Genomic DNA, 51698 nt, shown 5'->3' with positions numbered 1-51698 from the left:
CTGGGTAGTGGCGACCCAGATCCTCAGGTCTCCCATGTGTGAACCTCTAGGGAACAGAATGGATCAGCAGACCCAGAGGGTGACAAGAGGGAGTGTCCCCAAGGACCCTGACACGGGCTTCAGAAACATCATGATATGGGCTCCAATGCAACGTTCATCTCAAGGAATATGAAGAACCAGGCTGACCCCAGGACAAGACTGGAACCCTGAGCTCTCAAGCCTCTGGAAGGTGTTTTATTTGTTTGCTTTTCTTCTTGATTTTTTACTCTTTTAGAATAAGGGCACATTAAAAAAAATTAAGAACTACAAAAAAAAAAATAAAAGGGCCCATGTTTTCAAGTCCGTGTTCACATTGATGCCACGCTCCATCCTGGGTGGATTCTGGCCTCCTGGGAAGGCGCCCCCTCCATCCGTGGAGCGGAGCGCTGTTCCTCTGGGATCCACTAGAGGGCAGCATCTGGGCCCCGCTTCTTCTCCCAGGCCTCTTGGACCCTGGCAACCCCTTCCTCTCTTTCCAAATGAGAGCCAGGAGCTGGTGACATTAGGGAACTTATCTCGGTCCCCACAGGGGACTCTTTCAGAGACACAGCCCTCCCCCCGACAGGCAGGAGATGACACCTCAACTCAGCCCAGCTCCCCATTGGGAGGATGGAGTATCTCTCCCTAGTCCTGTCTCCACCCCAGCAAAAGGCACACTGGTGCTTATTCTCAGCCCCACCTACCCAGACCCCTCCTGTTGTACCCCCTTGGCCACTCCAGCCACAGTGACAGACACTCAGCCATCAGCTGACCCTCACTGTGAGCTAGGCGGCTCCCTGACTTCAGAGCCCTGGTTCTAGAAGGAGATGGGAGAAGGCAAGGTGAGGGTCACTGAGCTGAGACGGGAGAGGAGAACAGGGAGCTGCTGAGGGGCCAGTGCAGGCCGGCTAGGTCCACAAGGAAGAAGAGGTCTTGAGGGGGAAGATCAGTAGGCCTGGGCTGGGGGGCTGGGGAGTAAGAGGCAAGAAGAGGCTCTCCTTGGCCCTCCCCTCCCGCCTCTGATTACTGTACGGGCCTAGGTCCAGGTGACGAGACCTCAGGCCCTTGGAAAGGAAAGCTCCATGCTGCACCCATCTGGGCGTCAGCCCAGCCTTTGCACGAGAGTGGGAACCCTCCCCCGAGCCCAGGCCCCGCCCTCCCAGCCCCAGCACCCAACAGCGACTCCCAGGGGCTCCCCTCCACAGGCTGGGAGTGGGGGGACCCAGCCTTCCTAGCGCCTCGGCCCCGACCGCACCCTTGGCTCTATTCTTGCTGCTCATTCATCTCCATGTCCGACACCAGGATGTTCTTCTCCGTGGCCTCACCGGGGCCGGAGCTACTGCGGCTATAGCGGGCACCCTCGAAGGCCCCGCGCTCCACGCTCTGCCGCCTCCGGTAGAGGATGAGGGCTGCGGTGATCAGGGCCAGGAGCAGCAGCACCGCCATCAGCACCACCACCAGGGCAGCTGGGTTCTCTGGGAGCGCAGCTGCAGGGGAGGGTGGACGGTGAGGGTGCAGTCCTGCCCGCAGGGGACAAGGGGAAAAGCAGGGGCGCGGCGGGGGGGGCCTACCCCAGCACAACCTTCCACTCACCTGATGGGGAGAAGCTGCTCTCCTTCACTGCAGAAGAAGGAAGAGACTGGTTGGTGACGGTTGCCATAACAGTAGTTAACGATCATCTGAGCAAACACCTGGAAAGCACTTGGCGGGGAGTGGCTGGCCTCTGGCGCCTCCTGTCCCTCTCGGAAAGTAACTCCCAGAGCCAGTGCTTCCTACAGGCCAATGGGTCCCCAGAAAGGGTCCCAGCCGCCTGTTCACGCCCTCTGAGCCGCTGTGTCTCCTGGGCCTGCCAGGACGCCCGCTCACCTCGGGGGAGCTTGCAGACAACGCCCATGGTGATGTTGGTGCAGGCCCCGGGGCGCCACAGCCCGCTGTTGCTCTGGATCCAGTAGCAGCTGTTGTGGCTCAGCATACTGGGGCCCAGGCCGGGGGATCCCCAGTTAGAATAGTTCACCACGGTGTTGTCCTGCCAGACCAGTGTGCCTCCTGTTGAAAAGAAGGCACTGGGGACGCAGGGATAGGGGTGCGAGGCGGGAGGGGCGGGAGCAGGTGGGAGGGGGCCAGTGCTCAAGGACCAACCCTCCTCTCTTCCCATGGCCCTCCATCTCCCACCCAGGGAAGAACAAGGGAGAGCACCGCTCCTACAGAGCAAGGCCTGGTCCACTCCCCTTCCTTGGGGCACTTACCTTTGGGGTTGAAGTTCATGCCCAGCCAAGCACCCCGATTCTGGCCCTCGGAGCTCTGCAGGTGCTCCCACACAAACACGTTCTCCATTTCATCCAGAATGGACAGGACTGCCCCACCCACTGGACATAAAGGAGGCCCAGTTAGGGCCATTACGTCTCCCTGGGGTAGCAGACCTCCCTTCCCCCTCCCTCCAAAAAACAGCAGCCCTAGCCACCGCCTTCTCTGGCCTCCAATACAGGGTCATGTGGAATCTGTGTATGTGTATGTGCGTGTGCATTGTGGAAATACTCTGTACCTATGACACCTATGCTCTCTCTACTGTATGCGTCACGTGTAGTCCCTAGGAAATGGGAAGTGAAGCGGAAGCCAGGCATAGGTGGCTCACACTTGTAATCCTAGCTCCTCAGGAGGCTGAGATAGGAAGATCACTTCAAAGCTAGCCTAGGGAGAAAAGCCCATGAGACTCTAGCTCCAATTCACCAGCAAAATGCCAGAGTGGGGGTCAGAGCTGACCTGCCTCTACCTACCTCTCTGACAGCGCTGCAGCGCCTCCTTGTGGCCCAGCAGCAACTCCATGTGGAAGGAGTAACAATGGTCCCTGAAGGGGATCCAGGCCGAGTCCACCAACCCCTGAGGACAGCTGCCATGGTAGTTGATCCTTCGGGGAGGAGGAGGCCCTGGGGAAGAAGAGGGGGTGCAGGGTGGAGGAATAGCCCAGTGCCCACCCAGGACCACCTCACCCAGACTTGGACCGCAGTGGGTGGGTACGCACCCCTGCTAGCCCCGCACACAGCGCCCTGCAGCTTGGTGTCACAGCTGGTGGTGCGCCAGGCCCCGTCCACGTCCAGGTAGGTGCAGCCCCCTGTGTGCTGCGGCTCTCCGTCCTGCCAGTTCACATAGCTCAGGGGCTCCTCTGAGACCCAGGAGTACTGCCGGGACCCCTGGGCATGAAGAGGCCGGGGGTGGGAAGAAGGGGGGACAGTTAGTGATGGATGGGGAAGACAAGGAGGAGGAGAAAGGGACGGGGGGGGGAGGGGAGTGGAAATCTAAGCAGTGAGCCGAGTACGGACGGGGAGGGGCTGGAGTGTTGGGGGGCCCACCTCCTCACTGGCTAGCCCGATCCAGAGTGGCACCCGCAGGCCTCGGGCAGCCTGCGTGAGGAAGGCCTGTGTGTAGGGGTCCGGCACGCGGGCCAGGCTGGCGTTGCGGCTCTCGCACAGCAGGAGGGCGTCGAGCCAGCGCAGCGGCTTCTGCAGCAGCCGGAAGGTGCCATTGAGGTAGGAGAGCTCGGCGCCCGGGGCAGGAGGCGGTGCTGCTGGGGAGGGCCTCAGGGAAAGGTCTACGGGGAGGGGGGCAGGGCTCAGGCTGAGCTCTGCCACCCCCATCTCATTCCCAGGCACCAGGCAGGGGCTCGGGGGGAGAGCAGGGATCAAACCTTGGCACAGATCAACCCTGTCAGCTTTATCCATGAAGAAGCCATGTGGGGGGGGGCCTGACTCTGGCCCAAGAAACAACCCCAGGCAGAAGGCACATGCAGGGAGCGGGAGGAAGCCCGGGGGCCTCATCCCAGCCAGGTACCCAGTGTTTGTCGGGCACCCACTGTCCAGCTCTCCCAGGGGAACCCCCCACTCTCCCAGATCTTCCAAGCCAGGACCCCTCACAGCTGCTACTGTTGTTCCAGCTCTCCGTCCGCCCACCCGAGATCTGATTCCCCAGCAGAACCATGGCCCCCCCCATCCTCAGGGCCTCTAAGGCTCGGGGACCCCGTTCTGCGCCTCGTGATGGCGTGGTTCCTGGCAGCGGGCTCTGCACTAGACTTCCGGGAGCCCTGGTGACGCATACCTGTGCCCTTCTGGCAGATGAATCCGTGGGTCTCCTCGGTGCAGCTTCGGTCATCCCAGCGGCCGGTGAAGGGTGCGGACGGGCTGTGCAGGACAACCGCACAGCTGGTCTGGGGGGGAAGGAGCTGCTCAGGGGAGTCCCAGTAGCTGCCTCCCCCACCTGTACCGCTGCCTCCCCAAGGGAAGAAAGAAGGAAAGAGGGGGAGATTGGGGTGGCAGGAGTGTGGAGGGATGTCCTTACTGGTTTGTTGCCGCTGGGAGCGGGGCTGGGGCCAGAGGGCTCCCCAGGTGCCCAGTTGGCATAGAGCAGAGGCTCCTGTTCCACCCACTGGAAGTCCCGCTGTGAGGCGTGGAGGCCCGTCCAGAGGTCAAAGGTCACATTGGGGAGGCTGGCAGTGATGAATGCTACAGAACGCACAGGAGAGTCAAGAGTAATGGGCGGGTCATTGATCGCTCTCAGCTGGGAGAAGGGGGGGGGGCGGGCAATGGAGGACAGGTGGGGAGCGAGCTTGCCCATGGTCTGGATGTACCTTGCTCCAAGGGATTTGCGATGGTGACCAGCTGGGCCTCTTGCTGCTCACAAAAGAACTGTGCCTCTGACCACTTCACCCGGTCCTGAGGGTCCTGGCCCTGGATTCTGAAACACTGTGGGAAACGAGGTGGTCTGAGCTCCAACTCCACCTCCACACCCCAGAAACAAATTCTAGAAACCCTGCCACCCACCTCAGCAATGGGTCCTGGGAAGTTGGGGGGGCTGAGAACCAGGATGTCTGGGTCTCCTTAGACTAGACTCCACCCTCCCAACCCGCCACCCAGGCTGCATTCAGACCTGTGCCCAACGCTCTTGGGGGATTTTTTTTTTTTGGAGGGGGGATTCTTTTTTTTTCTTGTGCTGGTCCTGGGGCTTAAACTGGATGTCTGTACACTGTCCCTGAGCTTTTATTGCTCAAGGCTAGCATTCTACCACTTGAGCCACAGCGCTACTTCTGGCTCTTTTTTTTGGGGGGGGGGGTAGTAAATTGGAGGTAAGAGTCTCATGGAGCCAGACACTGGTGGCTTACACCTGTAGTCCTAGCTATTCAGAAGGCTGAGATCTTAGGATCAAGATTTGAAGCCAGGTAGAGCAGAAAAGTTCCTGTGAGACTGTTATCTCCCATAAACCACTCAAAAACTGAAGTGGGCTGTGGCTCAAAGTGGTAGAACTCTTGAGCCAAAGCACCCAGGCCCTGAGTTCAAGCTCCCAAACCAACACACATGCACAAAAAAGCTCAAGGATAAGCCAGGTGCTGGTAGCTCACACCTGTAATCCTAGCTATTCAGGAGGCTGAGATCCTGAGGATTGTGGTTCAAAGCTAGCCTAGGGAAGGAAAATTCATGAGATTCTGTGTGTGTGTGTGTGTGTGTGTGTGTGTGTGTGTGTGTGTGTGTGTGTGTGTGTAGGGGCTGGCAGTCAGTCATGGGGCTTGAACTCATGGCCTGGGTTCTGTTCCTGAGCTAGTTCACTCAAGGCTAGTGCTCTACCACTTTAAGCTACAACGCCACTTCTGATTGTAGTGATTAACTGGAGATAAGGGGCTCATGGACTTTCCTGCCCTGGCTGGCTTTGAAGCATGATCCTCAAATCTTCCTGAGCAGTTAGAATTGCAGACATGAGCCACCAGCACCCAGCAAATGGTGTGTGTGTGTGTGTGTGCGCGCGCGGTGGTAGTGGGTAGTGGGGTTTGAACTCCAGGTCTCATGCTTGCTAGGCAGACAGCTCTACCACTGGACCTATACCTCCAGCCCCACACTGAGATTCTTAAATATAATAACAGAAAAATAAGTACCATGTGATCTCACTTGTATGTAGAATATAAGTTTATCTCATAGAAATTGAAGAGATAAGGGGAATTCCCAGCAGAGGGGCAGGGAAAAGCTGATCAGTTGGGTATAAGTTACAGTAAGACAGGAGCAATTAGTTCTGGGGTGCTATTCTACAGCAGGGTGGTTATAGATAACAATAATATACAACGTACTTCCAAGAAGCTAGAATTCATGATTCTTTAATGCTTTCCCCCAAAAGAATAATTAATACTTAAGAAGATGGATGTTGACTTTGATTTAAACAGCGCACGATATAAACACGTACTGAGTTGCCACATGATACCCAACAAATATGTGCAACTTTTACACTCTTAGGTACCAGTTAAAAATAAATTTAAAAAAAAAACCACAAGAAGAAGATTTTCTATCAAAGAGGAAAATAACTGTAGAATATACACAACCACATATTTTCTGAACATTATATAAACGTTGATAATTACTACAACTAATTATTTGAATAAGTCTGAGCCAGTCACAAAGAATTTTTCATGTTAATATATTATTTTTCATCTTTTAATTTACATTTTAAGTGGTTTTGTTATTATAAACATTTTATGTGGGGCTGGGAATGTGGCTTAGTGGTAAAGTGCTTGCCTAGCAACAAGCATGAAGCCCTGGGTTCGATTCTCAGCACCACATAAACAGAAAAGGCCGGAAGTGGCGCTGTGGCTCAAGTGGTAGAGTGCTAGCCCTGTGCAAAAGGAAGCCAAGAACAGTGCTCAGGCCCTGAGTTCAAGCCCCAGGACTGGCAAAAAAAAAAAACCAACAAAACATTTTACTTGTATATGCACTTCTATATGCATTTTTATTGACACACACACATATGGTCCATATGGTCCATATTTTGTTTTACTAGAAGGAGTTCATCATCAAAAGGTTTGATGACAACGGATCCAAACATCTCACCTATGCATCTGGCCCCCTTATGCCCTGGTGGACCCGAAGATCCTATCACACACACTGAGCCATTTCCCAAGGAGTCCAGCCTTGGCTTTGGGGCCAAGTAAAAGAGAGGTCGGCAGGCGAATGTAAGAAGCTATGACTTTAATATTGCCGAGGAGCCAGGAGTCCTGGGGCTCAGCCCTCCCAGGCTCACATCTCCTCCCCTGGCCAGGCTGGCCATGTCTCCCCCACATCCTACCTTGTTGAGGAACTGGCTCCAGCCAGCAGGGCAGCCCCCCAAAGCTGGCGATGGCAGGTCAGGGAGCTGTGTCTGCCCCGTGTTGTTGGTGCGCTTGCAGATGTAGGGCAAGGCTGTCAGGCACCTCTGGTCCCCCCAGTCCTCTGTGAAAGGGAGGGGAGGACAGTCGCCCCAGGATAGGTCAGGGCAGTTGCTGGTAGCACTCTTGGCTTCAAGGAAAGTATGAGTTGGGGCTCAGGTCCAGCTCTGGACTCAAGTCCTCTGTAGCTTAGGGACCACAAGGCAGACCCAAGCTCTCTCTAGGTCTAGCCCTTCTTGGGTTTGGGAACAAAGAATGAGAAGAACTAGGATTGTGTCTTCAACCCCAGTAACTTAGGAGGACCCAGGGCCCCCATCTCAATCCATACGCTGGGCAGCACGGGGGCAGTGGCCTGTAATGCTAGCTACTCAGGAGACTGAGATCTGAGGATGGTGACTGGAAGTCAGCCTGAGCAGGAAAGTCCATGAGACTCTTATCTCTCATTAACCACCAGAAAGCAGGAAGTGGAACTGTGGCTCAAGTGGTAGAGCACTAGTCTTGAGTGAAAAAGCTCAGGGACAGCACCCAGTCCTTGAATTCAAGCCCCACAACCACAGGGGCATGGGGAAGCTGGGCTTGGTGTCATCTGTCTGTGATAGGAGGCTCGGGGTGGAACTGAAGTCTGAGGCTGGCCTCAGAGAGACTCGTGGGACAGAACGAGTTCAAAACCGCAGTACCAGGCCCCTCCCCCCAAAAAAAGAGAGAGAGAAAGCATGAGAAGAGACTGGGCCACGGTTGCTCCCCCCACCTCCCCCTCACCTCGGCTGGCCGTCATGTACACACACTTCTTCTCTTTCCCCGGAGGCCGAGGTTTGCCCGCTGCCCAGGAGATGAAGTTAATAACAGAGCCATCCGTCCACCTGCAGTGGCACAGAACAGCGGTGACACCAGCACTGGCCCAGGGTTCAAGGGGAGGTATGCACACCAAGGGGCCCCATGGCTGAAGACTGAAGAACAGAACTACACGGCCCAGGCCACCAGGGACTAAGGACCTGGTGACTCCAAAGATAGCCAGGCCTTCATTTCTCTGAGGTGCCCGAAAACTACTTCACAAGGGCTCTCAACACAGTCCTGCCTCAGGCCCTTTGCTGCATGGAGGTGAGCACTGAATGCAGAGCCAGTCTCTGGAGGATCGGATGCTCTGTCTGGGTCTCAAATAACTTTGCTCATGATGGTGACCCCAGGTGTCACAGAAGGGAGCTGTCGTTATTTCATAATTTAGTGCTCAGTATGCGTTGGATGCTATGCTAAGGACTTGGATTTCTTCCCACCCTCCCTCCTTCTCTCCTTGCTCCTCTCCCCTCCCTTCCTCTCTTCGTGCTTTGCAGTATAGGGATTAAACCAATTCTTATTTCTAATCTTCACAAGAATCCTACATAGATGGGCACCACTGGTGGCTCATACCTATAGTCCTAGCTACTCAGGAGGCTAAGATCTGAGGTTCAAAGCCGGCCTCATCAGGGAAGTCCATAAGACTCTTATTTCCAATTATCCACCAAGAACCCAGAAGTGGAGCTGTGGCTCAAGTGAGAGAGTCAGCCTTGACCTTAAGCAAGAAAGCTAAGGAAGAGACCCTGAGTCCAAGCCCCAATGCACACACACACACACACACACACACACACACACACACACACACACACACACACACAGAATCCTAGAAGGCTCCATTAATCACTACTTTCAGATGAGAAGAAAGGCTAAGTCACTTACTTGATGTCACACAGTCAAGAGAGGAGCAGAGCTAAATTCAAATATCCTGTCTATCCCCCCGGCACTCGCTTGAGTGTGCCTGGCGCCTGCGCATGCGCCTTTCACGCCTGCTGCCCGCCAAAGCTTCCCACCTGAAGCGCCCATCGCTCTCGAAGGTGTGCAGGCCGATCCACCAGTGCTGCTCCTGGCCCCGAGAGAACTGGGGAAGGGGCAGAAGGGGAAGGTTGGCAGCCTCCTGGCCTTTGGTCCCAGTGGGTCCTTCCCCCCACCCCCCAAATGTATGCCCTCTGCCGTCGCTCACCCACCTTCTGCAGGTTGTGTCCCAGGAAGTCCAGCTCATCCTGGCTGTGCACCGAGGTCAGCTCGGCCTGGAACCATGTGCAGATGCGCTGCGCCTGCGCCCACGTGGAATGGTGCTCGAAAAACTTGTATTCCGCCTCCTGGAAGCGCAGCCACTCCCGCCGGCCTGCGGGAGCAGCACAGGGGTGGGAGCCGCAGCCAGGGCCCCCAGGGCAGGACCAGGGCAGGCGGCAGGCGGCAGGCGGGCCTGTGAGCACCACAAAGCCAGGCCAGGCCAGGTGCCAGGCTCCGGGTCCTGCACTTGCCCATCCTTCCAGACCGAGGAAAGCAGGGTGGCCATGTCCACCCCCAGCCAAGTCCACCCCCTTTGGGCTGGGTGGGCCCCGGGCCTCACCTTGTGGGCTGACATCAGGCTCCCGCACCTCCGTGCCTACGGGACGACAGAAACAAAAGATGTTGCCCGGGAGAGGAGGCTCTCCCTAGGGTGCCAGGCCCCGCTGCCCTTCTCTCCAGTGCCCACCCCCCCCAAGAAGCTACCCCAGCCAACCTCGAGGGATCTTGCAAATCCAGTCCAGCTGCGTGTCGCACTGCATGGCCACCCACTGCAGGGAGGCCAGGTCCAGCACTGCACAGCCCCGGATGTCATCATCGTCGTGCCGGCTCCGGTCGAAATTGTGGTAAGAGAACTGGAGACCCAGGTGGAGGAAGGAAGAGAGACTTAAGACACAAGAGACCGGCGGCTCCATCTCCAGAACAGGTGACCCACAGGCCTGGCTGGAGCTGGATTTCCCCACGCTGGGCTGGGCTCCCATGGCAGCCAGCCTGTTTCCTTAAGCTCTGGCCTCTTAGAACCCCACCTACCCCCAAGCACCGCCCTAATCCACTAAGTCCCACCCACAATCAAGCCACACCTCCCCATCCCCAGTCTAGCCTCCTCCCTAAGCCTCACCCCTAGGCCATCGCTCCAGCGCCAACTCTGACTCTCTCTAGGGTCCCGACGGTTCAGGCCAATCCAGAACCAGTGCTGCTCGTGGATCTCCGGCTCTGATTCACTTCAGTACAACCCAGGGATGGAGAGAGAAAAGAGAAGTGAGAACCACAGGGCCAAAACTTACCTGGCTACTGATGACCTGGGCAGTCCTGTGCCTGAAGCCTGTCCATCTGGGCTTCATGCGAACCTGCTAAAGCACTCATTTCTTTTCTTTTCTTTCTGTTGGTAATGGAACTTGAACTCAGGGCCTGGTTACTGCCCAAGACTAGCACTCTACCCACTTTGAACCACAGGGCCACTTCCGGTTTTCTGGTGGTTAACTGGAGATAAGCGTCTCATGGACTTTCCTGCCCTGGCTGGCTTCAAACCTCGATCCTCAGATCTCAGTCTCCCAAGTAGCTTGGAGTGACAGGCATAAACGACCAGCACCCAGTTCCAAAGCACTCTTTTGTCTGCTCAAGTTCTCTCTCTGGAGATGAGGAGAGTTAAAGACAACAGTCCAGCTAACAGGGCAGCAGCCTGGCTCCCATGTGGGAGGCCGCGCCCAGCAAGAGTGCATGCTGCCTGCCAAACAGCAGGAAACCCCAGACTAAAGAACCCTGGATTCCAGTCCAGCTCTGTGACACTGGGTCAAATAACCTTGCCCTTTGAGGATCACTGGAAATCACGGCTTCTCAGGGGATGTTGAGAACGGTGAATGTTTACCACAATACCAGGTACACCATGAGTGGTAAGATGTGATGTTGAGCTATTGTCTAGTTATTAATTAAATGACATAATTAATGTTGTGGTGGCTCACACCTAGCTACTTAGGAAGCTGAGATCTGAGGATGGTTTTTAAAAGCTAGCGGGGGGGGGGGGGAGCTCGGAATATGGCCTAGTGGCAAGAGTGCTTGCCTCCTACACATGAAGCTCTCCGTTGATTCCCCAGCACCACATATATGGAAAACGGCCAGAAGGGGCGCTGTGGTTCAGTTGGCAGGGTGCTAGCCTTGAGCGGGAAGAAGCCAGGGACAGTGCTCAGGCCCTGAGCCCAAGGCCCAGGACTGGCCAAAAAAAAAGCTAGCCAGGGCAGGAAAGTTGGTGAAACTCTTAGCTCCACTTAAGCATTAAAAAAAAAAAAAGTCAGGGGCTGGGGATATAGCCTAGTGGCAAGAGTGCCTGCCTCGGATACACGAGGCCCTAGGTTCGATTCCCCAGCACCACATATACAGAAAACGGCCAGAAGCGGCACTGTGGCTCAAGTGGCAGAGTGCTAGCCTTGAGCAAAAAGAAGCCAGGGACAGTGCTCAGGCCCTGAGTTCAAGGCCCAGGACTGGCCAAAAAAAAAAAAAAAAAGTCAGTAGTAGAGCTGTGGCTCAAGTGGTAGAACACTAACCTTGAGTGGAAAAGCTCAGAGACTGTGCCTATGCCCTGAGCCCAAGCCCCAAGATCAGCACCAAAAACAAAACAGAAAAACCCCACATAGTCTTGATTAGGAGGAGAGATCCTTGGAATTTAAGATTTCAGGAAGCAGGGCTGGGAATATTGCTTAGTGGTAGAGTGCTTGTCTAGCATTCATGAGGCCCTAGGTTCAATTCCTCAATACCACATAATCAAGAAATGAGTAAAATTAATTAAAAAGAAAAAGAAAGACCGCAGGAAGCAGGGACCCATTTGGATTTTCCCCAATACTAAGTAAAGCATATAGATGCTGGGTACCAGAGAAAATAGTACTTGGAACCCACAGGATAAAGATGGGGTCCTGAAAAGATGCCGGGAGCAATCTAGTTCAGCCTTTCTCCTCATATCGCAGAGTGGTTTACTGAGGCGTTCTAAGCCCTTAGTGACCTTCACTCTGCCCACCTCCTGTCCCCAGGCCCAGCAAAGCCACAGTCTGGAAATCTGTTTTCATGCCTGTACAGACTGCCCCTCCCCGCCCCGCCCCTGCCTGGTCCCAAGCTCAGTACCCAAAGATCTTGTTGAGCATGTTGGCCACAAAGTGCTCCTCTTCATAGCTGGCCAGGCTCAGCAGCTGCGCCCCCAACTCCTGGCAGTTCCCCTGGGCCTGGATCCAGCTCTTCTTGTCCTGTAGCCGCTCTGAGCTGAAGACCTGCAGGAGTAGAACTCACTGTGTAAGCTGCGCCCACTGGCCCACCTTCTCAGCAGGTGGGTGGGGTGCTGTGGCTTCATTGCTAAGGACAGGGAAGCTGCCACCATTAGTACAGGCAAGAGCCCCTGGGCCCAATCCTCTGCCAGCGGGGATCCATTTTAACGCAGCTACAACATTCTATGGACCAATTCCTTCCTCTCCCTAGACTTCCGTTTCTGCACTTCATAAAAGACCTTAGATTCCTTCCTTGACCCCGAAACATGGCAGATTCCCAGGCGCCACCCACACCTACTGAGTCTGAATCTCTACAGTGGCAACCTAGCAGATCTTGTTTATTTTGTTGTTTTGTGATGCTGGGGCTGGAACCCAGGGTCTTATACAGGTGAACCAGAAGATTTCACCTGGTGGCTCAAGCCTGTCATCCTAGCTACTCAGGTGGCTAAGATCTAAGGATTGAAGTTCAAAGCCAGACTGGGCAAGAAAGACTTTTTGTTGTTGTTTGGGGGTGGGTTTTTTTGTGTCATTCCTTAGTCTTAAATTCAGGGACTGGGCACTGTCCCTGAGCGTTTGAGCTCAAGGCTAGTGCTCTACCACTTTGAGCGACAGCTCTATTTCCAGCTTCTTCTTCATCTTTTTGATAGTTAACTGGAGCTAAGAATCTCACAGACTTTCCTGCCTAGTATGGTTTTAAACCGTGATCCCTAGATCTCAGCCTCCTGAGAAGCTAAGGATTACAGGCATGAGCCACCAGTGCCTGGCAAGAAGTCAGAAGTAAAGCTGTGGCTCAAGTGGTAGAGCACAAGCCTTGAGCCAGCAATCCAGGCCCTGAGTTCTGAGTTCAAGCCCCTGGACCAGAACACACACACACACACACACACACACACACACACACACACACACAGAGTCTGCTGTCATGCCTTTGGATCACACTGATGGTACCTAGGAGAGCTGCCTCTTTGCTCTGCCCTTCTCTTCTGCCCCCTGCCATGCCAACAGTGGGCCGTGTACCTTATAGCAGTACCGGAGTTTAGGGTCTGAGGCCCAGCCCTGTGGACAGGAGCCAGTGAGGCTGGGTGTGGGATCTGGCCCGGGCAGCTCTGGCGTCACCGGTGTGCCGAGGCTCTGTCGGCAGATGTAGCGGGCCCGGAATGAGGTGCAGTTCTTCACTTCCCACAATCCCATGGCACTGCCCGTGGCCAGGGCCACACAACCCCCACGGCTGTACCCTGAGGGAGGGAGAAAGGCGACCCACACGTGAAAGAGGATTCACCACTCCAGCCCAACCCGCAGAACCAGCTTGGCCATCTATCTCTGCAGGGACAAACTCAGAGCCCAGCTCTGTGAGTATTTCCTGCGAGATCTTAGACAAGTTCCTTAACCTCTCTGAGCCTCTGATGCACCTTGTGTGTTATGTAAAAGGGTTGGGGGGGGGGTAAGATCATGTGAAATTTCAATACTGCTAACAGCAAGCACTGTATGGTGTTCAGTACTATGCCCACCCTACAAATATTAGCCCGTTTCCTATGTTAGCACTGGGCCTGTCTTTAAACCTCACATCAGCTCTTTGAGGAAAAGTGCCACAGTCACCATTTGACAGAAGAGGCCTGGGCTCAGAGAAGCCCAGCTAGTCACCAGCAGTGTTAGGATCTGAGGTGGGGCCATTCGCTTCCAGAACCTGCGTTCCTGAGCCACACACCACATCATAGAAACGATCTGTTTCCTGGGCAACCCTAAGGGCTCAGGCCTAGAGGGCAAGTCCACCACAGCTTCCTCAAGACCAGTAAACAAAAGAAGGGGTGCTGATGGAAGCACCACAGGCAGTAGTACAGGGCTCACCGGGATGGTCCCGATTCCAGTGGGTGTACATGACTTCGTCCCCACTGAGCCAGTGGAAGGAGCCGGTGCCGTTGAGGTCCTGCAGGGCTGTCCAGAAGTACTGGCCCTCCCAGCTGTAGATGAGGCTGCTGACGAAGGCCTGCTCGAACCTTTGGGAGATGAGCTGGTCAAGACAGGAAATTCACTACCCCCACTTCCGGAGCGCTAGGCCAGGCCTAAGCGCCTGGAGTGCCCCCAGGAGCCTGAATGCTTTGCCCAGCCAGTAAGAGGCTGAAGGAAGAAAACAGAGGCCCCCCTGGACAGAGGAGGAAACCAAGCTCCCGCTTCTACTGTCCACACCTCCTTGCCTTGCTGAGAAGAAAGCAGAGACAATCAGACACAGACACAGCCTGCCTTTCTTGGGCATCCATTTCACACCTGGCTTGCCCCCTCTTGCACTACCCTGCAGTCACTTAACAAGGGAAAGTCTTCCTGGCTGGGCGCTGATGGCCCAGGCCTGTCATCCTAGCGACTCAGGCAGCCAAGATCCGAGCATCGCGGTTCAAAGCCAGCCCAGGCAGGAAAGTCCATAAGACGCTTATCTCCAAATTAACTACCAAAAAAACCAGAAGTAGAGTGGTGGTCCAAGTGGCAGAGCACCCAGCTCAAGGTGCTATTTTGAGCAACACAGCCAAGTAAGAGTGTAGGGCTCTAAGTTCAAGTCCTAGTACACACACACACACACACACACACACACACACACACACACACCCCTACCTTTCTTATAAGAAGATTTCAAAAAGACCCTGGAGTCCACTGAGGCTCAAAAGACCCCAGGCCCTTGTAAATCTGATGGCGGGAGGCCACCTCATTTGATAGAAGGGCTAGACTAGGCCAGGCCACAGGAAAGGGCTGCTTGGGGCTTCTGGCTCCTCGCATACCTGTTGGTGATGGTGACTAGCTGAGAGCCGTGGTCAGTACACAGGCGCCGGGCCTCGCTGTAAGTCACTTGGTCTTCTCCCAGCCAGTAGCAGGATGGGCTATGCCATGTCCAACCCTGGCTCAAGACAGAGGACAGAAGAGGGGAGTCTGTGAGAGGAAGACTCTACCCTTGACTATAAATATTGAGGTGCAGGAGGCCAGAGAGGGCACGGGTTCAGTCCCAGAGAGGGCTCTGTTCCTGGTCACTGTCCTTTCTCCCCCCTCCCCTGGAACCCGTGACTGTCAGGTCAGGAAGGAGCATGGCTGCAGGTGGCTGAGGACTCAGCCTGGCTCAGAAAGATGAGTAGCACTTAAACAAAGAGGTACAGTGTGAAACTGCTGGTTGGCTGGGAAACCAGAGCTGAAAAGCTAGGAGGTGCCAGGATGGAGGGGAGGGGGGCTGAGTGGTTCTCAGAGGTCTGGAGAAAGCTGGAACTGGGGAGGATGTGCTTGGGGTGGGCGGGGGGAGGCCAGGGCAGCCCTTCAGTGGGGAGCCGAGAAGAGATCATTCTAGGTGCAAGGTGTCTGCGTGGTGGCAGGAGCCAGGGCAAAAGGTATGGAGGGAGAGGCAGGAACACATGCCCATTAGGAGCTGGGCAAAGACCTCTAGCCATCCTGAGATGTTCAACACACACACACACACACACACACACACACACACACACACACACACACATACCCCAGACTGGCCCTGGTGCCAGGCAATTAGCAACTGCTCCCCATCCCCTCCCTCTACCCCACCCAAGCCAGGACTGAGTCTCCAGGCTAAACTGCAAGCGTGCTGAGCCCAGATTCTTCCACCAGGTCTATCCATCATGAGCATGCCTACTGCCACTTCCTGCTCCTCACCTAGAGGAGGGTCCGCTTACAAGCTGTGCGGTGGGCGCCTTAATCCATAGGAAAACAGAGTGAGGACCAGACCTTCAGCAAAGGGCTGAGGGGAGAAGCCCAAAGGCCACATCTGAGGTGTCACACTGAGGCACATGCCAGCAGGGCACAGAGGAGAAAGGACTGGGGTACATAGCACCCCACCCCCAGCAGCCTCCTCGCACTACGACTGGGCCAGACTCAAGAGTGAGAAGTGGCTCCCTGCCCCCCCCCCACCCCCGCAAGATAGGGTGAAAGGTTCAGGGCTGGAGTGAGGACTTCAGCTTCCTCCTATAGTCCCTGCCCTATGCCACCCCAACCAGTACCACTCCTTCAGGCATGCGCGTTGGAAAGCTAGAGAAGTGGGGGAAGGCTGAGGGATTCCCTCCACCCCTTCACCCCAGGAGCCCTGCTGGCTGGCCCCATTCAGGGAAGGTCCAGAAACACCCTTACCTTCCCACAGCCATGGTCCTCCTCAGCGGCCCCCTGGCTCAGCTGGCCCGCCTTCTTGCAGATGGAGGGCAAGGATTGGTTACAGGGACTGTCATTCCAGCGACCTTCCTAGGAACACAGTGAGGGATAGTCAGACCCCAGATCTTCCTCTTCCCACACACCTCTCCCTCCAATCGCTCTGTGAACCAGGTTTCTGGCCCTGGCCCTGTCTCTGACTTGCTGTGTGATGCTAAGTGACTTAACCTCTCTGAGTCCCACGCTGTTCAGTGGGACTCAGTACTATAAGCCTCATGGGTAGATGACAGCATAAACCATTTATATGCAGATGCCCTGAAATTCGAACAAACAATACCTCAATGGAGAAAGGGATTCGCATGTGTGGCTCAAAACCGAAGTGGCTGGGGCTGAAGGGGTTGCTTAAACGGTACAGTACCAGCTTAACAAGTCTGAGGCTCTCAGCTCAAACACCAGCCTCCCCTGCCACAAACAAACAAACAAACATACATGGCTAGGATGGCTAGAGTAGCTGGATAGCATAAGCAGGGCGTCTCCATGTACAAGGTCCCTGCTTATCCACAAGGGATGTGTTCCAAGATCCCCGCTGGATACCTGAAACCATGTGCAGTACCAAACCTTGTCTATACTGTTTTTATACCTATGATAAAGTTGAATCTATGCATCAGGACCAGATTCCCCCAGATGAGAATCTCAGTGATGAAGAAGCTGGGCTCATAAAAAGTACCAGAGCTCCTGCTGATACACACAACCTTCCAGCCAGCAGCAAGTCTGCCTTGAGGCTCATCCTAAGGGCAAGTGCTTATATAAACTAGCACCCAGGAAATGCCTGGCACAGACTTGGCACTCAATAAATAACTGCTTTGAAGTTGCTAAATAACATCCCCACAGGCAAAACCTCCGCTGCCTCAGTCCCTGGCGCTGTATCTGATAGAATGTTCTGCATGGCGCCCAAACAGGCGAGGTGTCCTTGTGGCTCTGTCTGTTTTTAAATGATCTCTTCTCTATTTGAACCCCTGGGTTAATTCGCTTACACACACCAAGTCAAAGTCACAACCATGGCAAACAGAACCCCATCATTTCTGGAGAAAGAAAGGATCTGTCGTCAGTTCCAGATCCTGGAGGGCTGGCAGAGTAGCCCTGTTCCTAGAGCCTCTCCATCATATGGGTTCTGATGCCACCTGCTGGTGAGGAAGAGCAGCTGGCGGGAGACCAAGAATGGTCCAGGCAAATGCACCTAAGGTTTCACAAGGGTGCAATTCTTTCATCTTCCCAATGGCCCAAGGGCCAAGGTGACTCAGCCAGTAGGGTTGAGGGTGAGATGCAAACCCTGGCAGACTGCAGAGGGACAGTGGGGAGGTCTGGGGTGGGGGTGGGGGCATGGATTCTGTGGCTCTGTAGTGGGCAAGGAGGGTCTCACCGGCCCCCAGATGGTGACACAGTCCTCTAGACTGTCCCGGAAGTTGTTGGGCTCAAAAGGATGCCAGTGGGTGAAGCTCACAAGGCTCCCGTCCGACCATTCGAAATTCATCTGCAGTTTCAAATCGTTGAGGCCGATCCACAGCTCCTCCACCTCTGTGATGATCAGTGGGAGAAGAAGAGAAGACACTGACAAGTGAGGCTCAGCCACCCACGGGAAGGAGAGGGACCTTCTCTGAACGTCCTGGATAGAGAACTGGACAGACCTCAGAGAGGCCCGGCCCTCCACCCCAGCCACGTGTCCAGGCGGCCCCTCACCTTGCTTGATCTGCTTGGTGATGAACTCCAGCTCAGCCATGCTATGAATGCTGAGCAGGTCACCTCCACCCCGAAGACACGCCTTCTTGGACTCCTGCCAGCTGCGCTTCTCAACCTGAAGACGGTAGCAGTGGCCCTGGAAGGGCTGCCAGCCCGGCTCGCACTCCACCTTCACATTGGCCCACCTGTCTGTGGAGAGACAGCCCCAGGGCCATTGCTCAGAGACTGAGTTGCCCAGATTAGATACAGACCAGCTCATGAGACGTCAACACAATCAGGACCACCAAGGTATCTTCTTCCCAAATATGTCTCACATCAGCCTTCCCTATTCAGGAAAGTGTGGATGTTGGAAACAAAACCCTTCTTAGAGCCAAAGAAGATATCAGGATTAAGATGAAAACTCACAGGGCGGGCTGGGGATATGGCCTAGTGGCAAGAGAGCTTGCCTCGTATACATGAGGCCCTGGGTTCGATTCCCCAGCACCACATATACAGAAAACGGCCAGAAGTGGCGCTGTGGCTTAAGTGGCAGAGTGCTAGCCTTGAGCAAAAAGAAGCCAGGGACAGTGCTCAGGTCCTGAGTCCAAGGCCCAGGACTGGCCAAAAAAAAAAAAAAAAGAAAGAAAACTCACAGGGCTTAGCGGTAGAGTGTTTGCCTAGCATGCATGGGGCCCTGGGTTCCATTCCTTGGTATTACATAAACATAAAATAAACTAATTTTATTTTATTTTTTCCCAGTCCTGGACCTTGAACTCAGGACCTGAGCACTGTTCCTGGGTTCTTTTTGCTCAAGGCTAGCCCGCTACCACTTGAGCCACAGGGCCACTTCTGGCCGTTTTCTACATAAGTGGTGCTGGGGAATTGAACCCAAGGCTTCATGTATACGAGGCAAGCACTCTTGCCACTGGGCCATACTCCCAGCCCCCAAATAAACTAATTTTTAAAAAAAGATTGAAGTTCACTCTGGGCACCAGTAGCTTACATCTGCAATCCTAGCTACTCAGTAGACTGAGATTTGAGGATCTTAGTTTGAAGCCAGTTCCTGGGGTAGGAAAGTCCATGAGACTCTTATCTCCAATTAACCACCCACCCCCCCCCCAAAAAAAAAAACCAGAAGTAGAGATGTGGCTCAAATGGTAGAGCACCAGCCTTGAGCAAAAAAAGCTAAAGGATAGCACCCAGGCCCTGAGTTCAAGTCCCACAGCTGGTACACACACAAAAGGAGCTTTCTGAGTCTCTGTTTTCTCCTCGGCAAATTGTGTTTCCTGCTATGAGAATCAAACGTAGCTTGTGGCCACCTTGCTTCATAAATGGAATCCTAATTAATCTGGCAAATAAGTCACTGAGCACCAACTCTGGACTGGCCTGGGAAGTCCTGGCTGAAGGGGCAGGGCCTCGAGGCAATCCCAAGGACCAGTCTGGACCACCAGGAAACTGAGCAGGTCACAGGTTGGGTAAGCAGTCAGGATTGTGGGGTGCATAAAGTTGCTGCAGTTAGCCACACATCTCCTGGCTAGGATTTCTCCCCTAGCTCCTTTCCCCACCTGCGACTCCTCTCCATGCACCCCAAAGCCCCCTTACACCCAGGACCATGCATTTCAGCTTCACCCTCTGGGGACTGGGTTCTAAGGGCACTTGAGGCAAACAAGCCCTCACTTGGGTCTTGGCAAGAGAAAACAGAACGTCTTCAAACCACCCACAGTGTCAGGCTTGGGCAGGATTCCGCCTGGCCAGGCAGGAAGACCTGTGCCTACTCGAAGCTTTGCCCCAAAGGTGGATTCACTTTCTGGATGCTCCAGACACACCTTCCCCCCTCCCCCCCCCCCCGCCCTCACCCCCAGGCCTAGCAAAGTGGGTGGGCTAAGAGCCAGATTGGGCTTATCCCTTGGCTCAGAAGATGTCAATCATCTTTCACTAGCCAATGAGCTATGACCTAAAGTAGCCACCCTTGACTGAGGATTTTAGGCTGCTCCTTATCTGAGGAGCTCAGGAAAACATGTTGCTTTCGGCCCATGATGACGATGGCACCACCCTCGAAATGACATGCCTCATGTTGATGACACCCCGAAAGCAGAACCTGCCCGCTAGGACAACTGCCTAGAGTATACCTCATGCTAGAGAGCTGGGGGGGGGGGGGGTGGAGTGGGAGAGGAGAGAGGAAATCCCAGGCCACAGACTTGACTCCATCCTCCTGGCTGGGGGAGGACTGACCTTGGGGACACATGGGGAAAATTCAGAAGCCATTTCTGGGAAGACTCAGGATTGGTGACTGCACAGGCTCCCCCCAGCCGGAAGTGGGCTGCCTTAGATGGGGCTTGTTCTTGTCCACCTCCCCACCCCCACCCCCCACCCCCAAGGGGCCAGGGGAGAAAGCTGTAGCTGATAGTCCTGAATCAGTCTTCGTCAAGTTTCATAATCCAGAGCAGAAAGTTGTTGGCACTAAATCTCCCCAACCTCACAGGTTTGTAGATTTTTCTGGTTTTGCTATATGTTTTTATTTGATTATGAAACCCCCTCTTTACTAATTACACAGCTACGAGGCTACCCATACAAGTAGCAGGAGCCCAGGAGGCTGTACTGCTAAAGCCAGGGCCCCCAGGAGCACTTCCACCCAGGGCCAGGCCTCAGCTTTGCCACACCCTTTGCAGGGTGGTGGCACTTGTTTTCAATGTGTAAGTGAGGATTCTGCACCCCAGAGACTAAACTGCTTGCCCATGGCCACAAACCAGCAAGTGGTAATGCCCTCCAAACAGGCTTTGTCCATCGTCCCAAACGCCTCCATCTCTCCTATGAGACACTAGAGCCATCTCTGCAAATCATCTAAATGAGCTTAAAACCCTGCAAAGGTTGCCCGTAGGTCACGTGGCCCCACCCAAATTTCACCCAGCAGCCAAGCTTCTTCTGAGACTGGCTGCAACCTGCCTTCCTCAACTCTTCTCATCCCCACGCCCAAATGGTTCCAGCTGCCGGGGTCACACGGATCGCTGAAAAGAAGGGTCTGGTTCAGTTCATCTGGGGCAGAACCTATTGGCCTCATTTCTAACACACTTTCTGGACGACACTGTGCTGCTCCAGTGTGAGGCTGGCTGAAGACTCCACTTAGACGTAGGGTCTGTTCTCCAACTCAACTCTAGACTCACCTTGGCGGCTGTTCCCTGCCTCCACGCCTGGGCATGTGAACGTCCCCACACCTGTCTTTGCTCTCAACTTGAAAGGCACAAGTCACCTGTCACTTCACCCAACTCTCGAGTGCCAGAAGCGTCAACAGTTGCTTTTCTAGCACGTCTTACACACATTACTACAACAGCCCAGAACTCAAGGTATTCTAACTGTGTGTTTATAGGTCTTGTCACCTCCAGTGACTGTGGGCTCCATGGAGCACGGAACATATTAACCTTTAACGTGGTTCCCACAAATGTCTCCCCAGTGAACACGTGGCACATTCAGACTTGTCTGAACTATAGCTGAACAATTAAATAAGGAGAGGGAAGATGAGAACCACCTCACATCGTGGAGATAACAAGAGCAGAGGCTGGCTCCCTTGGCCCCTTGGCTGTGACCCTAATAAGACACACACACACACACACACACACACACACACACACACACACACACACCCTGTGGCATAGCCCTGGCTCACCTGGTGGGGTCAGCTCAGCGGTCGAGTTGGGCTTCTTCTTGCACACGTAGGGCAGTGCAATACTGCAGTCACGGTTCTGCCAGCCGCCAGAGGACTCCGTGCGGATCACGCCACAGTTCTCCTCGCTTGGGTTGTCTGGCTGGTCTATAGGGTGAGCAGGGCACCGACACCCCAGAAGACAGAAGCTCAATCTGTGGCTTGTGGAGGCCCCTGCCTCCCTCTACTCCCAGAGCCTGCTGGAGAACCCAGGCCTCAGCTTCATCTCCACTGGGGAGTCCTCTTGTTTTCTAGTCCCGAACCTTCCACTCAGCCATGCACCCCAGCCCCTGGGCTGGCCTCCCTAGTCAGGTCTCAAGGGCACTGCAGACGGGTGTGCAGTGTCCAAACGTGACTGGAGGGTGAACCCCTGTCCCTTCCCCAAGTCCTGGGGCACCGGAGGGGGTTGGGGGAAGGGCTGCTTTCTACTTGATGTCATTGCATGAACCTGCACGGCCCAGTCTACGTATGAGTGGAAATCTGGGCCTCGCCTCCGACTCCTGCTAGAGCAGGGTAGATGGAAGCCAAGGACTTGTAGGGTCCCCGAGCCCCCCAAATCCCATGGCCTCACCACTCTCCCAGTTGAGGTACTTGAGGGGCGAGTTGTCCGACCACTGCCAGCCTCCACTGGTGTCCAAGTCGTTAAGGCCAATCCACAATGTGGAGCTGTAGCCCGTGAGGAGCCCTGGCAGCAAGAGGGGGCACTGAGAAAGGGAGCCCCCCTCCCCAGCCCTCCAGCCTTCTCTCCTCTCCTCACCCCACACACCGGTGCAGGGCCTCCACCTGAGAAAAGTCTCAGGCTTTGCTGAGGCTTTGCCCGGGGTGGATTCCACTCGGGCCCGCCCGCCTGGCCGCAGGGGCTGCCTGCACCTCACCATTGATGTAGGTCTGCTCGTGGATCTCGGTGATGCTGAGCAGATCTGCCCCCTGCTGCTCGCAGCTGGCCCACGCCTCCCTCCAGGACAGCGTGGACTGGAAGTTAAACTGGTAGCAGCTGTCGGTCAGCTGGTCCTTGTCCCAGAAGGTCTCACAGTCATTACCTAGCACCATAAGGAATGGACTGGACACTAGATGGGGGCCCTTCCCCAGCAGGTGATCCTTTCGCCCCACCCAGCGCCCCTCTGGGGAGGCAGAAAGCCCCTACCCAGGCTGCACCACGCACGAGGGGCAGCGTCTCACCCCAGTCCCAAAGCTTCTTCAGCTTCCGTTGAAGCCCTTCCCAGTTCCCAGCACCCCCTCAGCAGCCCCCCTCCAGGGGCCACCCCGCCCAGTCCCGCTCTCACTCTTAATGGGGCAGAAGCCCCAGCGCTCATCTTTGCCATAGTCCTGGGTGGTGGCACACCACAGGTGCCCGTCCTCGCGGCCGGTGCTAGTGCAGCTGTGGAACCACTGGTTGTCATACTTGAAGGGGATGGTGCACGGCTTCCCATGGGAGTTCCCCTGAATGGTGTAGACCTCTGTGGGGGAGCAGAGTCAGGCCCTAGGCTGGTGGACCCCACCCCACCGCCTCTCTCCCTTCAGGGAAAGCCCCCTGTCACTCAGGGGCCAGGGTTGAGTGGACACGGCCGGCAGATACTGGGAGGGACAATGGTGCCAGACAGCAACTCTAAGGTGCCCTCCGCAGTCTGTAATCCTAGCTACTCAGGAGGCTGAGATCTGAGGACTGTGGTTCAAAGCCAGCCCAAGTAGGAAGCTTATGTGAGACTCTGATCTCCAATAACCACCAAAAAGCTGGAAGGAGAGTTGTGGCTCAAGTAGGAGCATTCCAGCCTGGAGTGAAGAAATAAAACAAACAAACAGCTAAAGGAAGGCACTCCAGCCCTGAGTTCAAGGCCTAGCATCGGGCGGGGGGGGGGGGGGGGGGGGAAGAAAGGAAGAAAGAAAAGAAGCTTCCTGTTATAACTAAAGAGGCGACAGCCAAGGGTCCATAGAAAACCAAAGGTTTTGCTCCAGTCGCCATGACCGGAGGGGCCCAGCCCTCGCCCGCCGCAGCCCCTCACCATAGTAGGGCCGAGCACACAGGTCCTCCTCGCTGCCATAGATGCGCCACTGGCCACTGCGCGTCTGGTCGCCACGCTCCAGGGGGCCAGGCTTGGAGGCGTTGCCTGCGCGGCCCCCTAGCAGATGAGACAGCTGGTCCCCCAGATTGCGGCACTGCCAGCGGAGACTCAGCGCCTCCCGGTCACACTCATACATGCCCAAGGAGGCTGTGCTGTTAGTGCCCGGCCAGCCCGTGCCAAGGCACTGCATGGCCCCCAGGTTGAACAGCCGGTTCCGGGAGACCCACTTCCAGCGCTGGGCTGGGAGACTGGAGTTGCAGGCTGGGGTGACTCGGACTTGTGCACCCTGAGCTTCCAAACAACCCTGCAGTCCGTGGCTGAAGATGAGGAAGATGTCAGCTTCTAGAAGGAAAGAGAGGGTGGAACATGAAACTACCACAGTGACTTCACTAGCTGGCCCTTGGGGCCTGGTGAAGCCGACAGACACTGACCATTGCCTAGAACGCTGGTCACTCTGCATGGTGGTCACTCCGTCCTTACTTAGTCCCCTTCAAGGTGGGGAGAGGGGCACTAATATGCCCCCTGTGCCCAGAGGAGGCACAGCCCACCTATAGTCCCGCCCTATGCCCCCTAGGATGTAACCCCCCCAGCAAACCCCACTCTAGGTAGCAGGTCCAATCCTGTCTTCATTAGTTTCCCCCTCACCTGCAGCTGCATTTTCTCAGTTAACTGCAGTCCAAAATATATAATTAATGGAAAATTCCAGGAAGAAACATTTTATAACAACTTTTGCTATAGGATATCATTGCAATTGCTCTAGCTTATTATTAGGTATTGTTCCTCTCTTATGGTGCCTATAATTATTCCGGAGCAGCTGGGGAGGGGCTGAAGAGGTGCTGCCATCACACGCCGCTGGGCAAGCCCAGTCTCCACATCCGGGGCACCTGGAAGTCATGCCAAAGCCCTCTGGCCTGGAAGCATTTTGTCTCACTCATCCCCTGGGTGCTGAGTTTCCTTGGTTTCCATACGCTTCTCCTTCTAGAAACTTTCCAAACTACTACTCATCCCCTGCCTATACCTAACCACACTCACACCCTCCATAACTATTTCATGCCCTATTTTTGAAACAGCACCATTTACCCACCCCCCTTCTTTTTTGCTTTTCCGTTCTGCATCTTCTCCCCCACCGCCCCTCTGAGCCTCTGTGGAAGACACTGAGGAAATCCGAGCCCCTTCTCCAATATACTTCCCAGATTAGGAAATGAGACCTGAAGTTTAAAGGGACAGGGACACAAAGCAGTGGTAGCCTGGGACTGAGCTACAAGTGACAGAGACTGCTAAAGAATATGATGTTTCTTAGTGGGGGGGGGGGGGAGCAGGGAATGAGAATACTCTAGAGTTGGACTGTCATGTGAACATACTAAGACCCAATTAACTTTACACTGTAAGTGGGTGGACTTTATGATATTGTGCATTGTGTCTCAGGAAAGAGAAAGAGAAGAAGGGACAAAATAAAAGAGAAGGAAGACTTTACTTAGAGGCATATAATCACCTACTCACAGACTATAAGCAAACCCAGGTCTCAGCCATGTTCCACCACCTTCCTCCCTTTAGCTCAAGCTGCCTTGAAGTGCACCACATACACATTCACACTGCCTGTCCCAGGATGCACTGAAGTTGGCTAGCCACCTCGGGTCACTTCCATACCTCAAAAGCATGAGTTGGAATGCTGGTGTTCAAATCCTGGCTCTACCCCTTCATGTGTGACTCAGACAAGGGCTTAACCTCTTTATGACCAGTTTCTCATCGTAAGACGATTATAAAGATGAAATGAAACAACAGATACTAGATGTAAAGTACTTGAGAGTATACCGTAAGTGTTCGTCATGATTATTACAGGTTTATAGGTAAGAAACTGACTAAGGGCAATGAGCAATTTGATGATCAGACTCACAGGCTAATCAGAGACGGAGAAAAACATGTGCACTTATTCTCTAGAGAGCAAACCCCATGATCTTTATGTCCCCCCAAGCTGGCCTTATCATTCTCTAGGGTCCATTCTCCATGGAGAGTCAGAATGATTTTATTTTATTTTTTCCTTTTGTGTTAGTACTAGAGCTTAAACTCAGGGTCTTCTTGTGTTCTTTGTTTAGCTCTTTTGCTCAAGGCTGGTGCTCTACCACTTGATCCATGCCTTCACTTCCAGCTTTTTGTTGATTAATTGGAGATAACAGTCTGGAGAATTTGTGTGAATGGACTGGCTTCAAAATATGATCCTCCAGAGTTTCGAAGACAAGACAGCCAGGGCAGGAAAAGTCTGTGAGACCCTTATCTCCAACTAACCACTAAAAAGTTGGAAATGGAGCTAAGACTCAAGTGGTAGACACTAACCTTGAGCAAAAGCAGCTCAGGGACAGAGCCCAGGCCCTGAGTTCAAGCTCTAGGATATGGACACACACACACACACACACACACACACACACACACACACGTGTGATCCTCAGCCTCCTGAGTAACTAAGATTACAAGTGTGAGCCTTCACCCAGCTTAGAATCATCTTTTTTTTTGGGGGGGGGGCAGTCCTGGACCTTGGACTCAGGGCCTGAGCACTGTCCCTGGCTTCTTTTTGCTCAGGGCTAGCACTCTGCCACTTGAGCCACAGCACCACTTTTGGCCTTTTCTATATATGTGGTGCTGAGGAATTGAACCCAGGGCTTCATGTATGGGAGGCAAGCACTCTTGCCACTAGGCCATATTCCCAGCCCCTAGGATCATCTTTCAAAGATGTAAATAAGTTCTACAAAAAAAAAAACAGTTAAACAATACTTGAGTATTGAAGGTCATAAAGAAATCAGTGACGGGTTTAATTGTATGAGAATTGTTTTCCATGGCAAGATGAATGCCAAAAGCAAAGGTGAAATTCAAAGGATAAAATTACATATAACCTATTAGAGGCAAAGGGTTAATTTCCTTATTTTAAAAAGAGATTTTGCAAGGGAAAGAAAAACAGGGTGTAAGATATCACAAGAAATGTACACACTGCCCTACTATGTAACTGTACCCTTTTTGCACAACACCTTGTCAAAAAATTTGTGTTCAATTAATAAATAAATTAAAGAAAAGAGCTTTTGCCACAATAAATAAATACAATGTGAAAACAATATCAACAAGGCAGTAGAAAATGAACAACATGCACAGAGAGCTAAATGAATGAAGTCCAAGTGGCATTTATATATTTGTAGTGTCTTAGTCAAAGAAAAATAAAAAGTGTAAGTCTCCCTTTACTTAAATTCCTTCTAAATAACCAGTTATTCTCTATCATATTGCTTCATCATAATTCTCTATACAGTGTTGAATAACTGGGTTCTCTTAAAGACTGTACCTATTGAGTCTCTTTTCTTGGTTATGGGTCACTTTCTCCTGAAGAGTACATGCAGCCTACATATCCTGCAGGCTACACATCTAGCAATTAGCATTATACACTAGATATTATGGATAAGTGTCTAATAATTTTCATTACATACTAGTCACTGTAGTTATTGTGTGTGTGTGTGTGTGTGTGTGTGTGTGTGTGTGTGTTGCTGGTCCTGGGGCTTGAACTCTGGGCCTGGGCTCTGACCCTGAGCTTCTTTTGCTCAAGGCTAGCCCTCTACCATTTGAGCCACAGTGCTACTGCCAGCTTTTTCTGGGTAGTTTACTGAAGATGGAGTCTCACTGACTTTTCTGACTGGGCTGGCTTTGAACCAAGATCTCAGCCTCCTGAGTCTCTAAGGATTACAGGCGTGAGCCAACCGCACCCAGCTTTGTGGGTAAAGTTTTTTAAATCCTATGATGGATGTTGTAGGTGGTGTTTTCTAGGGAATCTGATTTTTTTTAATCTTTCTATAAAGTACATTGGGTTTTGTTCTGGCAATGGAGCACTTTGATCCTGAGGAGGCTTGATTTTAAGCTTTTTCCAGGGTGGAGTTGTTTGGGTTATGCCTTAAGTCTTAGGGTGTGGCTGTTAGCCTTGGATTTCATCAAGAAGGATGAAGCCCTTCTGAGGTTTCTAAAGGAAACTCTAGTGAACAGCAGACCAACATGGTGGGACTTGAATTCCAAGCTCTGAGTCCTCAGTACCAGGAGCAATGGAAACCTCTGCCCCCTGGCTCCAGCTTCCAGCTGCGCTTGGAGCCTGGCCCTGCACATGTACACATCAGGAGTCACAGAGGGTTTGAGGGGAATGTCTATGGCTGCAGGATTTTTGCCTCTGTTTTTACCCTTTCAAGTAGCCTGAAACTCAGAACTCTGTGTCTACAGCCCCCACCTCCACTTCTTCTTTTTTCTTTGATGGTTAATTGGCGATGAGAGTCTCACAGACTTTCCTGCCTGCACCGGCTTTGAACCGTGATCCTCCGATCACAGCCTCCTGAGTAGCTAGGATTACAGGCACGAGCCACCAGCACCTAGCTATTATGGTGTATATTTTTAGTAGAAGACCAAAATGAACTAAAACGTTCTCCAACAACCCCAGAAACAATGAACTGGCCCAGGCCTGATCCAGCCCTACCCAAACATCCTGTAAGGCTGGGTATTTTATTTGCAAATTCTACTTCAGAGAGGACAGTTCATAGTAACTCAAAGTGACCCTCAGCAGGGGGTAGAGAAAGGATCTGGGACCAGAAAAGAAAGAATTACTTGCTTTCATAAATGCTTGTTAGAGATAGGACTGGACAATGAGGCCCCAAACCTCACAAGAGCTCACCACAGCCCGAGGGACAATATCCTCCCCCTCATTCCCAGCCCGAAGAGCGCGTGTGGGCACTACCCTGACGCCAGCCAAACTGCAGTGGTTGTAACAAATGACAACTGAAGGGACCACCCCAAGGATGAGGCCCGCCTCCTGACAGAAGAGGAAGCTAAGCACATCCAATCACAGTACCTTCCAAGATCCCTGTTTCCTCCTCCCTCTGATGTCCTAGGTTCTGGGTTCAAATCCGCCTAAACTTCCTGGAGCACTTGCTGCCTGCACAGCAGTGCTGAGACTTCTAAGGATGTAGAAGAGGCAGACAGTGAAGGGTGCGGGTTCTAAAACCGTCATGGCAGCAAATCAGAAAAGAACAAGGAGCCAGGAGCAGAGCAGAGGCATAGAGACAAGCTGTAAAGCAAAGGTTAGACTGAGTGAATTCTTGTTGATGGAGTCGTGTGTGTGTGTGTGTGTGTGTGTGTGTGTGTGTGTGTGTGTGTGTGTACACACATGCCAATCCTGGGCTTGAACTCAGGGCCTGGGCACTGTCCCTTTTGTTCAAGGCTAGTGCTTTACCACTTGAGCCACAACTCCACTTGTGGCTTGTTGAGTAGTTAAGAGATAGGAGTCTCATGGACTCTCCTGTTGATGGCTGACTTCGAACCTTGATCTTCAGATCTCAGTCTCCTAAGTAGGTAGGATTAGAGGTGTGAGCTCTCTTCCCTCCTGCCCCCATCTTTGGTGGTGCTAGATTTGAACTCATAGCTCACATGGTTGCTAGCCTGACACTAACCATGGCTCCTGCCCTCTGGAGGTGGAATCCAGGCACTCTATCAAGCTGGGTTGAGGGCTTTGGAAAGAGTATTTCAAACCCCAGGTGGAGGGGTAAGCCTGGTTCTCACAGGGGGAGGAAGTTATTTCTCTAGGAGCCAATGTGGAGGAGAGCAGGACTAAGCAGGACTGCTAAGGAGAGGAGGAAGGTAGCACCGGTGTGCTGAGACCTGCTCTGTATTCTTAGTCCCCGTGCTCTCGTTGAGCTCATGGAAGCAGGCAAAGGAAACTGAAGGTGCCAGAGGCCCAATGCCCCTCTCCCCCCCGCCAAAGTGACAGGGCCCCTCCGGCCTCACCACACCTGTTTGGAGGCATGAGATGTCAGGACAACAAATGAAATGCCCGCCTCTGAGGGCGCAGGACCCTTCCCGGGATCTTGGGCTTGGCCTTCCCAAGGTCAAAGGTGCCATCGTGCGTTCTGTTGGTAGTCACCCTGTGTCTGGTAGTGTGCTATGCATCACGTGGTGGTCAGGAGGTGCCTGTTCTATGGATGGCTGCAGGAACGACGCGAGGCCCAGCGCTGTGCGCTGGACACAGTGCCATCCATTCAACAGATGCTTGTTGAGACCCTCATAGAGAACGGTCACAGTGAACGATACAGTGGCCTTGCTGCCCTCCATTGTCATGTGGGCTGTCAGTGTGACCTCTGCATCCTCCAGCAATCTTTTACCTTGCTGAGCTATCCACATTCACTTGGCACTTTTGTCTGCCCAGAAAATTTGACGTTTCCTTCTTTTCCTTTCTTTCTTTCCTCTCCTTCTTTCTTTCTTTTTTGCAGGTACTAACGATTGAATTTGGAAGCTTCAAGCCCACTAAGCTTGCTCATGGCTGGTGCTCTACCACTTGGGCCATCCCTCTAGATGGGCTTTTTGCTAGTTAATTGGAGAGGACTCTCTCCAACTTACCTGTCCTAGCTGACTTTGAACCAGTCTCAGTCTCCTGAGTAGCTAGAATTACAGGCATGAGCCGCTGGTACCAGGCCTAGTCCCTTCTTATATAGTAATAGGAAGCTATTGCTGTATGAGTGGACACAAGATTTACTAATAGCTAATGACAGTATCCATTTCCCTAGCCGCAGTGATGTCACTGGGCATATAACTCAAGCCAGGCTGAGCTTGTCCCTGGAACACACGGTTTTCCCTTTCTTGCTAGATTGAGGTTGCCAGTGGCCATATTTCCTACCCAAAGGGAATAAATACAAAGAGAAACAAAAAGCTTGAGCAGAGTTGAGAACTGGGAGGAGGCTAAGTGAGTTTTAGAAGTGCTGGACACCCAGTCTCTTTCCTGAGTTCCTGGGGTGACTCTGTGAATTGCTCGGTATCTATCTATCTATCTATCTATCTATCTATCTGTGTGTGTGTGTGTGTGTGTGTGTGTGTGTGTGTGTGTTTGGGGCTTGAACTCAGGGCCTGAGTACTGTTCATAAGCTCTTCTATTCCAGGTTAGTGCTCTACTGCTCTACCACTTTGAGGCATACTTCCTCTTCTGGTTTTATGGTGGTTAATTAGAGATAAATGTCTCACAGAGCTGGGAATGTGGCTTAGTGGTAGAGTGCTTGCCCAGCATGCGTGAAGCCCTGGGTTTCATTCCTCAGTACCACATAAACAGAAAAGGCCAGAAGTGGCGCTGTGGCTCAAGTGGTAGAGTGCTAGCCTTGAGCAAAAGAAGCTCAGGGACAGTGCTCAGGCCCTGAGTTCAGGTCCCAAGACTGTTCCTGAAAAAGAAAAGAGTCTCACAGACTTCCCTGCCCAAGGTGGCTTCAAACCACCACCACCACCACCACCACAAATCCCCATAAATACATAGCCCTATGCCTTGGAGCCAGAGCCTTTTCCACATCCCAAACACCATCCCTTCTCTTGATTCATAGGGTAGGTATTGACCCAGGACCTCTCTGCTTTATCAGACCAACTTCTTGGGTCAGCAACTCTGAGACTGCCTCAGAAGAATCAGGATCTTTCTCCCACCTAGCCAATTCTCCTCACCCTTCTAGCTGCTCCCTGAAGATTCTTCTCACCCCATGCTGATAAGCATTATGGAGCACTGTTCAAAGGATACAGGGAAACGAAATGAGCAAGATGATGCGACAGCTGTCCTTGAGCTGTTTACAAAGAAGCTGGAGTGGTTGATGCAATCCATGAGAAAATTACAAACCACCAAACAACAAATGTGCAGCTCAGTTAGCCTTGCTTTATACTGCATGGTAGGGGGTGTAGGTGTTGGATAGAAATGCACTTTTCCAAGTAAGCAAAGTGCAACAAGAATCTCTTTGCGATCACAACTAAGAGATTCCTGTCACAAAGCAATCAATGATAGCGAGCGGGGTGGGGGAGGGGCACCTGTGGTTCAGACCTGCACTGTACCTGCACTCCCCAGAACATCATTCAGGAAATTTATTCCTGTGCAGAACCAAGTCTAAATTAAAGTGATCTGTCCTGCACAAAGCAGCCCCTCCCCCCATTTCTTCCCTTTCCCTCCAGATCTGACTTGAGGTACACGCATTGCTTCTGTAGGGTCTGAAGCTGAGTGGAAAGGCTTGACCACAGCTTATCTCTTGGGAGAAAACTTCCAGACTCGGCTCCGTCGCAGAGGCAGCCAGAGGTCTGACCTTGGGCCAGCCAGGATCGCTGTTACAAGTTGAAGACATCACCACAGAAGGGGCAGATGAGAAGTTCATCTCCCCAGTGCCTGGCACACAGCAGACTCTCAGCAAATATCTGCTGGATGAGAGGCAACGTCCAGCAAAACCCAACAGAGAGGCGTAAACAGCGGGAGCAGGAGCAAAGGCCAGAGGCAGGAATCTGCGGCTCAGCAACCATCTGTCATAGCTCTTGGAGAGCTGGGGGACAGAAGAGACCTGATATGGTCCAGAAGGCATGATGGAGGGGGGCTCCAGTGGCTTGGTCTCTCCCTCCTCCGTCCCCTTTCCAGCCTCCCAGAGGCAGAGGTGAAGGGTCATCTGAGGGAGAGCCAGAGGCCGCCTGCAGCCCACAGGGCTGGCAGCCAACAGAAGCAGCTGTTTTCAATGAGCTGCTTAGCCCTGAGGCCAAGCCTGGAAATGTCCCTGAGTCAGCAGAAGCCGCCAGCTCCTCCCTGCTAAGAGGCCAACCCTGGGGACCTGCACCCCAGCCCGCACCGCCCACACCAGTGGGGGAGAAGCAGAACCCCTTCCATAGAAGCCCAGATGTGTGGTATCCCTGCCTTCCACTGCAGTCAGGCCAGACTTGCTTACACCCGCGGCTTTTCCACGTGTCTGAACCCCGCGTGTAACCTCTCAGCCCCCCCCCAACCCCAGCTCTGCTCTGTCACTGTCTCCAGCCCTCGTGTGCAGTCGCTCGCTTTCCCAAGGGTTTTCTCCACTGTTCAACTGCAGACCCCCTCTTCCCTCTGCTTCAGTGTGTGCTGCACAATGCGACAGACAGCGTTCCAGGGAAAACGGTGAAGGCCACAGCCCTGGTGGCCTATGTCTGCGATCCCGATGCTAAGGAGACAGAAGCAGGAGGGTAGAGAGTTCTGGTCTGGCCTGAGCTACTCAGGAAAACCTTGAAAATAAACAAGCCTGGCACTGGTGGCTCATGCCTGGAACCCTAGCTACTCAGGGGGCTGAAATCTAAGGATGACAGTTCAAAGCCAGCCTAGGCAGGAAAGTCTGAGAGACTCTTATCTCCAAGGAACCACCAAAAAGCCAGAAGTAGAGCTGTGGTTCAAATGCGGCAGCATCTATGACCCGAGTTCAAGCCCCTGCTCTGACACAAAGAGAGAGGGGGGAAGAGAAAAAAAAAACAACAAGCAAACAAACTTGTTAAATCCAACTGTCAAAGAATGGGATGCAGTTGTGGCCTTCACCTACTCATAGTAGAACAAAGGGAATGTTCAAGGGGTGGTGGAAGAATTCGCAGACTTTTCTTTTCTTTTTTTTTTTTTTTTGCCAGTCCTGGGCGTTGGACTCAGGGCCTGAGCACTGTCCCTGGCTTCTTCCCGCTCAAGGCTAGCACTCTGCCACCTGAGCCACAGCGCCCCTTCTGGCCGTTTTCCATATATGTGGTGCTGGGGAATCGAACCGAGAGCTTCATGTGTAGGAGGCAAGCACTCTTGCCACTAGGCCATATTCCCAGCCCACTCGCAGACATCTAAAAGGGTGACTTTCTCCCTGACTGCAGGCTGGGATGACCCCCTAGGGGTCGGGGTTAGTGGAATCTGACTGTGGGGTATGCACCCTTTCCTCTTTGCAGACTCAAGCATCCTATTTTTCAGCCAGCTCTTTCCCAGGCTCCATCTTGCAGGATGACTAGGGGATTCACCCCATCAGGCTAAAGCCAGAGGGGAGTCCCCGATCCTCCAGCCCCGACTCCAGCCTGGAGCCCAGGCGGAACATCCCAGAGGCGGGCACACCGTAACTCCTCGCCCTCTGCCTGGCCCAGATGCCCAAGATGTGGGGCGCAGAGACCCTCGGGTCTGGGGGTTCAGGCCCTGGCTGCTGCCACGTGCCACGCCACCCCTGACTCTTCTCACTTGGGAAGCCAAGGCTGGGTCTGTAAGGCCACAGCCTCAGAGCGCGGGTGAGCCATCTGTCAGCCTGCAGCCAAAATAAACAGCAGCAAGCGCCGCTTCCTTCCCGGGCGGCGGGGGGGCGTTCAGGCGGACAGCGGGGCTGGTGGCGGCAGGAAGTGGCTTTGGGGGCCAGCACAATCCAACCCCATTGACCCCGCCACAAGGACACAATTCCAGAATGTGACCCAAAGGCGTGGGTGGGGTGGGATGCATCCAGGCCCATGACAACATCACCGTCACCACAGCCAACACTCATTAAAGCAGGTCCCCAAAGCTGGCGAGACCCATTTGTTTCTTATCTGTGATTCTACTTCATAAAACTCACTGAGAGAAGACCCCACTAGGGCCCCAGCCCCCCGTCATTCCTAGCATGTTAGGAAAATGAATGCGTGGATGAGCGCATGGGTGAATTTGTTACAAGGCGCAGGCACTAATTTGGGGAAATCGGTATTTTGTTTTCAAGTTCATTTCCACAAAGTGGCTTCCCAGGTGGGGAGGGGACAGCCACCACAGCTTAAATACTGGAAGTCCTTGTCCCTGCCCACCGCCACTCAGTGGAAATGAAGACCGCCTTCAGGACTTCAGACTACTGTCAGCTTTCCATGGTGTAAGTTTCTATTAGCCTTCTACAAAAGAAAAACCAACCTCTAGATATGCAGACAAAAGAACCAGGTGGAGAATTACACCCAAATGTAATGGCTTGTGAAAAGTTAAAGTTGAAAAGATTAGTATTTGCTAATATTTCACCTGTAATCCTAGCTACTCAGGAGGCTGAGATCAGAAGTTCTCTCCAGCTCAGGCCTCCAAGTCCAGGAGACTTTATCTCCAATTAACTAAAGAAGAAAGGGAAGTAAAGGGATAGCGCAAGTGGTAGAGCACCAGCCTTGAGTGAAAAAGCAAAGGGACAGTGCTCAGGCCCATGTCACCACACTCAGAAAGATATATTAACATTCTACCCTATTTCTGGATAGATAGGTTATATTCCAAACAACACTTGAAATCAAGGGGTAGGGTTTGCTCAACCTACACAGAGTCCTTGTTGGCTGAGGGTCCCTAAGGACTATGGGGAGGCAGAGGAAGAGGAATGGAGGGGTTCACAGCTCTGTATTCACTATGTTGCCAATGGGAAAATAGTATGCTTTTATGAGACATTTGTGAGAGGCCACACAATACAACTAGGGAAATGTAACGTCATAGAACACGCTTTTGCTATACTCACCATCCTGACCTAACTTCAAGAATGATTTGTTGGAGCTGGGTACCAGTGGCTCATGCCTATAATCCTAGCTACTCAAGAAGCTGAGATCTGAAGATTGCGGTTCAAAGCCAGCCGGGGCAGGAAAATCTGTGAGACTCTTATCTCCAATTAACTACCAGAAAACTGGAAGTGGCACTGTGGCTGAAAGTGGTAGAGTGCTAGCCTTGAGCTGAAGAGCTCAGGAACAGTGCCTAGGCCCTGAGCTCAAGCCCCACGACTGACCAGAAAAGAAGAATGATTTGCTTGGTTCTAAAAGCATAGCATCAACACTTCTCAGCCTTTTAGCTAAGATCAAGTGTAGTTATCAGTGTAAAAGTACAACATGGTACTGATTACAGTTAAGTGAATTTAGAATCTTCTTTTCTTTTTGGCTTGGGAACTGAATTGTCTTCAAACTATCATTCAAGATTAAATAAGTGTTTACTTTGAAAACAAAAAACAAAACCCCCGGACTTCTGCAAGGACAAGGCCGTGAGAACACTGGCCCCACCGTCTCCAGAGGGCTGGGGAGGGCAGCTCTGGAATCTGGATATATAAAGGTTCAAATACCTGCCCGAGCTCTTGAGCTCTGGGCCTGGGCCTCACTCTGGGAGCCCCCCGTGATGTAGGGAACAACTGAGGGTCTTGGGGAGACTCGAGGTAGAGAAGACTGATGTGGGAAGGAAGCCACTATTGAGTCTGGGTGTTGAAGCAAGAGAATCTGGGCTTCACAGCACAGAGCCTGGGAACCGGGCTTAAAAGACATTGCACTCTGCACTTGGGATAAGAAGAACTGATAAGAGAAAAGAAGGCCAAGGACGCAAGCGTTTAAACTACTCTTCAGAAGAAAAGAAAAATAAACCCGCAGTGCAGATGCACAGTGCTCACCCCCATTCCCATGGGTGCCTTCATCTCTCAGAGCTTGTGTTTGTGTCTTTGAACTTATTATTAAATTTATATTTAAAAAATTATCTCTAAATAGTTGTACAAAGTGACTTCTTTCTGGATTCTGGGTCAGGTCTTGTGGGAAAGGAGGCACACGGAGGAGACGGGGTGTTGGAAAAGGCTTGTGGAAGGAGGGTCAAGGCCTCTCCCCATCACATTGGGGTACTGCAGAAAGTCAAGGGCAGTCAGGCGCTGGTGGCTCACGCCTGTGATCCTAGCTACTCAGGAGGCTGAGATCTGAGGATTGTGGTTCAAAGTTAGCCCAGGCAGGAAAGTCTGTGAGACTCTTATCTCTAATTAACCACCAGAAAGCTGGAAGTGGTGCTATGGCTCAACATGGTAGAGCACTAGCCTTGAGCAAAAAAGCTCAGGGATAGTGCCCAGGCCCTGAGTTCACACACACACACACACACACACACACACACACACACACACACACACGATATTTTCCAAACAAAAACTTTCAAGTGAAAAACAAATGAGAAAAATATTTGTAGCAAATAGGACAAGAAGCTCAGATCATTATAATTCTCTCTCTCTCTCTCTCTCTCTCTCTCTCTCTCTCTCTCTCTCTCTCTCTCTCTCTCTCTTTCTTTTTGTTAGCCCTAGGTCTTGAACTCTGGGCCTGGGTATGTCCCTGAGCTCCTTTTGCTCAAGGCTAGCACTCTACCACTTTGAGCCACAGCACCACTTCTTGCTTTTCCTGTGATTAACTGGAGATAAGAGTCTCATGGACTTTCTTGCTTTGAATTGTGAATCTCAGATCTCAGCCTCCTGAGTACCTAAAATTACTAGAAAATTACTAGAACCTGACTGAATAGATCAACTGACAAATATTGTAATGTTCTCTGCCTTGGATTAGATGGTGAGTTCATGAGTGTCTGCCAATATTAAATTACATTACTTGTGATCATTGAGATATGCCTGACATCGGTAAAGGCCCATGCAAGGAGCAAACAGACCTTACTATTTCATTCACTCCTGGCCTCTCTGGCCCAGCCTCCTTATCTGTGAAAAGAAGAATGTAAGGACTTGAAATGTGGGATGTATGTGAAGTTACCTAACACTGGTCCTGTGCACAGGACAAGTTAGCGGTTTTCATTTCTTACCCATTGCACCAACAAGTTCATATAGAAACGTTGTAAAGCATTTTACTTTAAAAAAGAAAAGAAAAAAAAATAAAGGAATTTCTCCAAGGCCCATTCCCTAACTTCCTGGCACCTTTCTGATCAGCATTCCAATCTAGGACATAGGCACCATCATTTTGTGTTTATAGCATTTGTTAGCCTGCTGCTCTCCAAAAGCAAATGCGCATCACAGCTTTGGTGCTCCCTACCCATGGCCCTGCTGGAAGCCTTCAGTTGCAAAGTGCCGGGGAGGAGGAGCAAGCTGGCATCTGTGGGCTTGGTCGTGGAGGCGAGTTCCCTCCAGACCACAGCCCCCTCTGGCTGGAGCACTGTCATCAGCCAAGGCCTGACCCAATGCTTCAAATGGAAGAAACTCACTAAGTCCTAAGCAGGGTCTTGAGGCCATGTAAACAGCAACCAGAAAACACGAGAGAAGAGTAGCCAGAAGGGCTCCCTTTCATCCGAGTCTCCCAAGCAGTGACGCTTGAGCCACCACACCCAGCTTGCTTCTTTCTATGAATGAACTCTAAACATTATCTAAAAAGATAAAATAAAATTCATGAACATTTGGTCTTTGGGGGGGGGTGAGGTTTGAACGTAAGGCTTTGTGTTTGCTAGACAGGGGCTCTACTGCTTCCTTCACACCTCCTCAGCCCTTTTGTTCTAGTTATTCTTGAAAAGAGTCTCCCTTTTGGCCCAGGTTGGACTTGAACCATGGTCCCCCATCCCAGCCTCCTATGTAATTACATGACCATAGTGAGACCAATGCCACACACACACATTTGACTCGGTTACGCTGTTCCTATCACACTAAACACCATGCCTGACATGTGTCAGTGCTCAGCAATGAAAACACAAGCAAAATACTGAAGCAAATGAATGAATGAATGTCAGCAGAAGGCATGCATTGTCACTTGTCACCAGAGCGTGCATATTCATTTGCAAGATTACCTGGTGGTCATGGAATTCTGACTTTTTCCTGTCAGTTGACGTTAGCTACCTATGTGTCACTTAAGAGTTGCATAAATTGTCCATTGTGTAGTTTACAACCAATCTTACATATCCACTGCGCTTGCTATTGTCTGAGAAACGGAGCCTTGAAAGATGGAGCTGATTTTCAGTGCCCCATATAATCTTATTACATTCCTAACAGCTCTTTCCAAACTAAGTTTTGTTTTCATTAGCTTATGTATTTAAGAAAGCCTATTTCTTTCATTTCTACGGATCTTTGCACCTTTCATGCGACGATTTGTCATCTAAAGTTCCTTGAATGTGATTAGTCATAAATTAAAATTAATTACCTCTTTTTTGAGGGGGGACCTTGGGGGTCAAACTCAGGGCTTCGAATATGTTAAGCACACCACCACCATAAATCTGCACCCCTCCAATGTTTTCAATTGCAATTCAGTTGTCTCAATAATGTTTAAAAGATTTCTTTTTTTCATTAAAATGCTCTCTCTGGTATGCCTCCCATTAAGTTCTTATAATAGTTTAAATCAAAGTCTGGAATTTATTCTGGTCCATTGGACATTTTACTGCTTATTTAATTCAACACCATATGTTTTTAATGATTATGACATCATCTAAAACTTTCCTCATTGTCTTTCTATTTAAAAAGGATCTTTGCAGCATTTGTCTTTCTGATGGTTTTTTTTTTCCACCTCAATAAATATTTACTTAGGGGAGGGGGGAGGGGGAAATGAGGGAGGAGATAACAAACAGTACAAGAAATGTACCCAAGGCCTAAAGTATGAAACTGTAACCTCTCTGTACATCAGTTTGACAATAAAATTTTTTTTTTAATTTACTTCATGCCACTGTGTCTAAAGCATTGAACCTATGGCAGGAATTAAAAGACTAGGAGGGTTACCAGGCACAGGTGGCTTATGTTTTTAATTATAGTTACTCAGGAGGCCGAGATCTGAGTATCAGGATTCGAAGCCAAGCCAGGCAGACAACTCTTGTGAGACTCTTATTTCCAATTAACCGGTAAAAATCCAGAAGTGGCAGAATATCTCAAGTGGTAGTACACCAGTTATGATAAAAATTAAAAAAAACAACAACAACAACAAACCACGTGAGAATTCGAGACCTGGACTTCAGGTCCCAATACACAAAAAAGAAAAAGAAAAACCAAGACAGAGGCTTAGGGTGTAGCCTGATGGTATAGTACAAGTTTACTATGCTTAGCACAGGGCCTTGGGTTTAATTCCCAGCAACTCCCCTCCAAAACAAAGGACCTTGCTGGAAGATCCTTCTAGTCTAAGAAGGGAAGGAGGGGGCAGTCAGCAATAAAATGCTGGAGGAAAAGGTTCCTTCCAGCTGAAGAGTGAACAGCTTCCGGTACGGCTGTCGTGGGTGGGCCAGGTAAGGCCTCAGGTATAAGTCAAGATCCAGAGACAGCCCTGAAGGAACCTAGCTGGCACTGCTGGCAGAAAGAAGAGCAGCCATGGTAACTTTACTGTGCAGCATTTGAGAATCCATGGGTAACCACCAGCTTCGTGGCTCAGTTTACTTGTGCAAGGAATTTGAAAGGGTAGAACTTGCCTGTGGGAAGCCTGGAATTGTAATATTCAGAAAGTTCAAGAACACTACAGCCTCTCCTTAGGCTCAGGACTAGGGATGGAGAGAAAGCAGAGGCAGAAGACATGGACACAAACTACATCACAAGGGCAGAGGATAGGAGGGTCACAAAACAGGCTGGAGGGTCAAACCTGTAATACTAGCTACTGGCTGTCTGGCTTTGGAATTTTTTGTTTTCGTAGGATTTAAGTTTATTTGAAGAAAAATCACAATTACTTTGAGGTACATACAACAGTTAGGAAAGTGTACCAAGGGGCTGGGGAGATAGCCTAGTGGCAAGAGTGCCTGCCTCGGATACACGAGGCCCTAGGTTCGATTCCCCAGCACCACATATACAGAAAACGGCCAGAAGCGGCGCTGTGGCTCAAGTGGCGGAGTGCTAGCCTTGAGCGGGAAGAAGCCAGGGACAGTGCTCAGGCCCTGAGTCCAAGGCCCAGGACTGGCAAAAAAAAAAAAAAAGAAGAAAAAAAAAGAAAAGTGTACCAAGAAGTAATGAGTTTAGGCCTACTTCAATTTTTAAAAGTGGTTGTAATTAGCACTTTGCATACGGAGAGCTGTATCTAATCATATTTGATTCCCTTTATGTTCATGAAACTTCTTAATAAAAATAGCTAAACTGGGTACCCGTGGCTCATGCTTGTAATCCTAGCTACTCACAAGGCTGAGATCTGAGCATTGTGGTTCAAAGCCAGCCCAAGCAGCCAAGTTTGTGAGACTCTTATTTCCAGTTATCCATCAAAAGCCACAAGTGAGGCTGGGAATATGGCCTAGTGGCAAGAGCGCTTGCCTCCTACACATGAAGCTCTCGGTTCCATTCCCCAGCACCACATATATGGAAAACGGCCAGAAGTGGCGCTGTGGCTCAAGTGGTAGAGTGCTAGCCTTGAGCGGGAAGAAGCCAGGGACAGTGCTCAGGCCCTGAGTCCAAGGCCCAGGACTGGCCAAAAAAAAAAAAAAAAAAAAGCCACAAGTGAAGCTGTGACTCAAGGGGTAGAATACTTGCCTTGAGCTAAAACCAAAAAAAAGCTCAGGAACAGCACCCAAGCTCTCAGTTCAAGCCCAGGACAAGCACAAAAATACATTAATAATTTAATATTGTTTTGTTAAGACACAATGTTATGCCCAGAAGTACACCAGACACATATGTCACCCATCCATCATCTCATCTGTATGTAATTCTCACAAGGATGAGGATGAGGTTATTGCTCCCATCTGACAAATTAATAAGACACTTGAGCCTCTGCCTTAGGTCACACAGTTGGTGAGTGGCAGTCATCCTGGTCCCCTGGGTCTGGGACCTATTTACATTTCCAGAGAACTAAGAGAAGGAGGGACTATGGCAGGCCATGCCCATACCCTTGCCTCAGTCTACAGGGGAGTGGGTACTGCCTGAAATGGCGCTTTGAAACTTCCTGAAGACATCCGAGATGCTTGGGGGACTATGGCCATGGTTCTCCCTAGAGGAGATTTGTTATCATTGGAATCAACTTGATGGACTTTTGGGAAGTGATGGAATCCTGAAGGCTCCCAACTAACCTATGGATTAATCCCTTGATGCATTCATGGTATGATGGTTCTATTGGGAGGTGGTAGAGACTGGGAGGAGGGGGCCAACCGGAGAAAGTAGGTCTTTGAAAAAGTATCCCAGAAACACACATCTTGTCCCTAGCCCCTTTCACGCTGCTTCCTGGCTGCCATGAGATAAGCAGGTTTGTTCTACTATGCTTTCTCCACCATGCTGTCTGGCCTGGCTTCTTCAACTCAAAGCAATGGGACCAAATGAATAGGGGTTGAGTCCTCTGACACCTTGAGTCAGATGAGAAATTAAGGCAAGTTCCCAGCCCATCAGAGCATGGTCTTCCCCTGGAATGGCCTTTTCCAGAGGCTCCCTGAAAAGGAGAGGAAGAAAGGGGAGCTTTCCTATGGGTGCTCATATTTGTCACTGTGGGCAATGTCTCAGAGAAGCAGAGGGGCAGTGGCCAAGACTCACCGGTGTTCTTCTCAGGATCCTTGCATCTTGAAGGAAAGAGTCAGTGGTAGCCACAGGGATGGAAGGATCAGCCCAGAGAGGGTGCGTGTGGGTCAAAGTCTGGAGATGGGAAAGACTCAGGGACGATGGAGTACCAGAAAGGACAATAGAGTGAAGGCTGGAGGGTGATGTTCTGGAAAGAAGAGGAGGTTTCCCTTCCTTCTTTTAAAGGACAAAACACAGACAGAGGAAATGAAGTGGGTACAGGGCCAGAGCAGACACAGGCAGAAAACACAGGCCTCGCCAAGCCTGTAGTAGAGTCTGCACAGAGCCAAGCTCCAGGACAGAAGATGGAGAGACCTTGGGGAAAAGAAAAGGACCTGTACCTGGGGATCAAGCAGTGCAATCGTGGGAGGCAAACCCAGCCTATTTCCTAAAAGGATAGAGATGGCTGACCTAAGCATTCCCCTGGGCCACAGCTACCTTCCTCCAGCCTACTATTTGCTGACACAATGCCTAGCTGAAGAGTCACTACAATTTGTAGTGTCCAGGGTGAGTTCCAAGGGTTGTGTCACCACGCTGATGGCCACCCCACCCAGATTTATAGGATCCAGTCATGGGAACGGGACCCTCCCCATCTCATAAAGGACTAAACAGGAAGACACACTTCCTGTCTGCAATGCCTTAGCCTCCAAGTTCAGAGACAGGGGAGGTACAAAGAAGAACAGGCTTCCATCATCGCTGCTGTCAGTACTGCGCATCACTGGATGAATGGATGAATCAATGAGTCAAAGAAGCTGCAAATCCCTGGCTTCAGAGGCCATTAGGCTGGGGTACTGAGCGGAGGCTGGTACTGATTCCTGGGTCCACAGGGATGGGGGAGAACCAAGGGCCTAGTCAGCTGATGTGTAACAGAGGAGTGCTTGCCCTACCTTCTTCCTCTCAGGACACACATAAAGGATATTATGATTTGGACATGAAATGTCTTCCCCCTAAAAGAAACTCATGTGGAAGCCAGGTATGATGGCTCAGATCAGGGGATTAAGGTTCCAGGTTAGCCTGAGAATTAGTTTTCAAGGCTCCATCTCAACCAATACCTGGGAGTCATGGCGTGTACCTGACGTCTCAGCTACAGAAGAAGCACGATGGCTGGGTGTTACAGCGCAAACAGGAAGATCACACCCCAAACTAGCCTAGGCTTAAAGCAATACCTTACCTGGAAAATAAGCAATGCAAAAAAAAAAAATGGCTCAAGTGGTAAAGTGCCAACCAAGTAAGAAATATTGATCGAGAGCATGAGGTGCTGAGTTCAAATCCTGGTACCAGTACACGTACACACACACACACACACACACACACACACACACTCAGAGTAGAGCACCTGCCCAGAAAGCACAAGGCTCACAGTTCAATCTCAATACTGCCAACACAAACAAAAAAACAAACAGAAGGACCAAAAAAAAAAATCTTCATGTTACAGGCTTGGTTTCCATGCAATGTTCATCTGCAATGTTCAGTTGGGGAAGGAATTGGCTCCTAGGGCTCTGATCTATTTGATGGATTCATCCATTGAGAGAATCATACATGATATGGTAGCTTTGTTGGGAGAATGACTCAGAAGTGAAGCTTAGAGAAAGTCAATGGGGCTATGCCCCAGAAAGGTATGCCTTGTCTCCTGCCCCTTCCTCTCTCTGCTTTCTGGCTGCCAAGAGCTGAGCAGCATTCCTCTGCTAGGCCTTTCCACCCTATTATTCCTTGCTTTCAATCTAAAAGTAAGAGTCAGCTGCATGGAAAACCTCTGAAAGCGAGAGCCAAAACAAACCGTTCTGCCTTTACCGCAGGTATTCTGCTGCAGTAAAGGACGTTTATCAGCACAGAGGGAGTCACCCTGCGGGGCTGGGCGCCTCAGGTGTCTTCTCATGGCTTGCTTTCCGGTCTGGTACTAACAAGTTCAGGTTCTGTAGCCCCATCTGCATTCCAATCTCACTTTGACCACTTTCTAGAGGTGTGGTCTTGAGCAAATGGCTCTACCCTTTTGAATCACAGAGTGTGAAAGGCCACTGACACACTCACAAGAGCATCTGCCTATAAAGCCGCTCACCCAGCACACAAACAGCAGCCTCCATTGCGGCTATCATGGCTTTTACCCTCAAGGCTAGCACTCTACCATTTGAGCCACAGCTCCACTTCTGGCTTTTTGGTGGTTAAATGGAGATAAGAGTCTCATGGACTAGCTTCCTAACGGGGCTGGCTTTGAACCGTGATTCTCAGATCTCAGCCTCCTGAGTAGCTAGGATTATAGGTGTGAGCCACTGCTGTTCAATTTCTCCTGCTTTCTTTTGGGGGAGGGGGGGGCTGCTGAGGGGGACAGTTCTGGGGCTTGAACTCAGGACCTGGGTACTACCTCTGAGCTTCTTCACTCAAGACTAGCGCTCTACCACATGAGCCACTTCTGCCTTTTTCTTTTCTTCTGGAAGTTTAGTGGAGATAAGAGTCTCACGGACTTTCCAGCCTGGGTGGGCTTTGAACCACCATTCTCAGATCTTAGCCTCCTGAATTGTGAGGATTACAGACCCGATTCACTAGCGCCTTGCTTTCCCCAGCTTTTTAATGATGACATTAGTGATGCAATTCAAATGAAGATTCTCCTGGGAAGTTCACGGAGCTCCTACCCCATCCCACCATGTCACAGTACCATGTGGACAGAGGAAAGCCAAGACTTCTCTAGTATGAGAAAATAAGGACCACACCCATGCTTCCGCCTCCCCTGTCTGCACTCCTACCTTGCCAGGTGAACTCAGGGAGCAACCCCAGGCACTCAGGCTGTACCCCCCCACCCCAACCCTGGCCGCTCACTGCAGAAGACTGAACTTTGTGGGGAAGAAAGGAGCTCTGCTCTGATTCACCAGGAGCTGGCTGGAAGTGCAGGACTTTGGCGAATTCTGGTGGCATCAGCAAATACATGATGTCCTTCACTAGAAATACCCACCCCCCACTCTTTAGAGAGAGGTCTTGTTCTGTTTTCCAGAGTCTCCTTACTCCACAACCTAGAGAGTGGATCTTCCTTCTAACTCATACCTCATTCCTCTGCTCAGAAACTTCTAGGGCTTCTCCAGGATTCCCAGAGCCAGCCTGCAAGTCATTTCCTCATTTTCACCTCCCAAGCACCCTGATCAGTGTAATTAACCTTCAATCCAGGAGCCTAGGAGGCTTGGGATAGCCCAGCACAACTTCCTGCTTTTACCTTTCTCCAGAACCTCAAGAAGCTGGAGGCTGCTTCTGCGTCCAGTCATCAAACACTCCCAGCCCCAGCCTTTCACTAGATGTAAAGCATCAGACTCTCTGCAGCCTTTAACTTATCCTCTGAAAAATGGGTCCAACAATAACTACCTCCTGGGGTTATTACGGGAAAGAAATTGCACACCAACCAATCAGCACAGTTCTGGGCCATGATTGGGAATCCTGTCTCCCCCACGCAGCTGAAGTTTCAAGTATCTTTTTTTTCCCCAGCTAGGCTGTTTTCCTCAAGGATTTGTGTCTGTCCATCTTACCTTCCCCCTTCCTCTAGTATTTGGCTCAATGCCGAACAAACTATGAATGCTCAAAAGAAAAATACGGTAATTAGCAAAGAGGACATGTTCCGGTGACATACTCTGTGACACTCTGCTAAGGTGGATTGGCTTCTGCCCTGGTCCAGCAGCCCTGTTGCCCCTTGTCCCCAAGTGCTCCATTCTCCAGCCAGCTGGGCTCTCCTGTAGTGGTCAAGAGGCAGCCAATGCGCCCCTCCCCCACCCCAGGGCTGGCCTGCCCCGCAAATCCCACCTCCCACAAGCATTTCCTGGGGCCCTGGGGCTCCTCCCAGTGTCGGCAGAAACCTGGGAATAGGAGCTCTGCAAGCAAAGAATTCAGTCCAAGGCTCTGGACAGGGCTTCCCAGAGGGGCACCCACGGAGGTGGCAGAAGGGACTTTTGTGTGCAGGGATGGTGACAGGAAAGTTATGCAAGTTCCTCTTTCTTTCGCTCAATGGCCTCCAGTCACCCAGCCCAGACCCCAAGTTTCCTCGGTAGATGGTGATGTACATAATTCAAACTGTTGGGTCTGTGGCCAGCCTGTGTCCAACAATACTCCCCACCCAAGCGCCTCTGGCTCCCTCTGACGCTCCGGTGCTTCGGGGAAAACTGATTGCAAACTCTGGCCCTAGGACTCTGCAGGGCCTGGCTATATAACGAGGAGGCTGGGGCTCTCCGCATGGCCAGGCTCTTCCCCTGCCCTCCCCACCCTTTGCTTTGCAAAGGAGCAAGCTTCTGTGGGAAGGGGGGGGTGGGGGGTGGGGGGCAGCCTGTGGCGGCCTGCAGTGCAGTGAGGGGCTCCTGCCCAGTTCCTGTTTGTCCAGCCTTCGATTCCAGGTGGGGTGGAATGCGGTGGGGGCGCTCGTGGACCGGATGTGGGTCACCCCTCGGCAGGGGCCCCCAGCACACCAGGCCACCGGGGAGGCCGCTGACTCTCCAAGAGGACTGGCTGGCTATGGCCTGCGCACAAAGCTGCAGATACAACCCCGGCTGCCCCCTTTCACTCACCCGAGCCCCAAATTAAACACGAAGCAGAACCCAGGAGGGAGTGGGGAGCACAGGCTGGTTTTTTTTTTTTTACTTTGAAAACTCCCATGCAGAATCTTTTCCCCTGAACTCTCAAATTCTTGGTGAGGAATGGAATCCCACATTTTACTGTCACCCCTTTAAAAAAGCAGCAGAAAGAAGGGGAGCGTTTGGGGGGTTTGCTGGTTTTCTGCTGGTTGAGGTTTTTGGGGTTTTTTTTTTTTTTTACATCTTAAGCAGCTCTTTTTCTGCTCGAGATTTGTCCATTCTGGAGAGGCGCCAATTTGGCTAGAGTTGCCCACACAGAAAACACACACACACACACACACACACACACACACACACACACACGGCGCTTAGTCGGCCTCTGCATCCTGATGGCCACAAACTGCCCCCACCAGATGCCACATGCCACCAGGCGCGTCTATGAAGACCGAGTGTGGAAAAGAGAGCAGCCACAGCGACCGATGCGGGGCGTCCCCGAGGCGCCCCGCGGCGTTAGAGGCGAGGATGCCGCACCAGTCCCGGGACGGAGGCCGGGGATCGACCCCAGCCCGCTGGCCCCCGCCTCGGGCTCCCCGGGCGGGCGCGCCGCGTGGGTCCCCGGCCGAGCACAGGCCGGGCGCCAAGGGTCCCGAAGGCCGGGGCGAGGGTCTTCCTGAGCCCGCCACTCCCAGCCTGCAGGCTCGCGCTCCCTTCCCCCTCCCCCGCCACATCTGGTTCCACTCAGGTCCCCCTCCCCGCTCCACCCCGCTTCCAGAAAAGCGGGGAGGACTTTTTAAAATCCCAGTCACACACACGCACACGCACACACGCACACGCACACACGCGTGCACGCACGCTTCGGGGTTTGGAAAAAGTGGAGAGGCCCGCGCCCCGCGCCCGCCGCGCCTTACCCGGGAGGGCGGCGGTGGAGTCCCTGGGGCGGCCGAGGCGCAGCCCCCCGAGGAGCAGGGCGCAGCGCAGCAGGTGACCGGGCCAGGGCGCCGGGGGCGGCCGCGCGGGGCCCATGGCGCGCGCGGCGCGCGGAGGATGCGGGCAGCGAGGGCGCGCGGGGAGACGGCGCGCGGTGGCCGCCCGGGCTCGGAGCTGTGCTGACCGCCCGCGAGGGGCTCGCGTCCTCCTCCGGGTCGGGCTGGAGCGATGCCTCCCGGGGCGGAGGAGGGAGGAGGCAAGGCTGGCGGAGGGAGGGCGGAGGGAGGAGCGCAGAACCCAGGAGGAGGGTTGGAGGGGCAGAGGGGAAGGGAAGCGGGCAGCGTGGGAGGGGAGAGGTGGGGGAGGGGGGCTGGGGGCCCGGGAGCGAGGAGGATGGCCGGAGACCAGGAGGATCAGTGGGGTCAAGGAAGGACCCCGGCGGGCGCTGGTTTCCTGAGGAGCTCCCCGCCTCGCCTTCCCTCTTTTCGGGTCCGGGCCTGGAGCCCCAGACGCTGCGTCACAACTCCCCTGCTGGCGCGGGCGGGGGGCGGGGGGGGCGGGGGGGGGGAAGCCGCGGCAAAACTTTCCGCAAACTTTCCGGCGTGGCGAGAGGTGGAGGGCCCCGCGAAGGCGGGGGCGCGCTGGGGATCCAGGTGGCCAGACCCGGGGCGCCAGCGCCGCCTCCCCCGCCCCTCCAGCCCGCCTCTCCGCTGCCAAGTTCTGTGGCCTCTAAGCACCCGCAACTTCCTCGCCTCGGAGACCCCCTCCCCGTCTGGTGTGGGGGGGTGGGGAGGGAGGGGGTGGAGCCCCGGCTCGGCCACCGGGGAGAGGACTGGGGGAGGGGGCGCGTCTCTGTGTGGCCCCCGTGGCAGTGTCCCTGGCACAAAAGGAGTTGTTGCGCTTCGGCTGCTTGGGGCTGCGTCCAGAAACCTGGGGAAAAATCTGTCCACTGGACGTCCCAGAAGACCTACATCAACTCCCACCAACTGCTCGCTGGCTGGTAGCAAAGGACCAAATGGAAAGTTCATAAAAGAGAAGACAATCCAGTTATTCAGTGTTATGCAACAGGTCACTCACTGCCGCGCAGAGCACTGGACTGGGAGTCAGGATTTTGGAGTACAGCCCACACAACAATCCTTATTCCCTGAGCCTTAGAAAAGTTGCTTGAGCTCTGTGGGCTACACAAGACACACTTGGAGACCCCCAAGTGCAAGAAAGAAGACTCACATTCTCCCACCACAGTAAATAAAAACACTGAAACTATAATATAAATTTTATTGTTTCCTGGGCTGTCCACATGTGGGATTTATTTGGAAATAACAAGTGCGACTTTTCTTTTTTATGACTCCTGTCTTGGGGAATCTTTACCATCTCAGTCTACAATGTGGTGCTGAGCCCGAGAGGCCCATGTGTCTCTTCCCACTGCCCCCGCTGAGATGCTTGGCAAATAGTTGTTGCAGGACCCCTATGAGAGCCCCCCACGGAAATCTAGGGGCTCTAGAAAGATTCCATGCGTCATGTTGGCACCGAGGAATGATTGGCAGCCAGGCCAACACACCTTGCTTCTCCTGGGTCACTGTGGAGAACTTGCTACTTGGTTGTCCCTGGTTTGGTATGTCCTGGGATCTCAACCCCCACCCCCACCCCCAGCCAGGTCTTGCTGAGGCGGCCTCCAAGGTCCTCCTCTTGCCCTTCTGTCTCACAGTCCTGTTATCTACAAGGGAGCGGAGGATTTGCCAGCTTCAACGAAACTGCTCTCTCCCTATCTCCACAGCCCAAACACAAGATGCTTCTGGATCAGGGTTGGATTCCTCCTTGCCAGCCAGCCTTCAGAAGTTCTGGCATTCTCCAGATGGCCGAGCAGACGCCAGCTCCCTGACATCACTAAAGTGACGTGGCTCCAGGGTCCGCCGTGTGCCCAGCACACAGGAAGTGCCCTCCACCCACTCGTGGAGCACTGCCCGCTGCTCTGTCAACGACTGGGGAAAAGGAGCAAACTCGGTTGCAGCCCTCTGTGTTTTTCTGTAGGGGGGAAAATGAACCTTTGCTGTGTTTCAGGACAGAGGCTCGCTCAAGCCTGGAGGCCTGCTCTAGTCCCTGCTGAGGAAGCATTCCTGCGTCAGGTACCAGGGTTACTCAGTGGCTGTGCTGCTGACTGCACTGGCGCTTGCATCCACCACGTGGCTTACATCTGGAGCTCGAAGGGCTACTACATCTGAGCTATCTTCTGGAGGGTCTAATTCAGTCTTCCACTGCTTAAGGATCCTCTAGAGGCTCAGAACCCGGTCAGCACTCGGCCCTTTATCAGCTTTCATGCCCATAGCCCACTCACCATTCCAGAAAGTTTGGGCAGCTGCTGATGGCCCGACTATGCTCCACGCATTGGGTGCTATGCGTGGGACTCACTCAGGTCTCCGGCATGGTCTGGCAGATTCTGACAACATGGTACTTGCTGTAATGGAATCAACGCTGAGAAACAGCTCTCTTGCACACAGTCTAGCAACAGGCCTGGGGTAGGGGTGGAGATGGCTGTGGTTTCATTAGGCCAGTTTAGTGGAAGGAGCTTTGGCTCTGGAGTCAGAGACCTAAGAATCCTGCTTCCCCCTTTCACCAGTTTTCTGATAATTATGTTACTTCTGTTCTCCCTGAGCTCACAACTGTTATTTGTAAATGGAACAATCCTTGTGTATCTATTAGTGTGTAGGGATGGCACAAACCCTGGAGGTGTTCAGGAAAGGGAATCTTCTCCCTTCTTTATTTGCCATTTGGATACTAGGGAGTCACCCCAATTCCTGACTCTTCACCAAATCCCTCCCACCCCACACCAGAGCTGCCTCGGATGGTCTTATCAGGATAACCTCCGGTTGTCACAACAGTATGACCTCCTCCTCAGTATCTGAACATCTCTAGACTTAACTGTACAAAAATGGCATCCCAAAGTACAAACTCTGGAAGTGGGCGCAGGCTCAGTGTGGCTAATGAGCGCCTATCCACAAACAGCCCGGTCTGGGGCAGTGCAGAAGTCCAGGCCGCAGCATCAAAGGTGACGTGAATTTCAGCTCTGCCATTCACTAAGACACGCAATTCAGGCAGTCACTTTCCTTGAGTCTCAGAGACTCTGAAGAACACAGACTGGTGTGGTTTCTCACTGTGCTTATTACGGTGTTCCTGCATTAGTCTCCTCTCCTCTAGAGCTCAGCAGCCTCTGCAGCCAGAGGCAGCCAGAAGAGAAGAGAGTACCCTTAGCAGGCCAGGCCTACAATACGAGTAGAGGAAAGGAAAACACAGAGAGGAAGGAAGAACATAATCGATCCGGAGGAAGCTGGAAGGATCTGGCCAATGCTTGCTTGAGGCAAATAGAAAAGGGGCTGGGGATATGGCCTAGTGGCAAGAGTGCTTGCCTCGTATACATGAGGCCCTGGGTTCGATTCCCCAGCACCATATATACAGAAAACGGCCAGAAGTGGTGCTGTGACTCAAGTGGTAGAGTGCTAGCCTTGAGCAAAAGGAAGCCAGGGACAGTGCTCAGGCCCTGAGTCCAAGGCCCAGGACTGGCCAAAAAAAAGAGGGGGGGGGGGTTGTGACCGCCCTCCCCCCACCATGGGGCACACTCTGCACCTTTCCAAGTCAGGTCCAGCCAAACATGAGCTGGGGGGACCTCACCCTTTCTACCCTGCCTTGGATCTGGCACCCTCAGGTGCCACTGAGGCACTCCACCGAGAACCCCAGAAGACGCTGAGCTACGGGGAGCAGGCAGGCTGAGGATTCGGATAGCACCAAATGTCCAGCTTTGGCTGCACCTGCTCCCAAAGCTGTGCAGCCTTGGAAAAGCCATTAACCTAAAAGAACTGCCCCCCTTCCCCCGCCTTACTGGCCAGCATGTGGCTCTTCTCTCCACTGTCCCATCTCATGGCCACAAGGAGAACCTAAGAACTCTGTCCAGAGAGCCTCTGCCCCTTCCTTCTCCACTGTGTGGGAAACATCTGGAAGGTCTTTCCTGTACCAAGATCCTCTGCAACTGTGTCCCTGAGGGTCCTTTAAAGCAACTCTCAACACTGTCCTTTTACTTCCAGAGGCTGTGAGGTAAGTTATTAGCACATCTTCCAGGAACTGGGAGCACTTCTTCCCTGAGTCTAAGGGAGTTTTCTAGGAGACTCTGGCTCTCAGGAGTTGGGGCACAAATTCCCACCCAAGAATGGGTTGAGATGTTAAGTTTATCCTGCTGTGGGTGGCCATCCAAGGGATGTGAAAATTTCTGCTGCGGAGGCCCCAGACCCAGTCATCAGGCTTCTAAGCTTTCCCTACTCAGTAGTCCCTAATCACAGAACGTGATGTGATTCGCTGCCTCCAACTCCCTCCTCAGTTTCACTTCCAAGACCCCTCACTCATCTGT

General features: G+C 52.4%; 1 protein-coding gene across 1 annotated transcript; it reads right to left on the bottom strand.

Annotated features, from left to right (window-relative positions):
- Positions 1-265: 265 nt before the first annotated feature.
- On the bottom strand, positions 266-47986 carry Mrc2 (mannose receptor C type 2). The gene is made up of 30 exons (XM_048365728.1): positions 47287-47986; positions 23827-24228; positions 23110-23283; positions 22702-22866; positions 22398-22511; positions 21791-21934; positions 18151-18339; positions 17834-17988; positions 16399-16506; positions 15039-15154; positions 14119-14267; positions 13291-13508; positions 12140-12282; positions 10149-10251; positions 9747-9885; positions 9594-9629; positions 9205-9365; positions 9031-9098; positions 7949-8049; positions 7111-7253; positions 4637-4751; positions 4348-4511; positions 4108-4216; positions 3366-3604; positions 3038-3206; positions 2793-2942; positions 2265-2384; positions 1885-2064; positions 1612-1638; positions 266-1505 (listed from the first exon to the last, which is right to left on the bottom strand). The coding sequence occupies exons 1-30, from the start codon at positions 47399-47401 to the stop codon at positions 1282-1284; spliced, it is 4440 nt and encodes a 1479-aa protein (XP_048221685.1). The 5' UTR covers positions 47402-47986; the 3' UTR covers positions 266-1281.
- Between the last annotated feature and the right edge of the window lie 3712 nt (positions 47987-51698).

Source organism: Perognathus longimembris, chromosome 17 (genome assembly GCF_023159225.1).
Source record: "Perognathus longimembris pacificus isolate PPM17 chromosome 17, ASM2315922v1, whole genome shotgun sequence".
In the NCBI taxonomy this organism is placed as follows: Eukaryota; Metazoa; Chordata; class Mammalia; order Rodentia; family Heteromyidae; genus Perognathus; species Perognathus longimembris.
The sequence above is the reverse complement of the archived record's forward strand: the minus strand, read 5'-3'. Positions and strand labels throughout refer to the sequence as shown.

Bases quoted from the DNA above. Each gene is read 5' to 3' on its own strand.
- Mrc2 (XM_048365728.1), bottom strand. From the start codon at position 47,401: ATGGGCCCCGCGCGGCCGCCCCCGGCGCCCTGGCCCGGTCACCTGCTG. The intron at 17,989-18,150 runs GTGAGGGGCCGC...TGATCATCACAG, and splicing joins CACCAAGCAGATCAAGCAAG to AGGTGGAGGAGCTGTGGATC. The intron at 15,155-16,398 runs GTAAGGGTGTTT...GTCTTGAGCCAG, and splicing joins AGGACCATGGCTGTGGGAAG to GGTTGGACATGGCATAGCCC.